General features: G+C 42.1%; 1 protein-coding gene across 1 annotated transcript; it reads right to left on the bottom strand.

Annotated features, from left to right (window-relative positions):
- Positions 1–7,794: 7,794 nt before the first annotated feature.
- Positions 7,795–43,564, bottom strand: PPA2 (inorganic pyrophosphatase 2). The gene is made up of 12 exons (XM_035540241.2): positions 43,211–43,564; positions 41,362–41,426; positions 39,645–39,689; positions 31,341–31,394; positions 28,856–28,975; positions 26,403–26,489; positions 25,008–25,134; positions 17,284–17,411; positions 15,408–15,493; positions 13,952–14,021; positions 8,997–9,036; positions 7,795–8,186 (listed from the first exon to the last, which is right to left on the bottom strand). The coding sequence occupies exons 1-12, from the start codon at positions 43,353–43,355 to the stop codon at positions 8,104–8,106; spliced, it is 1,050 nt and encodes a 349-aa protein (XP_035396134.1). The 5' UTR covers positions 43,356–43,564; the 3' UTR covers positions 7,795–8,103.
- Positions 43,565–52,351: the final 8,787 nt, after the last annotated feature.

Raw genomic sequence — 52,351 nt, 5'->3', positions numbered from 1 at the left:
GAGCTCAACTAAAATGGCTACAGTCCCAGCACACCAACACTTTCAGTCACCCCGCTGAAGGAATTGCCTCTGGTGCACACTTCCATCAACACGGCAGGATTGGAAACAAACAAAAGACCAGCCCCAATAGGTCTGCGTTACATGCACAAGTTTCTTCATGTAACAAAGGCCTTTCACCTCCTACTCACGGCACCAGGCGTAAGGTGACAGCTCTCCGCCAACAGTGTGAAAGTGTTTTACAGCAACGCAGGGTAGGTCAGTAATCTCCAAATGCCAGCTCAAACAATTTGCAAAAACAATCAAGGGATACTAGCTTAACTCACAGAAGGCAGTAATTCTTCCCAGCTTGGCTGCACGTTAGAGAAATATATCTTGGCTGGTCTCATTCATGGAAGCTCTAGGATTCAGCTGGCAGAAAGACACAATGGGTAATTTTCAGTCCAGGGAAAAGTCCTTCCTCAAGGTGAGTCACACTTCGTGTACTTTTATCTCCTTTGTGAATACAAGGCTTCATTTTCTGGGCCTCAGCAACATGTGGTGCTTAGACGAGTGAGATGTTAACATACAGCAGCATGGATGTGAAGTCCTACATTTATACTATTTAAGGTATGCTAAATTCATCAACTTTAGTCCTTCTTAAATAACTGTCTCGTGTTGCAAACAGCCACCAGTGCTCCACACAACTCTGTGAAACAATAACACCATGCTATTATACAACACAGGTTGAGGAGTCAGGATAAGTCTCAGTAAGGTTCACCACCCTCACTGTCCCGGCGTAACCCACTCAAGTTGAGTGCTCCTCAAGTTCCCTCAAGAGTAGAGCAGGAATAGCATTTAGTTCTTCTCCCACCTGTTATCTGTACCCTCCACTCAGAGTATTTTCTCTTTGAGGGGGTATGTATATATGAAGTACCTACTACAATGGTCTCTGATCATGATTACAAGTCCTAATAGATACAGAAGATGGCTACGGCTGCGAAGTTATTTTTTTGTTGTTGTTATTCATATTCTGAAAAATGGTGTCTTTAAAAATCAGGAAAAATACCTTCCTAGTTGTTATAGGGAATTTTTCTGGGTACTCTCTATCTTTTGATGGATGAGAAGACTGCAGTGCAACATTGATTCAGAATGAAAATTTAAAAAATGTGAATTTTTAAATAGGAAAAGTTACAATTTGAAAATTACATGGAAAATTCAGAGTAATAACCAATTCTATTGAAGAAAACTGAAAATGAGTCAGCTACTTCTATTCACTTCACAACTAATCATCAGAAACAATTTTGCTGAACTTGTTTTTAATAAATCTATATTTAGAAAGGGATTAGGCTTTTAAGTTAAAAGAAAAAAAAAAACATAAGCTTTAAGCACTGGTATGCACATATCCATTAACTGCTGCATTTAGCTTGGTTCCTTCCTGGTAAAGAGCACTTCCCCCCTTCCCCTCCCCTTTTCTCCCTTCTCTCAAAAACCCACTTTTGTTTTCACATGAGATCACAAGATCATTCAGTGACAAATATCACATGCAATGCAACTTGCACACATTACACTTTCAGACAGACCATGCGCATATTGGTATGATTCAGATTAGCTATACGACACACATAATAAAGAGCTCGCATGTCACAGAAACATCATTATGGTATTTTCAAGAATTGTGTCACTTCTTCCAAGAAGTGTGAATCGAAGAGAGACATCTAAGGCTAATTTGCATTTCAGTTAGAGGTCCCACAAACTATTCCAGCTCAAGATAGAGAGCTAAGTGAATCAGAAAGCTACTTTTATAAAGCAGAGTATCATAACTGAGGAGAAACAACTGTAGGTAACCAAAACAATTTGTAGGTAACAGACCAAGACGTTCAGATGACACTTGGGTTCCACAGAAACATGAAGCCCAAAGCTTTTCTAGTATTACAATAGGAGGTGACATTTCCTTTCCCCCATTTGGGTCCCCTCATGCTGTCCTTGTTCTCCCAGCTTCCCTACCAGCTACTGCTTTCTTTTCATGTGCACTTCACAACGAACCTTGCTCAGCTGCCCTGCTCTTACCCTGACTCTTTTTCTCTTGCAGGACTTCCCTTCCACACACACACAGCTACAGAAACTTGCTTTGACGTGATTCCAAGACTCCTCATCTGCAAGCTTAGAGGCTTTATGCTGCCAACCTATGGGGTCAGAGAGACATCTGTTAGTAATAAGCCTTCCTTGATGTTTAAAGTTTTCACGCAACTAATGCCCACAACATTACTGTAACATAAATGGACACCGTCCCATTTGTAAACACAGGAGAGAGAGATAGGTTTATGTGATTTGTCTGAGCCACAAAATTGTCCAAGTGCTAGCAATTCCTAAATTCTTGGTTCCCAAATTATCACATACAAGGAACAAATCCAGTTAAAGGAACGCAGTAATGAGAGGCAAGAAGTTAAGTTTCATTGGACAGCTCTGCCAGTGGAACTCTGTCCTAACCTGGCTGTGCCTTCCCTCTCACCTCAGCCCTCCAGGGACTGCAGGCTGCCAAATGCCACTCTGCTAGACGTGACTCCTCACCACACAGCAGGACTTACAAACAGCAAGCAGTAGCAGGATATTTTCACTTGGACTCCTAAACCAGCTTTGCTCCCAGGCCTCCTATGATTTAGAGTTAAAATGCCCAGAACTCCCAGGTGGTCATGCGTTACACTTCCAAATTGGTTTTTCTGCACTCCAGACACACTGCGCACAGGCCATTAGGGGACTTAAAGACCAGCTTAAGAACTGCATCTCGTCTCCCACAGAATTTGCAGGACCAAGATGCCAATTTACACCTTGAACTTTCACCACCATTGATGCTCCCTCCGCTCTTAAGATAATTATGCCATCAGACAGCCCTCGGGCAGATCGGCCTGACTACCAAAAAATACATCTTCAGTCAGGTCCTTCAGAAAGCATGTCAGCTTCGCTAATCTTTCTGCAGTAAGCAAAGCTGAATGTGCCCTACAGTTTCCTAGACATTGGTAAGAATTCTTCTCAATACTGGAGACGTGTCAGGTCTGTGTTTGGTAAAAAACAAGACCAGAAACTTTTCTGTTTCATGGATGGCATAAAGATTATGCGGTCTGCCCAAGCCCACAAGATACACTAAAGAAAAGCAGAACTTGTGTGAAAGCCCACAAGACACACTGAAGAAAGGCAGTAGTCTAACCCAGGCTTCTGACAACAGGTAGATGTTTACCCTCCAGCATATTTAAAATTTGAAATAGAAAATGCTTTGAAAAGAACACACACACACACACACACACACACACACAAAAAACCAACCTGCAGATATCAGCAGCAGGTAGCAGTCGGATACACAGAGCAGACAAAGCAGTTTCATAACATTCCAGCATCCCTGGTTCTAATATATTCACCAAAAATGAGCATAAAGCTGGTAAGTTACAAAATGCAGCCATTTCAATGACTGTACTTACTCTCTTCACCCTGAAATAGAAGCTGGAGAGACCACCCAGTAATCTATGAGCACTGAACACTGCACACTAACCCAAGATTCTCAGGTGTGAACATATTGTCATCTCTGGACAGAAAAAAAGAATTATTTCCAGGCAAAAATAATAAAAATACAGAAGCAAACAACTAGAAGGAATGCAACTGAACATGCAAATTTGTGTATGTGGTGCAGTAGTTGGGTAGTGCGCAAGTACATATTCTTCCAAAGACAATAAACAAAGAAGTTACTATTAAACTTGGTGACATCTGTAAAGAATCTACAAGTCTTATGAGGATGTTCTGGGGGAAAAAAGCTAACAGGCTTTATTCAGGCTGTATTCTGGCACACAAGGCGTATTCTTCATGCACAAAGTAGCACAATCCTTTTTGGCTTCTACAATTTCCCCTTACAAAAAGAACCCCCCTTTTGACCCATGAAATAGACAAAATTACCAAAAATCTTCCTTCTGACTTGGCACAATGGATCACTGCTAAGATTGATCCAGTTATAACGTATCGTATCAAGAATGAGTGAAAACCTGCAGCACCATCTCAGTTCAGCCTCCAGCTCTAGAACACCTAAAAGCTTTTGCCACAAGAATTACCTATGAATTACTGAGCCAAAAAAGAAAACAGGTAATCATGAAGTGGCAATCCACTGCAGTGAAGGTGGCTTTTTATGGTCTACCCTCTAGATGCCACCTGCAGATTCAGGAAGAGCACTGCATACACCCAGCACCCTGCTGCACAGAAAAGTCAGCTGTGAGGAATTGAAGACTGTGTGTGGATTAGTCAGTCAACCTTTACTAAGCACCCAGGTCACCTCTGCGTGACCCAAAAGAAAGTCAATTCAACAATAATTGCAATTGTTGCCTTCTATTGTTTTTCCCCACCCAGGGAACCAAAGATTAAATTCCTACTTCCGGGCACTTCAGGGAAGTAATTCCAACTTGTATGCGGGAGGTAAACGTCCTTCTTCCTTGGCATACACATCCTACTGACCCCTCCAGTCACATGAAATCAGCATTGTTACGTACTGCTGCGGTATTTAGGCATAATTGTTTTAGAGCATTTCATTTCAGTTACTCATCTTTAGTGATTTGGTCACTACTTGCATTTGCCTGAGCCTTCTAGGTCCGGCTTTCACTTCTGTTCTCCTCCAGCTAATTTTTCACCTCTTTGTTCTCTAAATCCCTGACCTCTTATCCTCAGGGGGTAGGACCCAAGTTGTCAAATCTGGTAAGAAATCACCTTAAATTTTACGGCAAAGGCAGAAAAAAAATCTTGCTTCTACTGACTCAATATTGGTTTTGCCTTGGAACTCAACTAAAATTGGAAATACAACCCGTTAAAAAAGATTCATTCTCAGCAAAACGAAAGGGAAGCATGAAATAGTGCTTTGATCAGTTTAGGAAAGCTTCATGCCTAACTCTCAAGCGTTAATACAAATAGCAACCACAGACAAGTTACGGTAAGGCACTGCCCTCACACAGCCTCTATGAACAGGTCTCCTAAATGCACTTTGGAATTACTTTCTGTTCTTTTGTGGATTTTCAGAAGCTGGCTGTTGTTCTTAACAGCATGAAAATAACATAAGCAGTGACAACAGCATACTGTTTTCACAGTCCTATTGATTTCCCACTTTAAAGAGTAATGTCCACTACTTCCACATCGGTAAAACTCAAGCCCCACTCTTGACTGGGGTACTGAAGTGTGGGCTCCATGTCAGTAAAAGATACACTTTGAGCCGCACCTAATGATTTACCTATGTAAGAAGAACCTTCACGGCAGTGAGAAAAAAAGAGAAAAAAAAAGTGACCTCTTATTTCTCTCCAAATCTGAAAGAGGAAATTGAGATGCAAAGTTATCCTTGAAAGAGTTACATACATGTGTATTACACATTCAGCACAGAAAATCCAGTTAGGCTGTATTTATTTCCTGGGGAAAAAGTTTCTCTTCAAGGCATCTTTCCAGGAGATGCTAGTATCAGATATGAACAAGTTCTTTTCATAAAACTAGTGAGAAGTGGACACTGCTATGCTAAGCTTCCCACTACAATGAAACTAGTTTTAAATACGAAATATAGGCATATAAATATGAACAAACTGAAGACCTAGCCTGTTAAAAAAGCCAGAACAAGAGTTGTTGCACAGACTTTTTTCCTAAAGAGATCTGAAAAATATACTTGAGTTTCTCTGTCCCAGCCCCAAATCCTCTTATTAGCAGACATTTTCTCTGCTATTTAATTACGCTTCATTTCTGAAACCCAAGTCAGTAACATTCAGTACATTTTAGCAGCAAGGTTACACGTAAGTGTACAACTTTTATTCCACTTGGGAAAAATCTTTAGAAAATGTACATAAGCAGATGTTGAAAGCAGCGTGAAGACAAGATGGTCATCTGTTTATATATTCTCCGTGAAAGAAATATTTTGATGTTTTCCAATTTATCGTAGTACTGAACATTTCAATTAACTTTCCCAAGTACTCTGTATTGCTATGTTCTTGCACAAAGTCTAATCTGATCTGGACACTTATTTCTGCTTAATTCCTAACCACATGCCATCAATACAATTATAAATTAAAAACACTACTAAGATTATTTGAAGTAAAAAATGAAGTAACTTCTGATCTACTTTTGATAGTTCGGTATGGGTGTGTTTGTAATCAATACCCATTTTTCACACGTACAGCTTTTCATTCTACATCTCAAAAATCAAAAAGTAGCACAGCAGAGACCAATGTATAGGGAAAGTAATTTGATTTTACACAGTGCCTTTCATTGCCCAGCTGTCCCTAAGCACTTCACAAAACAACAAGCCTTCTAGATGTACCACCATACAGACAAATACAGCAGCTGCTCTGTATTCTGAGAAGAGCTTACCTGTAACCAGGTTCATTTCACATTGAGAGGCTGCACATGAACCCAAGACAGGGAAATGTTTACTTTATTAAAAAAAAAAAAAAAAAAGGAAAAAGGACACTGTATCTGTAGGTATAATGTAGCACGGTATCTTAGAATTCTAAAGTACAGCAAATAGTACTGTAACCGTAAAAAAGGAACAGTTCTAAGTATCTGAGGTTTATGCTGCTTTTCTTGATACCACAGCTTTTACCTAAACCATGTGTATAAAACAGTGCCAAACTCTATGCAGATGGGAGAAATCCACCTATGCACAAATGCTGAGGCACAAACTGAGATTCTGAGATTTTCCAAGTGAATGGCATTTACACACTGGACAACATTCTACAGCAAGTTCTCTAAACCAAGAAAATTATCTCCTAAAAATCAAAGGGATATTCCCAAAGGTGAAGGTTTCCTTACTAGTAACTTATTCTTTGTAAATAAAAAAGTTAGCCCTCTATGGTAAGTCCCAGACTTTTTTTTTCAGTTCTCTATCTTGCAGTTTCATCATGTCAGCAACATTAACGTTTTGTTTCAGTCATTGTTCAAGTCAGACAATGCTCACCTTTGGTCTCAGTAACAAGCTGGATAAAGCTGTCTGTCTATATTATCATTTCCTTTCTTTCTACTTAACAGTTGGCTTTTTGTTTTTGTGGTTGTTTTGTTGTTGTTTTTTTAAAGAACACCGTGGATACAGACTGCTCAGATTTAACCCTGCAGTAAAAAACATGGCAGATATTTTTAACATGAAAACACAAAGCTCAGTTCTATACAATTTATTAATCTTGTCCCACTGAATGAGGAATTATCAAAAGCCTTCAGGCGTACACAGTTCTAAAAATGGAAGCTTTCCATAAGGAAAGTCCTTCCTGTGTGATGAAACACACAACTTATCAAAACAGGATGTAGTACACAGAGCACATGTGCATCCTTACTTCAATTGTTATAGCGTTACCCCTTCCTAGTTGAATTACTCTTTGGAGTGCAGTTGTATTTGTTTTGTTTTTTGTTTTTTTTTTCAAAGCAAATATGCTTTGTCCGTAACTGTGTGAAGCAAGCAGAGACAACTGGTCACAAAAACGAATACAACTCAGGAAATCGTGCATGGCTGCATATTAAAGAACACAGTAAACCGCTAAGCCTATTACATAAAGATTATTGTCTACTTGAAAAGGATTACAGTCAGGGTGGCCAGACAAGCCCTGAGATACCATTTAACACAGTCTTTTATGCACCTGATGACTGGATTATTCCAAAACCTGGAGAGCAAGGTTGAAGACACCTTATCTCCCATATCCTTCGATACTATACTCCGTGAGTGGATCAGAGCAATCCTGGAGGTCTGAGATTCAGAAACAAACATGCAAGCAAACCCTCCTCTTCCCCTTGATCCACCCTACACAAAGACAGACATAGAAACAAACATTAATTTATAATGTCAATGTTTATTTACATGAGAAAAGGTTTACACAATTTGAAAAGTTGTTTCAACCAAAAATTAGTGCATTTGCCTGTCTTCAAAAACGGGATGACTTAAGATTTGGAGATGCAGCTTCAGAACACTTCAATGATCACTTGGGGAAAAAGTACCAGGAATCAACTAAAACAAAAAATACACATCGAGATGACATTAATTCTGTACAACTAGCCAGTCACACTCTTCAACAAGCAACATACTGCCCTTTCAACCATCTCCCCTCCTAACAATACTTCTGGGTGAGCTCTCTCCCCAGCCTATGGCAAGCACGTCCTCACAGTAACTTTAAGAGTCTGCTGAAACAACTTTGCAACAAGTTTCAACGCTGACTGAACCATCCCTGGAAAAAAAATCAAAGATTTGTTCAGTTGTTTGTCAAAGGTCTGAGATGCAATACTTCAGTAAATAAATGCTATTTATTGACAAGCCATATAAGGGCAAATGGAATGCAACTTGCTTTCCCATGACATGGACTACACAGATGTTACTTTGCAAACAATTTGGAACTCGGCTCTTGACTAAGTTTCTCTTAGTGTTTCCGTAACTCCTTCCATCTCAAAAAGTGCATATGTCTTCTCTATAGCTCCTGCCAGTGGAGAAATCTCTTTTCTTTTTTTTTTTTTTAAAGTAGTTAACAAAAATGAAATTCTAAGATGCATTCTTATTTCTTGAGTAAAAACACATGTTCTATTAAAATGAAAACCGGTCATAAAAGTAAAAAGAATTTTGTCTTTAAAAATCACACTTGAGAGCTGTGGTTATGACACCTGTAGGAAAAGGGGCTGTTTACCTGATTAGCTAGCTAGTGTAAAGAGTGACAAAAGTAAGACAAAGCCACCTTTCTCCTTTAGAGAGAATAAATGACACGCATCTACCTTCCATGATCAAAGTGATGAAAAAAATATTTAGTCTTCTCATCTTTTTATGTGAACTACACTTTCACTTGTCCTTAAAATCAACCTCCTCCCACAAACAACCCAGGAATTTCTGTCCATGTAATATTTAACAGAGGACAGGCATCACAGTGACAAACCACTATCATCATGCTTACGTGCATAAAAACACCCTTTTCAACAGTATGGTTTCTATGTTAATTTCTATAGCAAATGATTAGAGGAATCATATGGCATTTGGGGAAAAAAGAATATACCTTCTGGGGAAACAGGATCTCCATTCACAGGCACTGGTGCCTACAAAACAAACAAACAAAAAACATTATCAGTGTTTTGTTTCACTGGTAGCACCCAAACCCAAAGGTATTTTACTGCTGAAGCTAAGAGGTACCGATAAAAACAGATCTTTCTGTTGCCCTCACAGGAGAACTTTCTACCTTACAAACTTTTTTTTTTTAAAATAGCTACTGTACAAATTTATTTGTTGCTCATAACTGGCAAATCAGACAATAATAATGAGCGACAGATTAATACCTTACCTAACATAAAGGGGATACTCCTACTGCATTGTCTTTGAGGATAATAGGATTTTCTGTTTACATACTAAAGAGTAAAGAAAATGCCTTTCCAATTATGTTACTCTATGTTTCATTATAAGGTACACGTAAGAGAATACACACACAGAATTTACATTACATGCATGCAAATATTTTAAATCAATAGTTATACTCTTTTACAGCTACATTTTAACAGAGGAAGAGTCAGTTCTGTGGAGAGCAAGAAACTGTTTTAAAACAGAAGTCTGTCACTCTCACTCCAGGTCCATTTTAAAGCTGGACACACCACTACGCAGTAACAGTATTACACAGCATGTCCTGTCATACTACCTATAGGACGAGATTAAAGCCAGTTTTAACACCAGCTGGAAGCATGTTTCACACAACAAGGCTGTAGCTACTCTTACAGTAACCATCCTCCACTGTCCATCCCTCAGCTCGTCACAAACAGGCAAATTCTCCAACTGACTAACTGATGGAGAAGAAAGAGAGCATCTGGGCACCAGGAATACCACAACACTCACCCACACAAGTGAAATGAAAAACCAGGAGGACGTTGGCCTTTTCCATGACAGAAGCCCACCCAAATTCGGCTCACCCAAGCACATAAGCCCTGGACTAGTCACTTGGGCGAGCCACGCAACAAAGAGAGCCACAGCAGTGTGTGTGAAGCTTCAGGAGAACAAAGCTGCAAAGCCAACACACCTTCTCCACTGAAAAGCAGAAAGTCCTGCCTTGACTAAGAGCACGAGAAGGCATTCAGAAGCACTTTTTGCAGGACTTTGGAGGACACACGAGCTGTTCACAGTTTCGCACTCAAACTGCGCTGCGCTAAGGTGAAGTTGTCTCGCAGGCCTGGCTGCCTCCAAGCAGGCAGAGGGCCCACTCTGCTGAGCAGCACGTCAAATTCTCTGAGGAGAAAAGGGAACCTACAGCATTCTTTTTCTGCCTTTACCCAGGGCAATTATGTGCACAGATGGGTTATAGCGCCTGGTCTGACAGGATGTGTCTGTATGACAAATGTAACCCAGGACTTCCAGGCCATACCACCAGACCACCCCACCTCTTCCCAGCAAAAACCAAAGCTTTATCGCAGGAGAACCAGCGGTCACTGTGTGCAAGCAGGAGCTTGCCACTTCTGGGATAACTGCTCAGAAAGCTTAAGATAAGGACTCAGCACCTTCCCACCAAGAACAGCTCAAAGCTTCACCCAATTGAACCAGGAGCCTCTTCATGACAGAACGCTTCCATCTGGGACACTGCTTAAGGAACACCCAACACCACCCCCCCCCTCACCCACCCCGTTCATCTGTTTCACAACTTGGCACTGAACAGAAAATTCTGCTTCTACTAAATCCCAAATGGAAAAGCCCTCAAAGGACAAAAAAAAATGTAGGCAGAAAGGCAGTTAACAGACTTTCCTGCTTAGATCTGAATTATTCTAAACACACATGTTCAAATTCTGCTGGAGATTTTTTAAATTACCAAGAAAAGCCAAATATTTTCCCTTGCAAGACATTTTTCTGCATTTTATCATGAGAGACCTCATCTAGCAAAGCTTTCCTAGTTCATAAGGGATGAATTATGTGATAAGTCTGAGAAACACTGCACTACTAACTATATATAGATTGTCTTGGAGATTTTCCAATTTAAAGAGTCCTCAGCGGCTTCTTCACAGAGCAAGTGAGCAAGCAGTTCTCGGGATTAATGTTAAACAAAGGTTTGGCTGTCCTGGTCAGTTTTACAGATGGCAACACTTAAAAGCCTGAAATAAACAGTACATCTTAGCACTAACACATGCAGCTACAAAGCTCTGTTCCTCCTGGGTTTAGTTTTCAACACGTACTAACAGTGAAGCTGAGAAAGATGAAACAATTTTCAGATGCAAGGGAACACCAGAAATTTTCATCACCTAAAGTGTTACTACTCAATGGGTTTGTAGTTACAGGGGGCTGGTATAATTTTGGCTGGCTCAAACGTTCTGAATGTGTTCCCACATGCACGGATCATCTTCTGATCTCTCTGGGATTGACTAGACAGCAACTTCAGCAGCCGGAGAATTATTCCTAGTTTGCCACCAATACAGATGACAGCACACATGCCCCCTGTCTGGAAACTAAGTCGGTGGAGTGGAAATTCCCCAAAGCCAAACCATTCTAGTCCCACACCTGTAAAAATAATGAAAGGTCAAATAACAGCAAAATAAACCCTATTGGTTTGAACAGGGCTACCTTGGAAACTGCCCAATCAAAAATATCTGAAATTCTGAATAGAGCACTAACCCTTACCACGGTAAGCACTTGGTAAGGATTCATTTTCTATTTGGTTCTGAGTTAGAGTTCTCTTGCTCACCATAAAAAGTGGTTTACAATACTTTCTGCTTTTTTTGTTGTTTTAAAATTCAATATACCTGATTTGGGGCAATTATCACCCACACAAAAGTGTTGTAATGATAGTCTGACCCAGGAAACAGAAGCGTAGGGAACCTGCCCTTGCTGCACAAATAACTCTGAAATTTTGCAGTAGGCAAAATATCTTTCTCACTGTAATTGCATACAAAATCTGTACCTCTGCTTTCATCCGTAAGTTAATAAATGGACATAAATTAGAAGGAAAATGTATCTGCTTTTAGTTTAAAAACAAAACAAACAACTACAAGCAAAAAACCCACAACCAACAAAAAAAAAACCCAGACAGGCAGCTTTCATTTAAAATTACCACAGCCATTAAAATTCTGCAGCCAACGCTCACGTACTTTCACTTGTGTTTGAAAGACATGAGTGCCTGACAACGAAAGTGGGCAGAGTAGTGTACCAGACAAAAGGGTATCTGCTTAAAATATGCAAGTCAACTTCTCCACTTGTATTTAGAGCTTGACTGTCCACCATTCATGTTTCAAGAGCATTTTACTTTTCTTAGTTACCAGAGATTGGAAGCTGCATGTGGTAACACCAGTATTTAAACCAGCATTGCATCTTTTTTCCCTGTCTGAAAAGTACCAAGAGACAGTAGCCTAAAAAGAAAAAAAATACTTAGAAGAAACTGAAATGGAATGATGGAAAGGAGTATGTGATGACTTCAAAAACCAGTATCAGTTAAAGAAAAACAATGTTGAGGCACAAAAAGCCAGGAAGTGATAACATTTGACAAAAAGCCAAGTGTTCAAAATAAGTAAGACATTAAAGTTTGATATAGAGTACTTATTTTATAAACTGGTTTTACTATCCTCATCCCCCCCAAAAAGGAAAAAGATTTATTTTTAATTAAGAGACAAAATAATGGATACTGCTAATTTGAACAGATAATTATTTACCTACATGCTTCAGAAGTACAAACAGCACAGAAATCAAACAAAAATATTTATTTGAAAGTTTGTCACCACCCAAAACTAAAAGTACATTTGCACTTGAAATTTCAGTTGCATTTCAAACACGCATGAAACACTGTTGTAAATGTTGATATAAGAGGCAAGTATTTGCTTACAGCTGTGACAGACATGTCTAAAAACATGTTTGAATTCCAAAATCAATTTTTCTTTCATTGAAAGCTTACAGTCCCATTATTCAACATGGGTCCAAACACATTTACAAGTACAAGTGCATAAATGTACTTTCAAAGAAATGCTGAAAGCAAGTGAGTTGAGCAGAAGTTAGGTCTGACACTTCTTTATGACTCAAACTGACTGTTCTGCAGCTGACAGTCTTATTTGTGGCAGAATACCACTCAAGACAACATTCTTACTAGAAGTTTTTTGTTGGAATGTTACCTGCACAGAAAGATGCCATCTCCTTTAACACCTGAACTTCCACTATCAGTGTGATTACCAAGGCAAAATACTGACTGTGTACAGCCCTCATCAATTAGCTACCCAGGCAGATATGCACATGTGCAAAATACTTGCCATGCTGACAGGGTCATGAGCACAGACAGAATCACAGTGTATGTTAAAAAAGAAAAGGAAAAAAAAAAAAAGAAAAGTAATACTTAGGAGTACTTTTCTCCCTGTAATTTCTGGTAACTTTGTTTAAATTCCATCATCCAAAACAGCAAATTTTAAAGTGGAAGAAATTCTTCTTCACTAGCATTTGCACATGAAAGCATCAGATCTGCAGGACATTTTTCTCGCCTGAACAGAAAACCTGCATGTTTTAATTTTATGTTAATTTGCAAAATATGACAGGCATTCTTTAAGAAGCATTCAAAAAAAGCACCCCCTCCCTCTTTTACAGCAATGCATTTAATTATGCAAGTAGACAAACAAAGGATCCCTTTAGTGATTAGGGACTACAGTCAGCTAGTCAATGAGTTCTAACACTGGGTGGTAACTCATGGCAACAGGGGAGACAGAGAAGACAGCAGGCTAGATACAAATAGCAGTCCATCTTGCTATTCAGGATCAGAAGAAACAGTGCTGCACAGAAAAAGAACCACACCAGAACGGTAATGAACCTGCCAGAAAATACAATTGGACCACTGCAATAGAAGGTTTATATTATAATGCTTACACTTCCCTCACAACCTTTGTGCTTTTCCTTTTACTTCATAGCTTAAATTTTTACTTAATTAAAGAGCATTTCAGTCATGGAGCTCTGAGTCTTCTTTCCTTTTTATCACTTTTGAAAAAGGGTGGAAAAAAAAGTAGATATTAACCTTACCGACTGCACAATTGATCGGGCATCCTCCTCACTGCAACAAAATGGGCTGCCATTCACCAGAACATTCGTGCTGAAAAATAAAATTAAAAAACATTTTATCCATCAGTGGAAAGCAGCAGCACACAATTAGTACCTATGGAAAGAAAACACCTTCACATACAGAGCTCAGATATGTATCTCTGTCATGAAACAAGGAAGTAAAAAACACAAAGTAACAAGTAATGCTGGAAGGGAATAAGTGTTTGGAGTGCTGTTCTTTGTTTCTTTGGGTTTGGGGTGTTTTTTAGGCTATAAATTCTATGCTAATGTATGCAGTACTCACAGTTACTTCTGGGCAGCTCACTTGGGTACAGTTCAGAGGACCACAGTTAATAAACTAAATCCCCTCGAAAAGTCAACAGCGAAATTAACATTTGTAGGAGTTGAACACCACCTAGATGGCTAGCAGGGATGGCATGAATATCCCCGTGTCTCTTGTGCTTTAAAGGATGGCTAGATTCTACAGCAAGCCACCCTTGTGTTACAGTAACCTGCCTGCAGCATTTAGCAAGAAAAATAAACAAACAAACAAACAAAAAACACACAGAGGGAACTCCAGGACTAAATACTTCGCAGGTAAGTTTCCCTACAGACTATGGATATGTATCCTTTCACACCAAAAGTGAGTTTGGTCATGAGCTTTTAGGGTTCTACACAATAAATGGCATGAAGTTCAGTTTCTCAAAGCAAGACTCAGTTTTTAATTATTTTTAAATTGCATCAACATAAAGCTCAAAGTACCCCTGAAACAATCAGGACCCAAGTTTGAGTACTATCCTGCAGTATTCTTGCAGTGCTACAACAGAACTACCAACTTCTGCAACTGTTAAGGTGTTCAAACACTTGCAAGTCACATTTTTCCAGCACAGTAGAAGAGGAAAGTGACTATCTGAACACAGCCTTCGCCCCGTGGTTTAGTCAATGGCAATCCACATCCCTTGGAAAGCACCACGCAGACACCTGCCCACTCTTCAGGGCCTCTGGCGCCAGAAATGCTGATGCAAGCCCCTCCAGAGAGCTTCACGAAGCCCACTTTCATTTAGATGAGGCCAAAAGCTGGTAATGAGCAGCGATGTGGCATTCCTGAAAACTACTAAATAAAAGTGACAATGTTTGCATGGGATTCTGAGACACTCCCCAAATGGCACCGAACATTCTGGGGCCATTACTAGGAAGTTTAAGTAATCTGTGTCACTTTTATATAACCAATATATTTTCTGAACTGCTTACCAGTATACCATCATCATACAAGGTGTAATTAGTCAACAACACTCAATTATTAATTAATTATCAATTAAACACGTGAGTATTCCTGTTACCTCAAAGTAGAACCTAAGCAGTTCATGCACAGCTGCCACGTGTTGAATACCAACAGTCTAGCACAATACAAAGAGGAAAGATGTGTCTGGATACTTACCATTTAATAGTACCTCCATCAGTTTTTTTATGAAGCAAAGCTTTCCAGTATTCATGAGTGGATTTAATAATTTCAACAGCAAAATCCTAGTTTACATCAAGGGAAAAAAAAATGATTTAAAAGGTTATTAAACAGACCTATTTTATTAAGACACACTGTTTCACGTGTTACTTTAAGGGGCCTCCTTCGAGGCCTCATTAAATTTCTGGAAAATCTAACACCATTTTTTTTTTTATGAAAAGAAACGAACTTCACTATCTGTCAAATACACTGGCAACATATTCAGGACTTTTCCTCAGTGTGCAGCCAGAAAACAGGAAGCCTGCATGAAAAAATGAAGCCAGCACTAGATGCTAAACAGACACCTACAGCTGTAGAAAACCGTACCACATCTGAAATGGGACAAAGTGTGTGAGCTGTGCTCTTCTGTTACATGTGCACATCAGGGTCAGAGTTAAGGTTTCCCCTCTAGTGGCAAAATCTGCATTTACTTCATTAATTGCCCAATCATATACTTAAGCATTTGCAACAACATAACATGTCAGCTGCTTAATAGCTTTTGTTTGCTTAAAAACAAAAGTAATGGGGGGACGATGACAAAAAAGCTTTAAAAAAATAAAATGAGCCCTCAGTGTCCAGATGATGATATCTAGACTGGCTTGCAAAAAGCTGCCAGCAGAACACTCACATTTCCTAACAAGGAGTGACTTGGCAAAGCGCCCCTGGAACATTGTGAACTTCACCAGAGCTGCTGGAGCACAGCCACAGCCGCCTCACCACATCCTGGGTCTCCAGAAACGCTTGAGAATTATTCAAGTGCTCCCAACCAGCTATGTCGGGGCATTTAGTGCCTCGAGCCTGAATGGGATATACCCTGTTAAAACTGTCACTACAGGAGAATTACAGAGCAGGAAAATTTGAAAGAGTAGTTCCTGGGAGAACAAGGAAGAGATCAGGTTATCCATCCTTAGAGCTTTGTATTTGATTGATTTAAAAGACAGCTTTAGTGCAGAGGGGAGTTGGGGCATCTCTTTTTAACCAGACAAAACATGCAAAGTTGTCTGTGCTGGTTAGAAGGCATTTTACAACTTTGATAGCACGCTGCAAGCTGAACTAGCTGACACATGAACATCATTCATTAGGAACCTGTGATTCTTCGCCAAAAAAAGAAAGCCTACAGTGTACAATATATGATTTGCAAAGCATTTTGACACAGATCACACACAATTTCCTCTGGAAAAATCCTGACATTTTCCTCGGCAAAGTCTATCCCCAGGCCCACTTTCAAACACTGACCATTCTTCCTCTAGGATGTTTAAAAAGCCACTCATTTTTTCTAAAAAAGGTAAAAATATTTTTTAGCCTTCAAGCCAAAAACAGCTCAAATGGTCTTAAACAGAATTACTGGGAAAAACTATACCTCGAACAAATACCAAGTATGAAAAGATCTGCAGCCTATTGTCTATCTTGAACTGCATAGCCTTGAAAAATGTCCAGAAAATTTATCAATCAAGACTCAAAAAAAGTATCTGAAAAGACTATCTGTTCACTCCTCTGACAGGGAGAATGAAAATGCTGTGACAAGCACTACAAACCTACAGATGAACATGGAAGTCTTGTCAGGACTGGGACTGCATGTTTGTTTGTTTTTTACTGACTTTAATACCATATGTATTTTCCCCAATAAAGTGAAAGATAGTACACATTATTTATTCATATCCTAACACATTGTATTAAAAGATGCTTCATTTAAAAATTCTTTCTGTTCACGGTTCTCCTCCTTTCCAAATCCAAGAACTCTACAATGTATCAACGAGGCCATAGGACAGAAAGACGCGTCTTTTGATTTTGAATTTTGATTTTGAATTATCTTCACCTTGCCTTTAAATTCTCCATTAAAAGCAAACCGATTTTCTGGTTTACCATCAGGAACTTTATATAACCGGAACCACTCGATCGTAGCCTCAAGGTAACCCGGCTTGTGCTTCCTGACATCATCAATATCTGCAGGTTTGAAAAAACAAAACAACAACAAAAAAAGGTCATTTTTACTCACAATTTCTGTAACATTAATTTTTCAAAGTCTCATAAAGGATTTGCAAGCAATTTCGTTTCATTGAGTACTTTCAAAGTCATTGGGGAACTTCACTTTATTACATTAGCTGCCCATAGCTGATATTTTATGATTTCACCACCGCACTAACCAGGTAAACCAGTTGCCTCCTACTCTTCATTAATTAAAACCCAAAGGGACAATGAATAAAAGGGCCATAGTTATGGCAGGAAAAGGAAGAAAGTTCCATATTTATAGGCTTTCATCTCAATAGCTACCTCTTGCAATACTTAAGATTATTCTGTAAGATTTTTTTTCCCCTGCTACTGTAGGGTCTACAGGCATTTTTTGATAATGGAAGAATAGCAGAGAAAAACAATTTCAACACATGGATTTTAAACCAGTATCTCAAAACTACATACAGGCTCGACTTTTCAAAAGTTGTATTAAAGGCATACCTCCGCTCTTTAATTCCAAATTCAGCCCATTAGATACATGAAAGTTAAGTGCCAAGAGCATTAAGCACTAACTTTGCTGATAACCCCTTGATATCTGCATCCGTGCACAGTGATAAGCGAGTTCTGCCTTTGCCTCTGCAGTCCTCCTGTGCAAAGATGGAACAGGAGACAAAGAGGAACTCACGCCATGTGGGGGGCGCCCCTGGGAGGCGGCGCTGCCCGTTGCCCCAGTGGGTGCAAGGAGATTAAAAGCTCACAGTAACACTGCTCGAGGTACTTCTGAGGCAAAGATGCACTTTGTGATCTCATCAAATCTCAAACATTTCCTTCTGCTGCGCATATCCGATGTTACTTGGTCATCCTGTGAGGAGGCTACCACCACTCCTGTCACCTGCAGTAAGGTGGTCCTCGACTGCCTGAGTATCAGCCCCCTGGCAAATTAACCCTCTGGCATTATGTTTACGCGGAAAAGCCCTGAGTGCAATCTTACCTGATTCTGATACAATAAAGCATTTTGCCCTTTCTAGAAGCCAAGTACTTTTTGCAGCCGGTGTAACCCTTCTCTCTGCATTTATTTCCCTCCAACAGTCATTTCTGACAGAAATGGGAGCTGACTTTTTATTGCTGTGTTTTGTATGCGGTCCTCCATTTATTATATAACCTCACTCTGCCCAGGCCACCTTCTATAGAGCTCTTATCCTTCTTTAGTGTTTTGCAAGTTACTTGCTCATTTCTCCCTTCCTGTTTTCCTAGCATCTCACCCTGTCTCTTACCACACTGCTCGCCTGTTTCATCCTATTCTCCAGCAGACACACCTTGCTCACTGACAGCTCCTGGTCGCCAGTGTGACTGCTGATGGATGGTCTTCTGTCTACCCAGCTCCCTTCATTGCTAGAGATTTTCCAAAGGTGCTTAGGCCGTGGGATTAACACCTACCTGTGCCCTTTCCATCTTCAAGCTCCTAAATGCCTCCTTAAAATCTAGTCTGAGCCCAAACGAGGACATTCAAGTATTTCTAGAGAACAGAACAAGACTTTTTACCTTCTCTTACTAGACACCGCTCATCTCCATAGAGGCTGCTGAGGGAGATGACTTGTGGACTTAACTCTGAGACCAAACGTCCATGAGAAGATAGGCTGAGCACACTCACACATCTTCTAGACGCCACTCCCGAATTCCACTGGATCATACATTACCCACAGAATAAAGCATAAAACCTTGAAGAACCCTACGTAAATTTTTGCTTCTGCACACACTTAACAGAGCTACGTGTTTATGGACTCGGAGTAAAACACAGTTTGAACTTGGCTGCTGGCCATCTGCCTGTAGAAGATTAGGGAGTTTCACTGGCAGAATCCCAGAAAAAAAAAAAAAAAGCAAGGGCACATAAGGCTGTGCTGAAGGCAGGTCTTTTAGCTGGAATGCAGATTTAAGAGTACAAGAAGCCTTTCACAGAGGTCGGTAGAGGAGACCAACAAAGAAGGAATGACTTTGAAAAGGGTGGTTTTGGTCAGAGGCAGAATGCTTCTTTTGGACCCTAATAAAACTACAGCTCCAATTCCAATCAGTTGCAGGGCTCCAGTGTATCATCCTGTTCTCTCCAAGCAAGGGAACATCCCTCCTCCCATCTTGAGCCCTCGTGATCTCCTCTTGTGAGGTTTGAACTCACGATTTCAAGTACTTGCTGAAGAGACAGTATCTCCTCAAGTCTGTAAAGCAAACCAGGCTGCCGCAGCAATTTCCTTGACTCCCAGTGGTGGATGAACTCCAGGTTTCTGTCTCCGGTCGCTGCTTAAATTCAAGCATATTTTCTCAGACCGCTGCTCTTTTTTTCTGGTTCCTGTTCCAATAAACCTCTCACCTAACTCTGCTTCTCCATTCCTTTTACTTGGCTATTTGCCTCCCATTCCCATAAAAATTGTTCATCAAAAGTGCTTTACTGTCTTCTAAGTGACATTTGAGCCCCTCCCCATCTGGCATTCCTTATTTATAGGCTTTGTTTATCTTTGTTAAAAGGACCCAACTAACAGAATAGGCTTCGGGGCAGGTTTTCATTACCTCCGTAAGACAGGGACAATCACCTCCATGGACAGAATGATCTCTGTGAATTTCACGTTCTCACTACTGAAAATATAGGTCTGATTCAGTTTACCTAAGCCAGGTATAGTGCCGTAGCATTATATGGCCCCTAAGCTACTGACTGCTGTGTATTCTGAGGACATAAGAAGAGGGACAGTGGTTGCTTATGTTACCCTGGTTCCTTGCAAGCTATTCTCCTTCACCCGCCATGCTTCACTTCACTTTTCCTTATTATGATGGCCAGCTACAGGACACCAAACGAAGCTTAAGCTGCTGACAAAAAAAAAAGGAAACTGCATTATAATGGAAGCCAGTGGGCAAGCAGCAGGAAAAAGCGCAACCGAAAAAAAAAAAAAAATCAATCCTGTTGCTGTGGAGTCACCACACAGCACAAAATACAAGGAAAACAGCAGCTCTGCCATCATTCAACAGCTACCTCTTCAGTTTATTAAAAGGCACCATAGAAAAGCTTAGAAGACAGCTTGAAAGACACTTCCTTTGAAATCCAAAAAGCATCTTAGGGGCATCAAGTGGAAGAAGAGAAAAATATCTTCAGATAACAGAAGAACAGGCAAAGAAAGGTAGAAGAAAATATAATGATAAGCAGTATAGTAATATACCGCACTCCTACCTATAGAAGCCAGTTGTGTATTATGAGGAAGAAGAAACAAGTAGGAGTTAGACGTCCTCTCTGCAGCAGACAGTGACCCTGACTGCTTGCCTTTCCTCAGAGCTATGAGCTCCCACTGATACAAAGGAGGCTAAGCATGCATGGAAGCAGCAAGCACGTACCTAGTCTAGTATGGTTTCATCTCTGCAGGCAAGCCCTCAGAGTGGCAGAGACCAGCAAGGTCAGGCTCCTGCAGGTACATTTTCAACGTGTATCCGCTAGCTCTGTGTGGCAACTTCTTTATATTGCCTACATACGACCATAGATCCCATTTTTCTGGGCACCAAAGTTAAGCAACAAGGGTTAAAAAGAATTGGCTAATCACTTGAAGGGTTGCAGTTGAGTCTCAATAAGGAAAATCTCAAGAGGCTGGCACAAACAACTGCTGCTAGCTCTCTGTCAAGAGAGCGAGCCAATGCAAACGCGGCTCCCAATTCTATCAGGCTTTACAAAAGGGAGCAACAAAAGCATTTGTACAAAACTACCATTTTTAGTACAACAGATGCTGCTTCTTGCAAGCAAAGCTAAAACAACATGCTTGCAGCAAGCTTTCTAAACAAGGTCTGTGGGAAGGGAGGACATATGTTTTTAATAACATCTTATAAACATTTACAGGAAGCAGCAGCTACATTCCATATAAAGGCATTTGGTGTATTTTGTGCAGCATGGTGTGAGGGAGTAGGAGGGGAGCCCCAGTACAGATAATTAATTCCTTTATATTTAATGCTTACACAAATCCACATCAAAGGTTTTCAGGGCCTCTGCTGCTGCTCTGCATATAAATACACTAATATGCAAGGGTATATAACAATATACGGGACAAAGCGTGCAAGAGACTTTTTTGCCATTGAGGGTTTGATCACGTGAACTCAAAAAGCCAATCTGGAGTTGTACACTGGCAAAGAAGCATAGTAATGGAGCACAGTTACTATACCACTGCCAGCAAAGCTGGCAGAAATCGCCAACTGCTGTTGAACATATTCAGGGCTCTTCCCAGTGAGCAGTGGCGTAAAATGGTTGCTAAAATCCCAGGCAGGTAAATCACCTCGGAAATACCATCCAGCATTCAGGATTTGCCCGATTCACCTCGGGCAGGTAAAATGACCTTTTGAGAGTCAGACCTTCCAGTCTTCAGTCTTTCTGCTTCATCTGCGGGTCACTTGCAAAACCTCTTGTCCGACACAAAGATGCTGCACTCATTTAGACCAAATTACAGCACCAAAATACTGCTCACCCTTCCTGAGCCCAATCTTGCAAAGTGCATCAGAGATGTATGTGAATTTCAATGCCTTAAATTCAATCCAAATTATGAGATAAGCAGACAGGCAGCCTTTCCAGTCCAAGAATCTGTTTCTTCTCTTGGCCAGTATGCTACATTAAAAAAAAAAAAAAAGCCAGGCCTATTATGCTGCCAAGATTTAGTGTTTCAGTATGCTGGGAGCTTTTAGGCCCTCTCCTAGACCCTGGTCTGAAGTTACTTTGCTGGCCATCTGGCTAGCAACTGCCTGAGCAGAAAGACAGCGCAGTGGTTTTCAGGCAGATACAAAGGCAGATCTTATTGAAACAGATAAATCTGAACATGTCCAGGTATCAGTCTAATAGGAGGTGTCTCATCCAGAGACCTGCACCTCATGTACGGCTTGTATCTGGAGATTGTCCCTGCACCCAGCCATATTAAGTGCTCTAACAAAAAACAGGTTACCTTCCAAAAGTTGGTCCAAAGACACTAAGTCTCTGCTATTCCCACCAATGACACCGTTCCCACTTGAGGAGGTGCTGAGCACTGCTTATCGTTCCTCTGGGTTGTCACTATAAACTAGAGTTTTTCATTGCTCTGCGTGAAAGAGGCAGTTCTAGGCAGGGTTTCCAATTTAAAACAGTATTTATCAATAAATGCCTGCAGGACACAGTAAAGCGGAGTACAATGAATAAACAATGAGGGCTGCTCAGAAGTTGGGACTGCTCAGTTTTAAGTTCTGTGAAGTCTCAGAAAAATCAATTGCACTTACGAGAATGATCACAATCCCAGAAGGAGAATATACACAGTACCTGGGGTGTGCTTAAAGCAGCAAGAGGAGTTAACACACTGCGCGGGCTCAGGATGGGGTTTGCAAGTAATCACCACTCTGGTGCCTCGGAATTATCTTTTCCAAATGTTCACTGGGGGCTGTGCACACACTGAGCTGAAAGTAAATGTGATGACTCTCAGTCCAATTCAAAATGTTTAGCAAATGATATAAAAACGACTGGACAGACAGAAGGCAACTCTTAGCCTCATCTTTCCCTAGGAGGCCACTACTGTAACATAGCAGCACATCAATTATTGACGGAGGTATCAGTTTTATCCATAGCTGCTGTCCCTTCTTGCTGAAATAATTAACATCTTTGGGAAGGGGGAAAAAATAAGTATAAAGGGACATATTGTACCGCCTACTTCAACAGATTTGTTTGTTTTCAGAGCGAAGAAGGACTGCTGTTAAACACTAAGCTAGTCATGTTCTGGGAGAGCAGATGAAGGGGGCTTTTCTCTCTCTCTCTCTCTTTTTTTTTTTTTTTTTTTAACAACTCCAATCCTGAAGGGAAATTGTTTTAAACTGGATAAATATTTCTCCCGTGTTCTGAAGCTCAGGAAGGCAGCTCTTTTCTTCAGGTTTTGCATCTATTCTCTGATAAGAATGGATGCACACAACAACCACAGGCAAGGGTTTGCATTTAAAAAAAATAAAAATTAACAAGACTCTTACTCCCTTCCCAAACAAACCAAAGAACCAACCAAAGCTGTATCATAGCTAACACAAATCAGTCGTTACCTTAAGAAAAAAAAAAAACAAAACACACAAACCAGGGCTTTCAAATGAAGTTACTTTAACCCAGTGATAGAAACTGTCTCAGTTTTACTTCTACCTACTGGACTCCTTTTCATTTTAAATTCTCTAATCCAGTTTTCTGATGAAACTCTCACAAATTATTAAGGAAAAATAGGTAAGAGTAAGCAGAACACCACATAGAAATAGGATACTAACTGCTTATCTTTAAACCACTAATGCTTATACCACATTATAGAGATTTAAATTGAAACTAACATTAACAGCAAACTATTACTTACTATTTCCTTAAGCTGAACTTATTACTTTCTGCCAAATTAAAGAATCATAAACGTTATTTAACAATTCATCTACCCCACTATTTTAATCAGCATCAGCCCAAGAGTTTCCTTTTCCTCGCTGCCTCTTCTCCCTTTCCTTCCCCACAACTCAAGTATTCCCCCTGTCAAAGCAACCTGCAAGAAAACTGAATGAAGGGCCAGCCCAGTGATACGCTTTACATTCAGAAACCAGGAAAAAGTTCCAATGGCTGAGAAACATAATTCCTCCAAAAACTACAGGATACCCCTACTCCTAGGGAAAGGCCATTCTGTGCCTTGGAGACACCTGCCAACAAAGAACAGGCTCTGACCATACACAGCTAATGCTATATATGAGATTTTTGGTCTCATAACAATCATTAACTTTCAGACAAAGCTCACTTCATTATCGTGATTCCCAGTCTGACTGTATTTGAGAAAGTGAACCCCTGTTTATCCAGAGAAGAGTTGCATTTTAGCTGTGCTGTAAAAACCTAACTCCCTCCAGGTTTACCATAATTGTACCTTTTCCTTTAAAAAAAAAAAAAAAAAGGAATATACCTCACACTCTATTCACACTACTGCATATAAGCATTTTACTTCTTGAGTTCCATTTGGATACCAGAAGCAAGGTCACAGGGAGGACTGCACAGACTATTTCACCCTGCAAAGCTAGTCATCATCAGGGCTGATACTAGGGTGATCTGCTTCAGCAGCTTACGCTGCAAATTTCCAAGCTAAAAGGTGAAACCTAACTGCTCTTATTAGGCAACAATCCCTGGAAGTAACCCAGTTACAAATGACAAAACGTTGGAAATGTACAGCCCTTCTCAGAATGCAATACAACGCCCACGAATACAAAAGGAAAAAAAACACTTTCAGCAAGGAAAACAGTGTACTACGTCATCTGAGTGAGTAAATATGTACTACTACAAAGGAAGTAAGGCTAATATTAAGAGGTCACTTTCTAAGGGAATTGTGTTTATGAAGTCAGAAGACTTTCTGCCTGACACGCCCTCTTGAGAATCTCAGTGAACCTTTAAAATGAAAACACACATGCCCTTTTTGAAGGAAACATCTGAATTTAAACAATGAAAAAAAGAAAGTTTTTGCCTCTTGCCTATCTACCTCTTCTTTTCCTGCGTGGCTCAAATTCAGGTACAATTGTTGAAGTTGCTGACACAACTTGCTATAAGATAGGTAAAACTATACTTACCGTGGATATTCTGGGCTTCCGGGTCATCCACACCGATGGCAATTATCTTCCAGTCTGTCTCTCCTTCATCAACCAGAGCTAAAACACCCAACACCTTCACTTTAACAATCTCACCAGAAGAACGAACCTGAAAACAGAACATAATCTCAAAAAGATTTGGAAAATGCTACACGGAATTCGTCTTTTATGTTGCAGACAAAATGGTTTGCTACCTGTTCAGCCAGCAGCTAACAGAATTACAAGATCGATCTGTAAACCTGATACACATCACCTTCACGTTAACAGCCTTTCTCCTATCTTTTCTATTCTTAAACCTTCTCTTCTCCCATCAGCATTTAGTTAAGAAGACAACAGAAGCTACAATATTTTTTCTTCCCTTCTACCCTACCTCCCCACACACTTTCTTGATCTTTGCCCCAATCTGCAAGTCAAAAACATCTCTTATTCATTTTCTAGCTCCTTCATGCCTGTTGATTCTCTGCTTTCTCAACTCTTGGTCTTCATCTGTCTCTTGGACACACACACACAGCCACCCACCCACCCCCAAAAACATGACCACAACTCTTTTTTGCATTCTCCTGTGGACCTTTTTCACACCAGGTAATATTTCCTTTCAACTCTTTCTGTATCCCCTCAAATTCAGCTTTAGGTTCCTTCACTCAAGTGAAGCCACCTTTGCTAAGGTCACCAGTTAAATTTCCTTTTACCTTAGATAGCTCAAGAGATCCCTCATCCAAACTCATTAATTTCATTTACCCTATCTTTGGTACCACAGAGAATTGTTACATTCTTTGCTGCCTCCAGACAAGTGGAATTTTCTTTCAGTGAGCTAAACCTTTCCCTTACACCTATTATTGGTGTTTGCTGTGCCTCTTTTTCATCCACCCACTCCATATCTCTTAACTGCAACAGGTTCTTCTTCTCCTCTAAAGAGGGATCTGCTTCTTTTTGCACCCATGAGAAAACTTAAACCTACCCCCTATGTGGGTTTGACCTTATAATCTTACGTGCATGACACTGCCATATTTCTTCATCTTTCAGAATGCTAGTCTTATCTCTAGTGCTGCTAGCAGGGGAAAAAGAAGTCTTCTTTTTCCTTCCTCAAAATTTTAACCCTCTCCTCCTCCATCCAAAACTCACTGTCCAGCTATACAACTTCAGTGTTCACTTCCAGCTTTCTCTTTCATCCAGCACCCAGACTTCACAAGATCCGTTTTTTCTCCTCCGTTTTTGCTGTTGTTTTTAAATCCACCATTTTCTTATCTATTCTTAGACCCTCTGCTCATATTTTAGTTACCCCAAGACTGACTACTGCCACCTTTTCTTGTTTCCCACCTGCCATTCTCTTTCAAAAACTATTACCAAATCATTAAATTAATCTTGATAAAAACCAACCTTTGAACCGATCTCACAAACATCAATAGGATCATTATCCCCACAGCATCCTGTAATGTCATCTTTGTGGTTTGGATCTTCCCAGGTCTGTCAAAGGAAAGAGAATTCTGAGTTACCAACTGGTCTGCAATTACAATTCATCTAACCACTAAATTACTGAGATTAATAAAAACACCAATAAAAATGTCAGCTTGCTGAGAACGGGCTTGCTCAACAAAAAAAAAGAAAAAAAAGAAACAAACTCCAAACAAACCATGGACTGAGGATGGATAACACAGTAACAAATGGATCAACTGCATCAAAGACACATAAGACACTTTATGATATTGCACTGATCAAGTCATCAGAGGAGCCAGAACATACATTTTTCTGGTTACCAGCACTTGTGGGATTAAACTAGGATATTTTACAACCACATTTTTACTATACTCCTTAGATACACCCACACTAGCGTAAGTTGCTTTCAAAATCATCTACACTTTGAGCTGCCCAAGCTCCTGGGTATGGAATTGTCAGTATCCAACTGACTCTATGAAGTTCGGAATTTAGGTCTGAAACATTTCTGAGTGTTTTTGCATACAAAGATGTGCACAAGCCCAAGAACTGCAAGCAGCTTGAGACCAAACAAGGTTCCCTGAGAGGTAAGTTCAAATCCCTACTCTAAGCAATATATGAGCAAGGAATCACAGCCAGATTAGTATAACTTTATAAAAAGGCCAGTACATGTTTTGTCTCTTACTTGCTTGGAACGAAAGACATCATTCTACAGTTGAGAGGTTTTTCTGGTAAGAATTTTAAGACCAATGAGGTTTTGTGGAAAAGATGTTAGAAAACCATCTACAAGGAGCTATACTGCTAGCTCCAGCTGTCCATGGTCAAGCCTCCAACTCATACTCTTGTTCTTGAGAACTTGACTGATGCTACAACTGTGAAAAATAAATGGTCAGGTATTTAGATAGCAGCATCATTACCAGAAAAAATGACAGAAGTGGAGTCAAGAGAGAATTTCAGCCTAAAACTTAGTTTTCCAATATTCTTCCAAAGCACTTATTTAAGGCTTCATTCTACCAGTGCCATTCTCTAGCCCCGCTGCACCTCTCCACCTGTAGTTTCTGTAAGAACAGAAGGGAAGCTAGCTAGGAATGGTAGCGTTATCTAGACAGCACAGCAATTCCTGCAACAATTACACTTCTGGAGTAATTTTTCTTCTCTGTTCCACAACATAAAACAGCAGCCACAAATATGTATCTTTTAGCTATATGCTAGGGCTGAATTTCTGGCAACTGCTGACCCTGATGAAAAGTCCTCTTGAGACAGTGGAGACCCAGAACTGGATCAGGCTCAGGGTTTGTGATAGTAGCTAGTAAGAATCTGGAGTATTGTTGAGACTTTGACAAGTATAATGATCCAAGTGACCTTTTAAAGTCATTACAGGGGAAAAAAAAAAGGAAAGACAATTATCTCCAGCTGTATGACTGACAAGGTAGTAAGGGGAGCTGAATGCATCTCTTGGGGAATGTGTCATCAGTCCAAAATAACACACTTTGTGCAGGAAAATATTTAAGTGTTCAATTTTGGCTTTGTACGACGGCACAAACAAATTTCAAAATATTAAATGGAACTCTTGGTTCCCAACAATGCCTACTTGGAAACTCGGACTACTCAGACTGCTGACTGGATAAAGACTTCATTGTCCTCCTCCACCACCTACCTGATATCTCCTCTTCAGGAAGGAAATATGTAAGCAGATTTTCAGGAGTAAACTTTCACTGCTCATGCATGTAAGTGTAAAGAAATCTTTTTTTAGTTTCATCTTGATCTTAAATACTATTTTAAATCCAATGTGTTATTCAGAGTAATGAAAAAAAAAAGTTTTAAAACTTCAATTATGTTAAAAATTTCAGACATTAGTTGTTTTTTTCTCCAAGACTCAAACAAAGTTTTGAAAGTGCCATGATCAGTAAAGTCTCCGAGTTCAGAGCAAAGTTAACTAAGGCAGTTGAGGTTTAATCTAAAGAAAAAGTCCTTGTGTTCCTCTTTCTTAAAGATATTAAGAAATAATACCAATTAACATTCATGCTGCAATACATGAAGATCCTAACTGAGTTTAAAAATGTCTTGCTTAAACAGGAAGGGGCTACTTGAACAAGTATTTTGAATGCAAGACCACAAAAGTTTAATTTTTTCACTATGGTACACAGATGCAGGCTAAAGACTCGAGATTTCTTGATCATTTAACTCCTTCCTGAAACTGAGCTTGTATTTATACCCACACCCAAATTCTGATCAAAATTTACAGACACAATAAAGCTCTACATAAAAAATCCTAATTTACAAATTATCAAAGAGAAACATCTCTCTTGCAACTGATTTGCATTCCGGCAGTACTCAGGATTTACAAGGCAATTTCCACAGAAGACAGAAAACTTTCACCATTATAACAAAAATGTTACCTGAGGGAGGGCACCATAATTCCATATATAACCCTTGTGAGGAAAGATATTTGCCACATATCGGAGCTTGCCTTTCTTTGTATCTTGTTTAATGGGATTCAACGGCTCCTCGGTGGCAATCTTAAACAGATCGTGAAAGACAGAGAGAAAGAAAGAAGTGTCAGATGGAAAGCAATTCATTCCGTACCCAACCAGTTAGCTCCATCTGGGAGCATGTGCTTGTTGTTTGAGGAGTATTAAAAGCATGATGGCCTCACTGTAAATCTCGAGAGCCATGTTCAAAAAGCTGCTTATTAAGGTTTTAAATAACGCTGTGAAGTATGCAAGAAAAAGGAATCCAGAAGAGAAAGTCATGAATTTATGAGGAGACTGTCACAGTCAAACATAAATACCGAAAGAAACCTAAGTCAGAGGCTCCTGTGCTTGAACTTTGGTACAAATTCAACAAAGATACAAATGGTGAAAGTTCTTCAGACAACAGGGGCTTTGACAGCAGCAGGGGAATTGTTTCAGCGTCATCTCACCCACCCTCCACTCATTGCTCTCCTACTGCATACACCCCTTCTCTCCATACCTCTCAGCAAACAAATGCTTTTTTAGTAGGGACAAGCTCTGCACAGTTACCACAGGCCAACTTGTGTTGGCTTGGAACAAGTTAAATTAGCATTAGAAAGTGTTTTTACTCCTGCAGTAGTGCTCCCAGAAGGACTGAGCTAATTATTGCAAAGCAGTTTATTACTGTCATCATCCCCCCACAACCTCAAATACCAACCCACTGCCATGAGTTACCTACCACACATTAGCTAATTCACCTGAACTGTGCTTTTGCTACTCACCACCGCAACAAAACCCATGGTAGCTTGACTCATCTGAACCAGCTCACATTTGTTACAGGTCTTGAGCACACACTGGCTCAGGCCATACCAGCTTGTGCTCACATCCATTTTAACACCCTTGTCATTTAGCTAGAATACCAGAAGCAAAGTCATCCCAAATGAATTCTTCTTTTTTGGACCACACTATCCTGTCAACAGCAGGCAGTTATTCCGTAAGTAACCCCCCAATGTTTCTGTTTTCACACTTGGTTCTACCTGCTTCCTAAGTTAATGGTAAAGACTCTGAATACGCCACCTGGGATTTTGACAGAAGTGGAGCTCAGCACTGTTTTCTCTTGATGTGAACTGGTGCAAAGATTAACTGACAACAGTGGGCAGGGACCAATAAAATTCCATAAAGAGCACCTTGAATAAAATCTATGGAAGGACAAGAGAAATGCAACACATTCATCCTACAGTGAGGTTTAATTTCCTACAGTCTCCATTCCACGTGAGGGAATCTCAGCACATAGATGCAGACAAGAGCTGGTGCTGGCACCATAACAGAGCCTGCATTGAAGGACTGTCAGGCCATGATGACAAGGCAAGAGAACTGTTTGCCTTACTTAACACAGGAACCTCCAGGTCTCTTAAAAGTTATGTATTACATCTGAGCTCCTACCAAGCCAGAAAACATCCAAACCCTCTGATTTCTGAACCTCACAGGACAACAAACCTCTCTATCCTCAATGTAACATGCCAAGAAAAGGAGAGGGAGAGCAACATGTGCTTTAAGCAAGGACTTCAGTGGCAAAGGCAAACTCTGAAAAAAAGAGCTCAGCTTCCACAATAAACCATCCTAAAATACAAGGCAATTATCCAAAGTAGCCCTACTTCTAGAATTAAAACTCAGGCGATAAACGCAGTTCAAATGATACGCCAGCATCAGGGAAAGGAGAAAAAGTTCTGAACCAAGAGGCCAGGAGGCTCTTTGGTGTTATTTTTAGTAGTCGAAGTAGTTTAACAGCTCAACCACAAAATTCCTTGAAAGCATCTGGAAAGCATTCCTAAAACCACTACAAATGTTCAGGAAGATAAGAAACATCCTGGTGAGATCTGTTGTTTCACCAACTCTACGAATGAAGCATTACTCAGCTTCTACATTGTAAGAGCAGAGGAACAACCACTGGGCTCTCCTTTCAAAACATCTTCCAGCAGGAGTAGATACTTCAAATGAGTGAGGCCCTGACGTAGTTTTTGTCACAAGGAAACGTTTTTTCATTTGCCACTCCATTTGTCAGGACGCGGCCTATCACACTACCGTTTATATGCTGGAAGTGAGAGGATTTAGAGCCTCTGAACCAAATGTTTCACAAGCGAGCAGCAGTACGACTAAGCAGCCCAGCACTCTAGGGCTCTGCTGCAGGTGCGCTGCGCTCTGCTGTCTGGGCCTGGCAGGAAGCAGTGCTCACCTGCAAAGGGGAAACAATTACAACCTCAGCACCTTCTTTCATGGCAATGGAAATGTCTGTATGCACAACTTAATATTTTAACTGAAAATTTTATGTATAAAGAGCAATCCACACCGATTAAACTCTGAATACTGAAACCCACTGCGCTGCCGTAACTTTCACCAATGCCCATATATTCAAGGTATTTTTCTTATTTACCTCCATTTTTGCGTTCGTCCAACGAGGCACTTCCACGATCATATTAAACAGGACCTAAAACAGAAACAGTGAAAGAACTGAAAATAAAACCCACCTGGTAACTAACATTTTGCAGTAAGAAATTCTCTCTTCTGCATTCGGCTGCACCAAATCTCACTATTCCAGCTGCTTTTACATAAAGTACACTTCACTTAGTTCCTCACAATAATACTCAACCTCCTCAGTTCATCCTCCACCCCCATTCACCTCTGAGAATGCAAACAAGGAGCAATGGAAATACACGTGATGCTTTTTATTCCAGTATCAGTATTACCCTTCACGCAGTGTTCAATAAGCCTGTGGAATGGTTCGCGACGAGGCAGTGCTCAGACCACTAGGCAAAAAGGATTGGACATTTCTATAAGAAGGAGTCAGCTTCCCTCAGGCACTGGTAAGGGCAGTGTTTTCCCCCACCATGGGGGTTTATTTCTTCAGGTCTTCCTTTTGTCACCATACAAAAAACATAACAACCACTGACAATTCTCAGTCCAATCTGGTTGAAGTGAGGCCAAATGAATCCAGAAGTGATGGCAGAGAAAGGACATGGACACAGGCACTTCGTGTTTGCATAAGCCTTCTTCCCAGTAGAAACATAATGAAAATTGTTTAAGAGTTCTTCAAAAGACATGAGAAAAGCACTGTGTAACTGCTGCAAGCTCTCTTCTGAAGCTGTCAGGGCCAAGCACTACCAAGGAGGACAGAGTATTAAAATGGGTAACTAGACCAAATCACCCAGCAATGCCTATGACCTATTTTCTTCACAATTACTGAAATAATCCCAAATATCCCACTGCCTGGGACATCTCTCCATACAGAAAGAAAACTTGTGTTGGTATTAAAGATGGCACCAGCTCAGGAAATATAAAATATGTTTTTGAAGACATAAGTAGAAAAAATAAAATCAAGCCAACTGAAGAATGGCGCTGACTCTTGAATTACACTGCAATGAAGGCTGTCGCAGACACTTAAATACTTGGATTTTTCTCTTTGTATCCTACAGCTGCAACGAGCACACAATTAGGAGGGTCAATGCCACAGTCAATTGGTTAATGTCAATCCAATGGTTCTATGACCTCCTCCCCTCCCAGCTGGAATGCAAAAAGCAAGAAAGCAGAGGAAAATCCCAGCTGTCACTCACGGTTTTCCCCATGAGATCACAAGCTACGCACAATCCTGATGGCAAACTCCAGGAAATTTAAATGCAATTTGCCATCCCTAAGTACTGTGCCTGTATTGTAATTTGTGGCATCTAAGCACGTAAGATGGAATCACTTTTCCCTATTAGGTCATAACCAAACGCATTAAACAAGAGGAAAGAACAAAAAGGAGAAAGGTGCTTCACATCACTTGCACGAGGCATACCTTATGTATATAAGCACAGCTGAAGCAGACAAGTACTCAAAAAGAGAGCTCAAAGACGTCAACGCTAAGGCAGCAGATACAGAACAAAGTAATGTACGTGCAGCAGCAGGTAAGGAAAGGCTGGAAAAGAGCCAAATAAAGTTTGCACATCCATCTCAGAAGCATTTGGAAAAAAAAACACACAGCATAGAAGCCAGTGCTGACAAGAAGCTCTTAAAGAACTGCCAGCGGGTCAAAGAATTGTTCTGACTGGTAGCTACAGGCAGAAACCTTACAGACTACTCCTGGAATTAAACACAACGGCCGAGGTTTTTGCTGAGAAGATGCGACTGCACATTTTCCTCACCACGTCAAACACAACAACCTGTAAACTTTGTTTTGAGCTTTAATTGGCCAAGAACTACTCCAGGTCCTCACCAGAGCAGTTCTCGGGACTGGACAACGGCTGGACTGAAGTGAACACAATGCTCTTCCAAAACGAATCTCTTGGATTTAACTCAGCTTTAAGACCAGGCCTCCATAATTTGTGTTATCAGTCAAATGTGAATTGTCAAGAGTCTTAAATGTGACAGCCTGACAGATTAATTCGTATGCAAAAAAAAAAAAAAAGAGGTACTCTTTCTAATGCTAAGCTGCCACAGGCATTTACAAGAGATTAAGTAACTTCATGCAGTGCTTACATTAAAAAATAAAAAGTTTTATTTATAGGGTAATCACATTTTCACGGTGATGAGGCAGGACTCACTGGTGTGGAAAGGAGAGCACGTATTAGACAGTTTTGACAGATGGAAAGAGAGAAGTATATTTCTCCAGGTTTTCTTTCCTCTGCTTTCCTATCTTGTTTCCCTCCTTGCCTAAATGTCATCCAGCATTTTTTTTCCATCACGCTGACTTCCCCAGGCCAGGCACCAATTCCTTCTGTCCACTCGCACAGTCTCCCTCAAGTCCTTGCTGCAAAACTCCTCGCCTCCGCTGCAAACGGAAATGTCATCCATCACGTCTCCACAGATTACCAACTGCTTACGTGATGCAGTGGTGAGTTTTGGCTGGTCAGTGCACCTGGTAATTGATCTTATCTTCAATCAGCAAAACAAAAAAAAAATTCACCTCACCAAAAACCCAAGTGAGCGCTTCTACTCCCTCAAGCCATGGTGAGACTGTTCCAACAACCCACTTGACACACCTTCCAATGACAGAAAGAGAAACCCCAAAAGTTAATTCTTCATTAAGAAAACCATTACTTTAGGAAATTTACCATTTAACTGCCTTAACGTGCCAGCAGGCAACTGGTATGCTTAGATCACTGCTTGCCAAAGTCCAGACTTCATCCTGATTCAGAAAAAGGGACAGAACTCAGGAGCTAGGAAAAGTGCCCTGACAGAGCCCAGAGGGATGTCTAACCCAGGGTATTATGTAGCTTGTTTGGTTCGGGGTTAATGTGAGCAGAAGACAGACATTTGTACTTTTGCTCTATTATACCTGGAGGAGGTAGGGGGGGAAAAAATCCATTTGGTCAACACAGAGAGGTCAAAAGTATACTTCCCAATTCCTAAAACTGAATATGAAAATGAACAGGGAATGACATCAGAAAAAAGAAACTCTCTCTAAATGGTATCCTTTATCTCCTAGGAAAGACACTCTACACCACATGGGAACTCACGTAGAATGTAAATAAGTGTTTGCTTTAGCAATTTTTTTTTTTAAACAAGCTTTGGCAACTTACTGCATTGCATTTGAATTAAACAATTTTTAACATAACAATCATTTTGGCTGATATTTCATACAGACAACAGGAACAAGGTTTGGGTTTTTTTTGCCTTTTCTTTTTTTGAAAGAAAACCACAGGAAGATAAAAAATCTAGAAATACACTTCAGCATGCTCATGCAGCAAGTGTTGAGAAAAGCAAGGAAAATATGGACTGTTGTACCCAGGTAAACTTGAGTCACACTTCTCTCCGCTGTGACCAGTGGCCAAAAATAACTGCTGGCTCTGGCTGTACAGATTCTTATAGAAGATAGCTCATTTTGATGACAGCTTCTTATTACAAACTCGAACGTCACGTGTCACTAAAAAAGCGATGAAGCACATTTCTGACACTGAATTTTTGCCCTTCTGGATTCCCATGCATCTGTCTCAGAAACCGTTCTTTCTTACCTAACTTATGCTTTCCTTATTCAACTATTTCCTTTCTCAGTCTTCCCAAGTTCCCCAGGTGGTATATTTGAGGGGAGGGATTTAAATAGGCACGATTCTGCCCAAGGACTGCAATAGGTAAAGCTCAACTCTGAAGTTTCAGCTAATTTTAAGAAGAAGTGGAGCAAGCTATGGAGAGTGAGTAGAGCGACAAAACAAGAGATATGAAGAGAGGAACAGAAAGTCAACATAATCTCATTTTTAAAAGTCACGTTTTAAGGCCTGATTGCCAATCACCATTAGCCTTGCATGACAGGGAGCAGTAAGCCAAAGCTCACAGTTCCTTCAGCCATTTTTATAGCAGAGTGCTTTAAAAAAAATCTGAAAGTATTAAAGCTGCATTTGGGGACTGTCGACCCTCCTCTTGGAGAAACTGAACTCACAAGACAGAGAAAAGAAACAAAAAACCTGTAATTTTTATTTTTTACCTGCTCATTTGCAATGTCAGAGGGAATCTCACCAGCCATTCACTACACAGGGCAGCAGGCACCTGAGGACTAACAAGAACTGAAAGGACAAGCTGCAGTCCAGCAGCAGTCTGAACACAGGATGATGTTTTCATTAACAGAAGTTTAAAAGAAGGGAGAAAAAAAAGGGGGAAAAAAAGAAGGAAAAGAAGGACTGACATGAAATACGAGAAATGCAAGATGAGGGGCTTGCTTATAAAATGAGTGCCTGTCTCGTACGCATTCCTGATATACGGCTTGATGTCAGGCACATGCTGATAAACTGATTACTGGACACTACCTGCACAACTACTCAGGGGAGAGCCTTGGCAAGGATGAAAACGAAACGCAGACTTTCTCAAGTGTTAAGGAACCATTTCTTTGATGTTCAGATTGATCAAATCACTGATGCAGCTTTCACAATAAACCAACGCTACTCCGGTAGATTTTAAGTAGAGAGCTGAGTGAAGATTAACAAACACCGAGAAGACCTGCAGTAATCTACAAGAACACAAAGCAAAATTTGCAGCTGCTGGACAGATCCATAGAAAAAGGCTGGGTGACTTCATGCATCAGGATGAAACTTTCACTGATCATCTGAAGTACTGAACACACAAATCCCTGCACATGCACAACAGACACGCTACAGCCCAGGTTACATGTACCAAAAAGCGTCTAATGACTGAAGGTTACAAAAGCTGTAGTTAGGCGAGAATAGGGAGTTTGCACCTGTACCATATGGGAAACCATGCCAGCTTTTCCCTCCTTATGGAACATGCTGACTTTATCATAAGACCACTCTGCCACCACAGTTTTGAACTGTGTTCCCAGCATGCGGCCCTTCATCTGATCACTTATTCAGAGTGCGTGACCACTGCGATGACCACTTGTACCTCACCTGACTGCCTAATCTATCAAAAGCTCTTGCCTGACAGGAAGAATTCAAGTCCACAGGGGCATTCCAGCACTGTGCAATCCACAGGACACAACAACAGAACTGTCTTACTTCCTCCTATTCTTTATCAACTGCTCTGGTGGGTGTCTGCAAGTTAGGAGTATAATCTCTACGTGCTTGGACAGATTCCTTTCTAAGGCCAATATTTTAAATAAACCTTTGTATTCAAGAACACCTGAGCCTGCTGAATGAGATAACGTGAATACTTCACCCAAGACATATACATGACAAGTGGATTAGAAACTCTTTCACTACAGCAGGGAAGCAACACTTCACATTTGTCTTGAAAAGAAAACCATGACCTCTTCAAACCTTCTTGCTGCCAGACATAGAAGACCACGGTCAACAATCTACCTCTGACAGTTCTGACCGTAACCACAGCGGGAACATCCAGCCTCTCAGACACAGATGGGAAACTTTTGATGCCTTTCAGAGAGATTTGCTTGGACAGTGAGGATCCCAAGTGCTTGCAGTGTTGAAGACAAAGCAGAGATTCAGACTGCAAGCTGACAGCAAGTTTGAGACTGAACTTGAACAATTTTGAAGCTGAATATGATTTCTTCCAACATAGTTTCTCCCTGAAAGTAACTTCTCTCGAGTCTTAACCCAAAAAAGTCCATGAAACACAGAAGTTCAGTTGTCAACAACGGCTGAAAAGCTAAATCTAATTAAGTTTGGAAGGTCTAAAATGTTGCAAGGAAGAAAGGTTCCTGAGAACATTTCATATAGAAATATCACAGCTTCTCCCTTCCAACTAGAAGCTGAGACTGCAAAACAGCTAACAAACTTCTATGATGTGCATTCCCACGAATGTTGACTCCAATTTTTGAGACCTTCTTTTCTGCATAAGAAATGCCAAGAACAATTTAAAGTTAGATTAGAGAGACTGAGGAGACTCATGCAGAATTATTGTCATTTTCCATGGCTAAACTGCCATCTGATGAATACCAGTTCAGCACAATTTAACACCCACTCTTAAGAGGGCCTGCCCTGGTGGAGAGTAACAACTAACTGCCACCCTAAAAGCACAAGTCTTAAAGATGCCACTTGGTTTCTAGGGCAAGAGGAACTATCACCTTTGAATTCTGGCCAAATTCAGCAAGGATCAACTGAACATCCAGGAGCAACAGTAGCTTTTGCATCCCTAGACCAGGGTACTGATTACAGTGCTTCAAAGATCTTTAGCCGTCAGCACATGGCACTAAATTCCTCGTTTCCCTTTATGCCCTGACTAAGCCACGTTTTCCCTGAATACAAGCACGCATTGATACATTTCTCACCAGGCCAAGGTGACCCAAGCTGCTCAAGAACCCAGCGTAAGACACAACACCTTCCTGAACATGAAGATTCCTCTCTTTTCTCCCCACCTCCCGAAGATAATGATGAAATGGGGTTTTCTAAATGATTTGCATTCTTCTATTTTACCGTCTAAGACCAAACATGTTTGGAAAGCCTATAAACTGCACATTCACTTGCATACTCACATGAGATGCCTCAAGACCGAAACTGAAGTATTAATACAATACCATGACTCTTTCTAACAAAAGAAAGTATTAACTTTCATCCACTTAAGTGTTTCCGCAGTAGGACCACAGTCAAATCATACTAAATAATGCTGAGTGTGCTAAAATTTTTGCCAAGGCATTTAAGTAGAAGTAAACCCAATTAGTAGATGAGGGAAAGGCTGTGGATATGGTCTACCTAGACGTTAGTAAGGCTTCTGACACTGTTCCTTACAGCATTCTTCTGGAGAAATGGTCTCAACTTGTGCCAGGGCAGGTTTAGGTTGGATATTAGGAAAAATTCTTCACTGAAAGGGCTGCAAAGCTTTGGAACAGGCTACCCTAGGGATGTAGTTGAGTCACCATCCCCGGAGGTAATTCAGAAGACATGTAGATGTGGTGCTTAGGGACATGGCTGAGTGGTAGACTTGGTGGTGCTAGGTTAATGGTTGGACTTGATCTTAAAAGGTCTTCTCCAACCCAAGTGATGCTATGATTCTATGATTTGCCTTTGCTCCTTTTCCACAGTTCTGTTAAACCACAGTCCAGAGTTCTCTCATATCAGGAGTTATGTGAAGCAACTATGGTGTGTCTACACTAGCCCGGGAAAGAAGAGCTGCTCAGCTTCACAGGCTTTTTTTTTTGTTGTCGTTGTTGTTTATAGACTGATCCAGAGATCTGAAAAAGGGAACTAGAAACAGTTCTACACAAGCCATCGTACTTCCCACTACACAGAGAGAAGCAGTTTTAGACACTGCACAGAACAGGCTTTGCATCTTTGCAACCAGCAGATACTGACACAGCATTTAAGGCCAGTAATTAGGAATTCATGTTGCAAGGCTGTTAAGAAAGGCTCTTGGGACATACTCTTTCTCCTCAACAACTCATCTATCAGGCATGATCCTACATCTATCAAACAGCACTTTAATGGGCACCAAACAGCAAGAAAACTGAGGTGTTATGGAAGCACCATAGATTGAAAGAATCACGAGGCAAAGGCAGAGGAAATGCACAGAGCAAGATTGTGTTGGGGACTGGCGTACTGTACGAGAAGCAGTGTGACACACAGTAGTTGCAAAACTGTGGGAATGCAGACAGTTAGGACACATCTTTCACATTAGAGGGGCAGTTACAGTTTTGCAATATGACTGGCCAAACAGATATTGAGAAGATGGGGGGGGGAGGTCAAGGCAAACACTGCAAAAAAACTGCTACATTTTGGAAAGGATGCTTGCATAAACAATTCTTGTTTCACAGAAAAAGCTTGAACAGACCTGCCATGTTCTCTGGGCTTCTCCTAGGCTCAGCTTTAGCACTTCGCTAATGCTGAACCATTAGCAGATGTGATTTTCTCTTTGGGCTTTCTAAACGAGCACAGAAAATGACATACCCTCAGGTGTAAAAAGCAGATACTAATTCTCATTTCTGCCCTAACATACTTACCATCTCTGAAGTTTTGTATACATACCAAAATTAAACCCCAGTCAGAGCATAATGAATATTTCATTAATGGACGTTTTTCATTGCAAATGTTTTTGCAAAAAAAGATTACATATCTACGCTGCAATAGTCATAATGAACCTTTCAGAGAGTGGTATAAAAGTGTTTGTCTTTGAGAACATCTTGATGAATAAAAGAATTCTGACATTTGAGGCCCATTCAAAGGGAGAATATTAAATCCCTTTAAGCCTAAAAGACTTGCATTTGAAGATATGTCAACTATATTCAGTGAAAGATCACTTTGCAGAACAGCAAAATGATATGGAGGAGAGAAAAGAGGGAGAGAAAAGGAGAACTTAGCTGTACCTCGTTTGCTGTAGTTTTTGGCCTCTTTGCAGGAATCTCTTTATCCTGTAGGGAAAGTATGAATAAAGAGCATTAGAGAACAATATTGTATTCACGTAAATACAGACATCACTAGTTTTAAATGCAAATTGAACATCCCTCTTTCAAGTATAAAGGCCTAAACTATAACTTTTAAAAACAGGTAGTTGGTCCTGTTTGACTGTGAATTATAACCTTCCCAATGTTGGCAGAGGAAGATAAAAACGCACATGGACACATCCACTTTCTCCCAGCTACTTAAAAATTTCAATCAGCAGTTTAGGCATCAGCTGGTTAAAAACACATCAGTCATCCTTTTGTTCACTTGAAAAAGATAAAAAACAGAACAGAGAATGGAAAATGGGTTTGGAGTTATCCACCATAAAATTAAAGCCCACAAAGCTTAGATCAGAGGAGGAAAAGAATGTAACACACAAGGCCTTACCTCCTCCTCCTGCAAAGAAAGCAAAATTTACACAGACCTTCATGATGACTCCCCTTCTTGCTCTCCCCCTCTGGTGCTTATGTCCCACAGAAAGCTCTTACCTTGCTCACACAGCCAAAATCAAAGGCTCTATGCCTTGATCAGACATTGCTGTACTATAATTTAATCCACAGAGAAGTCACAGACCATAATCCACCCTCCAAACCTTAAACTCTGGGTGTGGGGTCAGCCACCACATAACACATGGGTGAAAATGCCCGTTGCTCTTTCATCAATAGCACCAACTGATCAGAGCATCTTGGTAATGACTCTGAGCGAGGCTTGTATCTTCCACTGACTACCATGCTTAGATCGGCTGCTCACAAAGGTTTCATCCATACTTTTAAGCTCTCAGTTTAAGTAACTGAAGAGATTGGTTCATTACTTCAGAATTCTAAATCTAAACACAGTACAGCTGCTGACCTTTCACACCAGTCATGTCACCCATAGTGTCCCAGCAACACGTAAAGAAAACGGCCCAAACCCTCCCAACCTGTTTGTGTAACAAGTAAACCATAATAAGCAAACCCAAGCCTAACCCAAAGACTGGCAGTTCCCACTGGTGACATATAAAACAGGCGTTTCATTATTGCTATAATGAAACTCCAGGGAGTGTGGCTAACAAGACGTGAAAGTGCTCAGCTGCACCTCACACCTTATAATTCTCCAAAGGTGCGATTACCACTTCTCTCTTGGGCATTGTTGTTGGCTTCCAATTATACTCCCCCTTTTGGGAATTAAAAAAAGAATACACCACTAGTCACACAAGTATGTGCTGTAGATGTCCTACAGCGGGGAAACGCATACATTTAATTGCAGTTGTAGGAAAATACCATTTTAAAAAAGTAACAATAAAAAGTGAGTTCTAGAGCACAAACACAAGCCTTAAACAGGGGAGAACTATCACAAAATACCATGAGGGTTTAACCCACCCTCAATAACCTGGAGTCTTAAAAAGACACCTAGGGTCATTTACACAGTTATTATTACGTTTTACTACAAGTTACTGAACTCAGCTGAGAAAATTTGGTGGAGTTATATTTCTTGTGTTACATAGGAAACCAGCCTGGATTAAAATGGTCCCTTCTGATGCTACAGATTTGTGCCTCAAATGCTCTAAAAATCCTTTTTTAAAAGTGCGTTTTTACCTAGAGAGTACCAACAAAGCTGTTATCATTTCAGAAATGAATTTTGTCTCAAGGCAAATATACATACCTCTTTAGCTCCAGCAAAAAGCGGAATGTCATGAAATGGGGAAATATATTTACCATCTGCATTCTCTGAAAAACACAATGAAAAAGTAGCATTACAAATCTAAATACATGCCATAAGACATCTGCATTGCTAAGAACTATCATGCATTGTACAAGGATATGGAGTGACACAATATGCATCAGTTAAACTTTTTTTCTGAATTGTAGTTCCAAAGACCAAAAAATAAGCTCCATGCAGGACAATGTATTTGACTGTTTGACAATGACTCATTAGAATGAGAATTATTGCTTCAGTATACAATGCCATACTTTTCTGTTCTTACTACCTGGCAATACAAGCTATGTAAAGTTGAGAAGATCCTTTTATTCTCTTTTCTCCTTCTCCCTGGCAATACAAAACCATTAACAGGTGGAGAAAAAAAAAAAGTGTGAAGTTCCATAAGTTCCATAAGCAATCAGTGAATTTACCTGGGCTTCCTGGCAGTGCAGCCCTAGTAACTTCACTGTGTTTCTATTAAACTAAACTTCCCAATCACAAAGAGACAATCGTCCGACACAGGCCCAAGTCTGACCAAGAGAATACGTGAGGGATAGGATAATTGCACAGGCCCTAGAAATGAAACAATACCTAAAAAACTGAAAAAATTGACATTAACTTAATGCTTAATGGGGATCTGGTCTGCACCTTAGCCTTGCTTCCACTGTAGGGAGAAGCAAAATGCACTGGAGTGAATGCTTAAGCATTTCAAATTACTCAGAAACTTTTCAATGTACCAAAAGCTTAAGTACTGCAACAAATCTATGCATAAACAGAAACATCAGCAGCAATACAAAGTGCTAACACTAATCTCAAGGAGTTCCCCCTCTGTTAGCACCCCTTGTCACAGTAAATGGAAAAACAAAGGACTTCCTTTAGCCATGGACTGTACTTTGACCACCTCAACACGGAGGAACACGCGATGGTGGTTTTCACAGCTCTTGGAAGCCTCCCAGATGTTCCTCCCAAATAAAACAAAGGTTGGTGGTGGGCTGCTTGCTTCCACTGAGGAACATGACTTTCTGCAGCTGAACTGCTGCGCAGGCAGCCCCCTGGGGCTGAGCACAAGGGATCCCTGGCAGGGCACAGCCCTTGGAGCACACGAAACCTCTGCGTCTCGCACGACAGCAGGGCACTGCAGGCAGGGTGCGTGACGCCAGCAGACGTCAGATGTAACTCCCAAGAAGCTAATGGACCAAAGATGTACCGAGAGGGTGCTTGCGAAACAAGTGGCATTCGAACAGTCAGCTTTATTACTGAAATGCGTAACGCTGAGGCCGCACGCCATCAGATTTCACTGGGCTTTGAGAAGCCTCCTGGAGGTGCTCTCCCAGATCCCCTCGGTGCTGCTGGCCTAGGAGGTCCCTCAGGGCCCGAGCCCCGAGGGATTTTTTTGACATTTCTGAGAGAGGGCTGGCTTCGTCACAGGGTGCAGGGAATGCTACCCGGCTGCTGAGCTGAGGCTGCCATGGCTACGGCCATCCTTGGGCTCCGCCAGCCAGGCTGCCACAGGCACCCCCAGCACCTCTTCACCTCCTGCGGGGCTTCAGGGGCCGGGACCCGGCCACGCAGCACACAGCGGCCCTCAAGGCCCAGCAGCCCCTCTAAAAGGAAAACATGACAGGAAAACCCCTTATTTTCCACACAAAATCTACCCCCTCAAGCAAGGGGAGGCTGAGGGGCGATGCCTCCTCCAGCCTGAGGGGTCTCTGCGGGGAACCGCCGCCGCCTCTCCCCCACCGTGCCCCCCTCCCGAGGCGGGGTAGGAAGGAAGGAAGGGGGTTTTACGGAGCCCCGGGGCGCTGCTACTTACTAAAGTAGAGGCGGTAGTCGGGAGAGTTGGGCCGCCCCCGCTGCTCCGTGCCGTAGCGGGCCATGGCGCTGAGGCAGCGGCGCGGCGGCCGCCCCCACCCCCGCGCCGCCAGCAGCAGCCGCCCCAGCCCCAGCAGCGCACGCATGATGGCGGCGGCCGCCTCCCTCCCCTTCCTGCGGCCGTTGGGGCTGCGCCGGCCCTCCGCCCCGCCTGGAAGCCGTGGCACGGCGGGGCAGGGAGCTTCCAGGGCCAGTACTGGTGCCCTCCTGCCCTGCCGACGAGGAGGGAGAACTGCGGCCGAGCGGGGAGAGCCGCCACCAGCTGCGCCGACGCCTGAGGGGAGGCATGGCCCCGAGCCCCAAAATGGCGGCGCGGCCCCGCACCAGCCCCGTGGAAAGGCGGGCAGAGGCGGCTTGTTCTCAGGGGGTGTTGTTGCCGAGCCCAAACGGTGCCCCCCGTTCCCTTGGGAGTTGCCCCGTTTCACTGTGGGGCTGCTTGTCCCCAGCCTCAGGGAAGAGGGGGACACGGGGGAAGGTAGGGACACGAAATGAGGGGTGATCCTGGCAGGGGTGCCACCCCCCTGCCCGCTCCTTGGCAAAAAAGCATTAATTTCTTCTTAGCACACACAATTCTCACCAGGCCATCCATAGATGAGCGACTTGCACAGGCTCCCACAGGTAGATAATATTTTTATATTGAACCTCACAAACACACAAACTAGATTCTTGTCTGTATTCAGGTTGTAGTGGTTCTGAAGCTTACCCCCCTATGTACAATCCGATTCCTGCAATACTGGTGGCTTTGGACACCGGTCTCTTTCTGTTGATCCTTGAGGAGGGTTTCATATGAGTTTCGCCTACCAGTATGGGTTCTTGGAGTGTTGCTTCTCTTCATGGATTTTTCAAAAATCCCCGAAAAAGGGCAGAAGTCACTGCATTCATTTTACTGATGGAGAAACTGACGCAGACCAATTTTTGTTACTGTTGTCGCTCATACATCCCAAACCAATGTCTTTGGTGATTGATACTAATTTTGAATTTTAACTCCGATTTGAATTATTGTGGAAGATTTGTGTGGGATAACTACACGTTCCCCTGATTATTTTATATGGTATTTGGAACTTTATTGGGAATTTTTCAATTGCAGCATTAAGGCTTAGACAATCTCTTCCATCGAATTTAAAAGGTATATAACTTCTTTTGCTCTTTATTTGCCCCCTTTACTATTGGGTAGATAAGGTTTTACAAGCATCAGGATTGTTCTGTGTGCGTCCTAAGGATCCAGCTGTATTTTACAATGGAGTGGGAGACTTCCCTGACAGCTTCCATCACTGTTCCTGCCTGTACTCCTTAAACGTGTTAGCAGCTACTCAAGACCTCAGAGAGAGTTGTGTGCTAGTGGGTGGGTTTTTCACTACTGTAAGGGCTCTGGATAAAAAGTTATGGTCTCCTTCCTTCTCTTTTTCTGAGCCATTGTTTGCTAAATTTGTCACAACAGGCTTATCTCCAGGAGAACAGAATGGCAGGCCAATTATCCACCTCCACAGAAGCTGCTAAATAGTTGTTGGTGTTTTGCCAGAGGTGTTGGCATCTTTCATCCCCGAGTTCACCGAATGCAAGGTTTTCCTGAATGGGACACTTGGGAGTTGAAATTCTTCATGTGTCTGTTTGAAGTTCTTAATGTTTTGGGTTTGTAAGAGGGCAAATCATCAGTTTTTCACGTGGGGGAAAAAAAAAAGTAGAGAAACTTTCTCTATTTTAAAAACCCTATTCAGCATTTTCTTTGAGTTGGCCTGCTGCTGAAACATGCAAGGTTAAAAACAAATGTGTCATGGGCCCAGCCTTCCACCTCTGTTTGGGTCTGAGGAATGTGGGTTTCATTTATGGAAGTTCAGAGCTTTTGAAAATCATTTACTGAGTGCACACGCAGTATTCGCAGTATTTTTATTCTTGCAAAGTTGGCAGTTGGTTGTAGTGTTATTCTAGTAGGAACCCAACATATATTTATTTACTCATACAAGTTAGGAAGTGAAATATGCAGCTGTGGTCAAGAGTCACTGTAAGATGCACAAAGTCTGAGTGCAGAGTTCTCCTTTGCCTAGTGTGGTCTTATCTAAAGCTTTCTCATCTGTAATGGGAAATCAGCTGTGAAACACTTGGAATTTATGAAATATAAATGAGCTCCTGTGCAGGCACTTTCAAGGTGCATAAACAGATGCCATCCTGTTACCTAGCAAGGGTGGTGGATGATATGGTGGAAAAACATGCACAAACCCTGTAAACATTGTGAAAGCAGAGAACTTGATGTTTTAGTACTCTAAAATTCTCTTAATTAAATTTCCCTACAGAAATAATAACAATAAAGCCCTGAACAGATTTAACTGTGTTTCTCAGTATTATGCATTATGGTACACAGAACATGGCAAAAGTACACGCAGTACTCCTGAAGTCAGATTTAGGTGATATTGCAGCTTCCTTGTTAGAATAAATTTACTTCATACTCTTAAATCTATGAAACAAATACATGTTGTGGTTCTGGTATCTACATGACTCAAATTCTCTTAAATTACTAAGGTTTTTACTACCAAGGTCGTTTTTCACTTCTTTTTATTCCCAAGCATTTTATGTCCAAATACAAGTATTGTTCCAATTGGGCCAGCAAAAGGTGCATATAGGGCCGATCCCATTTATTGACCTTGAAACAGCTTCCACTGAAAGATGATGAAAATATTGCTATTTATTTCAATGGAATTAGAATCAGGTCCATCAGACTTAAGTAGGGCTTACATGGTACTTAGGTTTTATGCTTGCCCTCTGCACAGGGGTGAATCTCATTCCACCAGAATACCACTGGAGTATAGCAAAGACTCAGCAGCAGTATAATCACCTAAGCCTGAAGGACACCCTTACTTTAAGTTTGTACTCTGCAGTGTACATTTACATTTCTTTCTTTCATGTATGTATTATGAAACTGTGCGTATGTTTTGCCAGTGAAAATGCCGTGCAAATTAAATGCAGAAAACAGTTTATTATGTTATAAATAATCATAAAAAGAACAATTTCCCTTCCTCCTGAATGAAAATCATTTTCATCTTTTCAGCTAATAAGGCTTTGAAGAATGTCATTAGTACCACTATGTGCTATTTCAGTGTGTTTGCTCTTGACTGGTGATTACATCACTCTCATTAACTTTGCTGTAATGTAACTTCTATCTCCATTGCTTATAAAAACATTAATCTGAAGGAATCAATTCCTGCCAGCGTTCTGCTTTACTGCTACCTACGTGCGAAAGGCCTGCGCTCGCAGACCGCTGTCCTCATGCTCCAGCCACCCTGGTGGAGCAGGTAACTGCTTGCACTTGCTCGTCAGTCTTCCTTATTCAGGTCACGCTGAGCAAGGCCAGCTGAGACAGGACAAAGACATGGGCTGTCATGCTGACTTTTGGCTGCAGCAGGTGAAGGAGCACAGACACCGCTGTCTACCTGCAGATCTTTGCACTGACAGTCTCCATCAGGAAGAGGATGGCACGTTGTTGGAGTCAGTAATCTTTCTCGTGGGCACAGCTGGATTTGGGAGAGGATGTGTGCACACAGCCTAGTTACACAAGCACTTGCATTGTACATGCTGACAAATACTTGATGGCAGCAAAAGACTACATTGTCTAATTAAGAGGAAGAAATTGTGTATTTCAGTAAGCAGAGTGAGACTTACTAGGTTACGTTACTTTCCATCTCGATGTGAAGAAAGACCCAAAGAAACTGTTTGGGACACATTGCGAACTCACCTCAGCTACCCTATTGCTGATCCTCAACATTTATGCAAAATTAGTTTTTAGTCATAATATTCACAATGAGGTATAGGAAGATGACAAGTTTTCAGCCTATTTTTTTTCTGAATAAATAGTTTCTCTGAGCTGCTAGTTTTTTTTTTTTTTCAACTTTGCTTTTTGTTAGGCTGCTTGTAACAGAGCGTAGGATTCACATGGCAGATTACTGTCGCTGTGAGTGGGCAGGGTTGCCAGCCAGGCAGCGCTCGTCTGGCCAGCGGTGTCTAATTGCAGCGGGTGCTGATGGCCAAGGCCAGCCGGACAGACACGCCACCGCTCTGCCTGGACTTGTGCCTAGAAAGCCAAGTCCTCGAGAGGCGAGGACACTGTGCCTGTGTCAAGCTTTGTTGGATGCGCCCGTTTCTCCCTTCCTAGACATCTGTATTGTGTTCTTGTTACGCCCTGTGAAGCGTGGATTTTCAGCTACTGTAACTTCCACCCAAATGTGTTCGCAAGTATTGACTGAAACTTGATTTAAAATTTTTAAAATTTATCTTTGTTTACTGCAGAGCAACTTCCCTGTCGCAAAAGAGAAATCACCAAATGGTCTTCTTTCCTTTTCATTCGTTCTTCCACATAGGTGCATGTACAAAAAAAGGGAGAGACAGAAAAAAAATGTTCTAATTAAGCTCAAAAAGCATTGCCAGGAAACGTGAAGTTCTAGTGCAAAGCTGCAAGTCTATCAGCATTCAAAATAGGGATGTACAATGAAAATTATGTCTTCTTAAGGCTCCCTTCCCCTCTCAATTTTTGAATTGTCAGACGTAAGATTCTCAAAGGATTCCTCAGAAAATATTTTATCTTTGGTAATTTCTACACCCCCTATTTTACATTAAAACATAATAGTAATGAAGATTCATCCTCCTGTACTTTTATCTGCCTCGCTCGTTTTCTCATCTTTCCTCATTAGCTTTGATATCACAGTGCCATCTACTTGATCAACAGAGTCAGGTTATTTTCCTTCGAAAACCACCGTGTGGCTGTAACCCCGAAGAAATCAAAGGGCTGCTCCGTTTCGTGGCCAGTTTGCCTCTCCTCCACCCCTCCAAGCCCTTTCAAAGGAGCGATGCCATCAGCTCTGTGCCCGTGAAGGCTGGCCCAGCTCCGAGCATCTTTTGCAAACTAATAAAACACCTTGGTGGGACGACGACGGATCCAGGGGCATGCTGAGAGCAATTCAAGCCCCGCTGACCTCTCTTCTTCCCTGACAGGTGTTTTGTTTGAAAGCCGGGTCCCGCTCTGTATACAGAAAGCACATCAGCCCTTTGGACGTGTAAACTGGGGCAGTGGATTTGTTTGGAGTAAGAAAGCTTCGTGGCAGCCAAAGGATTGCGTAGCCCGGTGGGTTGAGCCATCCCCTCTTTAAAAAAAAAACAGCCTAGTCTGAGCCTGTGGAGGTGTACGCTTTATTAATTTCTCCTCCAAATATTTAGACAAGAAACGCTAGAGACAGGGCTAAAAGAAACGATGGCTGTGCACTTGCTTCCAAAGACCTGTTTCTCTACTGGAATCACCAGTCTGGCAAGATCAGCAGGCAGAGGGAAGGTGACACTGCCACACAAAATAACTTTCCACCTACAAGACAGGCTTTCTTCTCGCTCTGTACTGTGGAAAGGTGTTTGAAGTTTTTTTTTCCTATGTATATTTCAAAGTAATTTTGAATCATTCATTGTGAAAAATCAATGTGTAGGCTCCAGTTTTACCTAGCCTGAAGTCTTCCATTTTTATTGCTTTTATCCTCATCTGTCATTCTGTTCTTATCTTACAATTATAGCCACAGACAGATAGGGTGAACATACTCGCAACTTCCCAGTGCTCAAAGTCCTCGTGGGCCTTTCACGTGATTGCTCTTATCACTATCTAAGCCTCCACGTTTCATCTCTCAAAAGATATCTTTGCTATGACTCAACGCGTGCAGGCAGAGCGACAAGAGGTGCAGGCTTGCGTTTGTATGCACCTAGGTGTGCTTGTGGGGAGAGCCTAATAGAGACATCTGTGCCTGTCACTGTCACCTTCCTCCCGTGGAGGGGGTGGGACGGGTTTCTGCAGCAGTACCCTTGTACCCTGCTGATCCTCCGCTACCTGCTGGCTGTAGTCGCTTCACTGTGCGGATTCCAAGGATGCAGAGAATCAAGGACGAGGAGCACCTGTGGACTCATGTCGTTAAACACAGCGATTAATCTACCATTAATGACAGCGATGGTTCTCCAGCAGCATACGGGCCCAGAAGGGAACGGGGCCACACCATGCTCCATCCTGAAAGATTTCTGGTATTGGCCTTGCGCTAATAACGCATCCTCTGCTTCTCCCTCGGTAGCAGTTATGTCTTACCAGCCTCAAAAGGGGTGCAGTGAAACTCCATGGGCATTCGTGGGCTTGCCTGCCTGTGTCCCTGTGCTTGGAGCAGCTCCGGGTGAGACGCGGGTGTAAAGCAAAGCCAGTGGAGAATCGGGCCCTTCATCTTCCAGGTTAATGCGAGTATCTGTTTAAGTCACCAGAGCAGGCCTTACTTTCCCTCCGCTGTGGAAAGCGTGTGCTCTGCTGGGCGGTTTGGCCACCAGTGCTCCTGCAGCACACACAGACTTTGGACCTGGGCAGTTCTCAGGAAATTCGTGTCGGCTGGTGCCATCCCGGTGCAGCCACGTAAGGAGGCTGCCTTTTGCTCGGAGCAAACCTGAAGTGGCACCTGGTGTCACTGCTGCGAGACTGCAGCAGCGGGGATGAGCACGATAGTCAACCTGCGCCAGCACTGTGCCTATGGGCTCTGGGATACCCGGCTACAAAGAAATATTCCATAACAGCTGTGAGGAACTGCAGCAAAACAAACAACTGTTTGCCTGCTTAATGGCCATCAGTCTTGATGGCGTTCCTGGTCCGTTTATAGCTCAGGATCGAGATAAAGGTTAGCATTGACCATTTAACAATAACCTCCTCTGTGTGTCTACTACAGTTGCTTGGGAACACAAAGCCGATGTTTTCCATGTTGACACCAGCACCTGTTCTGTCCCTTGAGTGGAGTGACTTCCATGTAAATACCTCGTACGTGAGTGCTAACATCCACTGGCTTCCGATTTGCTTGGGAGACTGAACTCAGCCCAGCGTACAGGGGTCAAAGAGGTATTTGCGGTAATTGTAAAAAGAGCATTTTGCCCGCACAGATGCCAGATATTCCCTCTTGTTTTACGGATTAGTAACTCCGATAGAGCTCGGCTCTAAGTTGTTTACCATGGCTGGAAGGGAACAGGAGCCGCCTGCGGATCGCGAGGTGGTTGCCAGCCCCAGACGAGACTCCATGTGCAGTTCTGGTAAGGCTTTCCGTGGCGTTTTATTATAGTCCAGGTAAAGTACTGTAAACAGTAATAAGAGCCTACAGGGGTTGCATCTGGTTGGCTTTACCTATTCCTAGTAACTGCACTGGCACAGTCAACTTGTGTAAGCTCTCCCTGGCTTTAATGTGAAAACAGATAAACCAAGATGTGCGTTAAACCTCACATGGAATATGACTTCAGGCGTGCCATTTTCAGCCTTCTCCATGCTGAGGGGCACAGAGGAAATATTTTGAGGTTCCAGAAGGGACTCCACATTTCCAGTCTGCGTTGCATACTAGCTCTGGGCTTGTGGCTGCCCCAGAAACACTGCTGCCGCCTGAAGGTGGGCAAACCATTACAAGCACAAAGACAACAGCAAACCACATCCTTGCTGAATGAACACAAACCTTGTCAGTCCCTGTAGTGTATGGTGGAGCTATAGGAAGACAACTTTCTGCATGTGGGTAGATTGCAGTTGTAATAAACACCTGAACAAACAATTCTATCCTAACTTGGCTGCAACTCTGCATATGTGGCACAGAGCCTACAAAGCCCAGAATTTAATAGAATTTCTTCTTCCACCTTCACCCAGCCAAAGTATATTCCCCACTTTTCCCCAAAAGCAGTCTTAATTTAAATAAACATAATAAAGTCTCATAGAAATGATGGAATCTGTGTCTTTGGAGAAGCACGACATGGTAAGATCCTACCAGGGGTAAAGGGTTTTTCTGGGCATGCTGCTTACATGTACCCCTGCACTTTCCCCTGCCGCAGCTGCTGGCGTAGCTGCATGACGAACTAAGCAGGAGAGCGGATCCAGATGGAAAATAGCCCAGGGGGAAGGGAGGGGGCTTTCAGCCCGACCAGCTCCTCCATCCAGCTTCAGATGCTCCCTGCCACAAATAATTGGAACAAGATTCCCCCGGGGAGGGGGGCAGTCAGGGTGGTGACTGTTTAAACCAGTTTTACCACCCTTGCTGAACGTCAAGCCATCGCTTGGGTAAGGAAAAACAAAACAGCTCAGGAAGTCCCCACTGTAAGGAAACAGGGCAGCTGATTCCCCTCAACTCCCACCTTCATCTGTTTACTCGCTGCCGTGATGTGACGCTTGTCACGGGGTGCCACTGCTCCCTGGGCGCTCTTCTCCCCACTACTGCTGTGCCTCTCAGGGAGCTTTTGTGGTCTGTCTTGCAAAACAAAAGGGTTTCTTGGGGAGTAGCAAAGAGGAAAGGGGACGTAATGTGGGGACCGCCTGCATAGCTCGTGACTTTTCTGCACGAGCTCTTCCCGGTATCCCCGTCTCTGCTTTAGTCCTCTGCCAGGTTGTGTTCGGAGTGGACACTTTGTGCAGCACTGGCACGGTGCTGCAGTTTGACACAGTAAATTGCATAACAGTTTCCTCATCTTTTCCTTTCCCCGCTGGGTAGAAATGAAGGGCTTTGATCAGGAGGCAGCATCACAGCGAGCCCCTTCCCCAAAAACACAACCTGTAGATGAGTTCATGGCGCTGCATTGCATCCTTGCTCCGCTTTCTCCCACGTGGCCCTCAGGGGGACACTGCGTGGCAGTGACACGCTTGGCCAGGGCTGCCAGGTGTCCAGGAGCATTGTCACCCGGTGGCGAGCGTGTGGCAGACCCGCAGCAGTGCAGCTGTGCCGTGGGGAGCCCGCTGCGCCGCTGCCGAGAGCAGAGGGGGCTGCGGGGCCTGGCATCACCGCAGCGGCCGCGATGGCTGCTGACGGCTGCTGGGGCTCTTGCCAGGATAAATGTGGTCCGAGCTGAGATGCCAGCAGCTCCTGCTGTTTTGACATGAGCTTGATTAGACCGGCGCGACGCAGCATCCCCAGGCAGTGCCTGAGTGCCAGGGGCCACTGCTAGCAAATAGGATAATAAGGTCTCTCCCGGGGGCTGAGCCAGGGGTAGTGTGAGCAGCTGTTTCACTGCCATCAGAGCACAGCAATTTGCCACGACAGCCCCTGCGGGTCTTGCTCGTGCTTCGGTGTCCCCC

Source organism: Cygnus atratus, chromosome 4 (genome assembly GCF_013377495.2).
Source record: "Cygnus atratus isolate AKBS03 ecotype Queensland, Australia chromosome 4, CAtr_DNAZoo_HiC_assembly, whole genome shotgun sequence".
NCBI lineage: Eukaryota > Metazoa > Chordata > Aves > Anseriformes > Anatidae > Cygnus > Cygnus atratus.
This window is presented reverse-complemented; position numbering and strand designations above follow the sequence as displayed.

What these genes read in the sequence shown, in the direction of transcription:
- PPA2 (XM_035540241.2), bottom strand. Translation starts at nt 43,355, where the DNA reads ATGCGTGCGCTGCTGGGGCTGGGGCGGCTGCTGCTGGCGGCGCGGGGG. An exon ending in TTTTTGCTGGAGCTAAAGAG is followed by an intron (nt 39,690 to 41,361) that starts GTATGTATATTT and finishes CTTTCCCTACAG; the next exon opens with GATAAAGAGATTCCTGCAAA. An exon ending in TTTGTGAGATCGGTTCAAAG is followed by an intron (nt 25,135 to 26,402) that starts GTTGGTTTTTAT and finishes TTCTGTTTTCAG; the next exon opens with GTTCGTTCTTCTGGTGAGAT.